Source organism: Coloeus monedula (assembly GCF_965178545.1).
Source record: "Coloeus monedula genome assembly, chromosome: 14".
Lineage (NCBI taxonomy): Eukaryota > Metazoa > Chordata > Aves > Passeriformes > Corvidae > Coloeus > Coloeus monedula.
Genome location: NC_138794.1, coordinates 15,869,594 through 15,941,159, shown reverse-complemented (window position 1 = coordinate 15,941,159; position 71,566 = coordinate 15,869,594). Strand labels below are relative to the sequence as shown.

Genomic DNA, 71,566 nt, shown 5'->3' with positions numbered 1-71,566 from the left:
AACGTAGACAAAAGTCCATGGAAATTTTAAAAGTGTTAACTTCAGTAGATATTTTGAATCCAAATTTAACAGCATTCAACTGAAGATGGAACAAGTACAAGTTTCAACAAATGTTGGACTTATTTTTCAGTATAGTATTGTCTTAGCCTAAGTCAAGTCAAACTCTACTGTTTATCTCCATTCCCCAGAATACTTTGTTCTGAGACAGTAATACCTTGGGAGTTTGGTTGGTTTGGTTGATTTGTTTGTTTGTTTTTCTAGGCTACTACTTATCTTTTAGAGCTATGGCTGGATTGAGTCCTCAAGGTTGTTTAGTTGCATCATTTTGCAGACATGACAGCTGTTTTACCAATACTTTCCCTTTCTCAGGGGTAGTTGGCACGTTTCGAGCAGAAAATAATCGTCTTAGTCATCCTCAGTGCATCTTCAGGATCTCCACTTGCACAGCCACACTCACAGGAGTCCTACAACAGTTGGATGTGTGCATGGCTCAGTCCTGTGACTCCTGTGCTCAGGGCCTGATGAGTTATCCCTGGAAAGTTCTGTGAAGTCAGTGTTGCATTGCAACAGCCTGCTATTTCCCCTGTCCCCATGTCTGTGGAGCTCCTCTGGAACTCCCTAATCCCTGATGGTTATTGGACTGTTCTGTTTTGTCCTCTTCAGATTTTGGTACAAATTTTTGTACATTGGTCTTACTGGTATAGAGTGATTTCAGAGCTCCCTGCCGCTACTGGGGTTCTGTATATCACACCAGGCCCCCTGATTTGCTTGAGGTATTTATAAAGGTTATTTCTATTAAATCAGATACAGTTTCACCTTGGAATTTACAGTGGTCATAATTTAATCTATTTAATGTTGACAAGATTGATATTGTTGTTTAATACCTATTTTACAAAACAATATGTCTAAGTACTATTATTTAAAGATGTAATGTCTGCATTGTTTCACAGTCTCCTCTCTGTCTTCTTACTGATGGCTTCTATGCTTTTTTAAGTTCTGAGGGTCTAGGTGTCAGTACATGAACTTTTTTTTCCACTCTAGGCTTGTTGGAATGAAAGGAAGCCTACGCAAGGCTGTCTCAAAAAGCTAGAATTTTTTTTTAGTGTAGGTCCACCCACCATCAGCTGGTTCTAATTTCTCTAACAGCATGCAATTAAGGAGACTTGACTCAGCTGCAGAGACTTTCACTTCAACTCATTAAGTGGATAACAGCCCCAGTAATATTTACCTCTGTCAAAATAATAGGTCCTCTACTAGGTGGTGTTGTATATTTCTGGTGGTTTTATACATATACACAGATATTTCTGTATTTATCAGACATAGTGTATATGTATATATGGCATTAGATTTTGCATTTTAGTGAAGTCCAACAGTAGAAGTCAGACCATACCCTTTGTGTCACTCAGACTTCAAAAGGACATAAAATAGCCCTCACATCTCCATATCACTACCCAAAGTCTCCTCCTTTTTGTTTGGTTTCTTGCACCAGAGAGGAAGGAGTGTACCTGAGGTAGTCAGTTGTTTCTTGTCACTGTATTGTTTGATGTGTGATGAGCTTGATTATCAGATCTCAGTGTGCAACCAAGTACGGCTTCACTTGCTACAAAAAGTGCTTATCTACAAGGAGACAAATATGCCCTCTACTGACTTCATCTGTGGCTAGAGTTTAAAAGCTGCTGTCAGAGACTACACAATGAACCTGTTTGCAAATAAAGCAAATTAAAATAAACATCTTTTATCATAAGAAAGCAATTAGTGTTGATTCGCAGCTTCACTTGGTTTTTCTTTCCTGACCTTGACTATGTTGTGATGGTTTTGTGCTTCCTCGGACAGTTTCTACTTGCATCTGCATCGATTAAACCTTGATCTCATTTATTATCTCAGGAAATGGTCTCAAGGTCACAGGGCTGGAAATTTAATTATGGTGGCAGTATATTAAGTGGCACATTTAAAGATGCTGAATCGTAGTAATTAATTTTTTGGATGGTGGTCTCTAGGGAACAGGTTTTCTCCACACTGGGTGTTTAGACATCCATCATGGCCATTCAGCTTGGCAGCTGTCTTTTAGCTTTAAACTGCATCATTATTCATCTTTTATGACTGACTTTAAAAACACTAGACAACTATATCCTTTTTTATTGTAATATATGTCAGACGCTTGTATTAAGCTATACTTCACCTTTGCTATAAAACATTAACAGAGGTTGCTAGCAGCTACCTAGGCTGGCCTCTAAATTGAGACAACAATTACCCTTCGCTGACATCTAGTGTCAAGACATGAGATATAGCTGGAGTGCCAAATCCATTGGCCTGGAAATCCTGCACTTCCCCACTGATTCGGGCTCACCCAAGAAGCTGCAGCACTGGACATAATTAGTGGACACGAGGGATTAACTTGGCACACAATGTTGACTTTGTAGCAGCACTAGGTTATTGGATGAAATGCAGCACTGTCAAGGTCTTAAAAAGCTTGTAATGTTTAATGAAGGAATGGTCATTAAACTCACGGGATCAAATATTAGGCAAGATGGAACTGGGAGGTATTTAATAAAGAGGCCTGAAAATATGAACTAAATCACATATATTCATTTAAACTGCTGGCTAAAGCCCAGCATATTTCAAAATAGTTCACTGCTGGTTTAAGCTAGATGGCATGAACTGGGAAGGAGAAGAATAAGCAGGTTTTAGCTTTCTGCATAACTTTACAGAATTCTTTTCTACTGTAGATTTATTTTTCTTAAATGAAACACTTTAAAGTTCACACATTCTGTTGGGACTGCAAAAAAATGTTCTCTAAGGGAGTGTGAGGTTGTTAGAGTTCTCAAAGTGAACAAAATCCACACATTTTTAAGTGAAGTCTTTCATACCTTTTGTCAAGCTGAATCTTCCAGGATCGATACCAAAATATTAAAACAGTGGATTTTTAAAATATTGTTACAAGAGGTGGTCCTCATACCTGTATATTAATAACACTATTTTTTACAGGCTGAGGTGAAGCTGATCTCTAAAACTGGCTGGGACAGTCAGAGAATGGAATTAAATTCTAGGTACAGAATATTGGGTGTAGCATTCCTCCTGCACCTTGTCACATCTTGAATCTCTTTAGGCATAGTTCTTCAGCAGTAAAAGCCTTTGTGCTTGCAATATTTGACCTTCTCTTTAAATTCCTGTCCTGGACCCATCTAGTTCTTTGTGCTATTTGGCCTTTCTGGAACAGTAATGTATCTTCTTCTGTAGAGATCAGCTAGATCTTCCTTTTGTACTGTGTTTGGTGATTGGAATTATGTGATTGTGGTTGAAATGTTTCAATGCAGTGGGGCTGAGGAAGATTCATCTTCCCAGGTGTATGTGTCATTTGAGAGCACCTTTGTTCCCTGGGCTCACTCCAGCAGTTCCATATGCTCAGCCAGGGGCTCTTGTGAATTCAGAGGGTTTGTAGGCAGTGTTTATAAATGCTGAGCATGTCATTCCTCCACCCGTCGTCTGTGTTCCCACAGTCTGAGAAGGAAACAGCAAGATTATAGGGAGAGAAGTGGATGATGTATCTCTGAAGTGAGATATACAAAGACACACAGTGTTTCTCAGCTTTACTTGGGGTTGACCACAGAGGGACTGCAAAAGGCATCTCCCAGCAGTGTCACACAGTGTAGATGTTCTCAAGGCTGGAGAGTGAGCACAGCAGATAACTTGGATCAGATCGATTGAGTTGCAGACAAGACTGCTTAGAAATGGAAATGAGTGGTACCACAGTGGCTTCTTACAGAGCTGCAGATGGAGCTTTGGAGCTGTCTACATCTCATCTAATTGAAGAGTTCCAGTGAGGTGGGGAGATGGCCTACAACTAGTCAAGAGTCAATTTAAACACGAAAGGTTTGCAAGTATAATGTTCAGTCTGGTTTCCATCTACATGTGGTTGAAAACTCCTTGGTAATTTTCTTATAAAAACAGCCTATAAGCTTGTAAATTAGCTCTCTCCTACTTTTAAATATTGCAACAGAACATAAAAATGGGAATAAGGTATCCTGATCGCTCCTGCGGATCATCATGGTTATGTTCCAAGTGCCCTTGTCTGTTCTAAATTATTAAAACTGGATAAATTGCATGTATGTATGGTTGCACATCTAGCCCGGCAAAGCACAGCAAATCAGGGCTAGCTATGGCTGCAAAACCAGGATAATTAAAACAGCTTTTTTTCCCCCCATGGGTTTCTGAAGAAGCCCCTTTGTTCAGAATCCACTGGATTTAGTGAAGAAACAAACAAATCACAATATAAGAAATATGGTGGAATTGCAGTATTTGATGAATATTGGTGGATACTGATACCTGGAGCATAGTAAGTACCAAAAAAATTCAAGAGGATATATGGGTATTCTTTTTCTCAAGTCTTCTATCTTCTTATAATCCATTTTAACAAATACCAGATAGACATTTGGGTTGTAACTCTCTATGCTGTTGACCCAATCAAAAATGGTTTGAATATATCCACACGTAAATATTTCCATCCATGTGTACATACGTGAGTATTCACCACGGAGTGAGGACCAGCTCTTTAGAAAGTCTGAATCTTGGAGCACGTAGAAAAGATAAAATCAGTATAGTTGAGGTACCAATGTTGGAAGAGTGACAGGTGCATAATAAATAATCCATAGGTTAAGATAAATTTATGCAAGTGATTAGATGAGTAGCTTTGCACAACAAATGGAGAAACAGAAGAAAAATTATTAATGATAACTTCAGAAGAGGCTCATGATACCAAATCACATATTCATCATGACCTGCTTCTTTTGCTGCAGTCATGATATACATTTTATTCAGATTACCTTACTGTTGGATTAAGTCACCAGCTTTTTTACTGAAATCAGGATAGCCAATGTTCTCATAATTAATTTGGAATTTATGAATAGCAAAATCAGTCTGTTTTGTGGGGTTTTATGTCAACAAGCTCAACAAAATCACTTATTTCTCCTGTCTTGAGACCTTTTTGTGTAAAATGCTACAGCAGAAGAGCAGCAGTGATAGAAAATAGTTGCACTTTACCTTTTTAACAGACTTGTATATGTTTGGTAAATTAGAACTTCTCCTACTGAAAGGCTGGATTTATAACCAATCACGCGAGGTTTGGATCCAAGCTGTTGTACATCATCAGAGCTTTCAAATGATGTATCAGGGTTTTTCCTCTCCTTTTAAACCATCTCTTACATTAAAACACCATGTCATTGTTGTAATGACTTCTTGTAAATGTCTTGTTGGAGTAAAAATTTTCTTAAAACATTATTTAAAGCCATTACTCAGTATACTTGCTTTACTTTTATAGTAGCTCTGGATGCCACAGTTTTAGCCCATGTCAGAGAAAGTTCCTTCCAGATGAGGTAGGCAATAATTGGATTTCTATGTATACGAACTATCTTTCAAAACTGTTTCGGTGCATACTCACATGACTGATATCCTCATAACCATCCACCCTGAACTACATTCAACTTTCCTAAATGAGATTTTATTGGAACTGATTATGATTAGATAAATGGGTGACTTCACTAATGTATAATACACTTTTCAATTACAGAGTATGTATGATAATTTACATTTCTTGTTTGATAGTATGATATTTATGTGACATATTCTGGATGAGATCTGCTGCTGTTTACATAATGGCCTTACTTTTCTTTTAAATTAAATCTGCTTTCAACTTCTTTCAATATATTTAATTTTTTAGGATAAACAAAGACATTACAAATCCACCTTAATTTACCCTTCAGTGGAATGAAATCTCTTGGTGGATAAATTCTGGTCCCCAAATTTGTTGCCTAAGGAGACAAGTTCTATCATCAGATGAACAGATGAACATAATGTGGCTTGGAATAGCACCTTCCCCAGTGAAGTGTCTGCAGAATCAAGCAGCCATTATCAAACTGACAGCTGAGAGACTGTTAGAGAAAAATGAAATTTGATGAAGAAATAGGGTTTCTCCTTTCTTGCAGTAAATCTGATTTATGCCTCCTGGGTTAACAGTTTTCTTTACATGTAGAGATTTTGCAGGATGCACTGGTAATTTTGAGATAGGTGAGAATTAGAGCATCTTCCCTGGCAAAGAACCTCTGGGCAGAGGAAATAAAAAAAGTATTTAATGTACTTTTTTTTCCCTGCCTTTACAACTTTTTATCTGGTATCAAAACCCAAAGAAATCAGAAAAGAAAAACTTTTCAAAACCCAAACTCAGTCAGAAAAGAGAAACTGTCTAAAGATGTATCAATAAATTTATCGCTAAATAGTTTTTAAACTTTATGTTTAAAAAAACAAAAGAAAAAAGTTTAAGTTGTGGGTCATATCTGTAATAAATAAAGATACTTGAAAACTATCATATCACCAAATTTAAAGTGGTCAACGTACTAGAGGAATATATTTTTCTAATGTAATATAATCTCTCTGAATGCTTCCAGGAGTCTGCTGATGACACAACGCTGGGAGGAGCAGCCGATCCCTCAGAAATCTGTGCAGTCTTGGGAAGGACCTGGGCAGGCTGGAGAGATGGGCAGGGAAGAACTGGCTGAGGTTCAACAAAGGCAAGCACAGAGTCCTGCACCTGGGGAGGAATAACCCCAGCACCAGCACAGGCTGGGGTTGACCTGAGGGGAGGCAGCTCTGTGGAGAAGGACCTGGGGGTCCTGGTGGACAATGAGCTGTCCCTGAGTCAACAGTGTCCTGGGGGCCAAGGAGGCCAATGGGATCCTGGGGTGCATCAGGAAGCGCAGCGCCAGCAGGTCAGGGAGGTGATCCTGCCCCTCTCCTGAGCCCTGGTGAGGTCCCTCTAGAGTGCTGTGTCCAGTTCTGGGCTCCTCAGGACAGAGAGACAATGGAGCACCTGGAGCAGGTCTGGTGGAGGCTATGAAGGTGATGAAGGGACTGATGTACAGGAATTTCTACCTGAGCATGAGGAAGAATTTCTTTACTGTGCGGGTGACTGAGCACTAAAACAGGCTGCCCAGAGAGGGAGTGGAGTCTCTCTCATGGGAGCTATTCCAGAACCATCTGGACACAATCCTATGCCATGTGCTGTGGGATGACCCAGCTTGAACAGGGAAGTTGCACCAGATGACCCAGTGTGGTCCCTTCCAACATTTAAACATTCTGTGATTCTATGATCAACAAGATTTCTTGAAATAAAATCACCAGGATGAAATAGAGTGTAAGAAAGTTCAAGATAGAGGCTGATGTGTCAGAAACCCATGAATGCTCCATAGTAGCTTTCCCAAAAGGAGAAAACCCAAAAAACCAGGTAAGTTGTGCAGTTGTAGTGAGGTGTTCCCTTTGTGTTCCATTACTTAGTATTGGTTTCTTTTGGAAGTGGTAGTTTTTCCAGTCAGGCACTATTGCCAGGTGCTTACATGGGACAACATACTGATACTGATCATCTCTGTATTTGTGTGTGTGTGTGTGTACATGTCTATATATAGTATGTATATATATATATATGTATAGTGTATATATATTTACACACACATACAATATCCTAAAAACTGACAGAAATTCTGGCACCCCTGTAACATGTATAATGAATTTATGTTTAGTCAGTACGGAATTGACATATGACACCAATACTTGGCTTTTAATTCTTTAAAGGCTTTAAAAAAACCCCCAAACCAGATGCTTTTGCAGAAGCTCTGCAAAGAACTGAGAACTCACAGCCCTGTTTTTAAGAAACTTTGAAGACTATGACAACATTTCTTCTCTTCCCTCTCCCCCCCCACCCTTCATGGCAACCAACAGAGGCAATTGGTAATAGACCTACCTCACATTCCAAATTTTCAATTGTTTTGAGTATCCTTCTGCTTTAACCATTACTGGCACAAGTCCACTGGACTTAGAGAAGGAACAAGGCCAGCTCTGGGGTTAGCTCAACAGTACTATTTTGAATATGGACACTGAAATTTCTAAGGTTAAGAGTTTGTTAATAAAACATAATTGTGTGTACTTTCTGCTTCCATAAAATGTTTTATAACTTTATTCCAGTTAATATCCTTGTTGTGAGATTGCTGCTCTGGGTCTGTAACTTGTAAAAATATGTGAGTTAATGAGCAACTTTCATGGCTTTTGCCAAGTTACTGAATTATATTAATAGCTGATTGCAGCCTGCTATTTTATTAGGACAGTATTTTCTTAGCTATTGACAGATATATTAATGACACTGATGAACAAACTAGCAGTTTTAGATTGAAGTTAGGAATTATTTTTGTAGCGGAAATTAATTTTTTCCCAATTTAAAGTTTACTAAGGGTAATGGTTTTAAAATAAAAGAGGGTAAATTCAGACTTGATTTATGAAAGAAATTCTTTATGATGAGGGTGGTGAAAAACCAGAACACATTCACCAGAGAGGTGGTAGATGCCCCATCCCTGGAAACATTCAAGGTCAAGTTGGGTGGGGTTCTGAGCAACCTGATCTGGTAGATGACTTAGCTTGCTTGGAGGGGTGTTGGACTAGATCTATGAATGTCCCTGCCAACCCAAACTCTCCTATGACTAACTCATCATAAGTAATTTGAATGAAGATATCCATGTCAAGTTTTTTGTGAAAGAGGGAGGAATGAGATAAATACTTTGGGGTTTCTCTTTGTTTAACCGGCACAGCTCTCTGAGGAGGGGCATCCTCTTCATTCTGTTTCTTAAAGTTCCCAGAACTGTGAGGGCAAAACACAGCCAAAGAAGTGTCCTTGTCTTAAAATCGATGAAGCACACCAGCTATGTAGTGGGTAATCCCTGAAATGTTTCATTATGTAGGATTGGGAAGCAGGAGCTACAAAATGTTAAGCTAGAGGGGAAGCTATGCTATAAAATGCTGTTTTGGAGGCAATCTGCATCTGTCTGCGAGTCCCTCACTTTAAGGTCAAAAGATGGTCTTGTAGGAGCCGGTGACTCCAAGCTCCTCTGGTGTGACCTGTGGATGCTGCCCTCCAGAGAAGAAAAAGGAGGGTAACAATCTAGATGGTGGTTTGAGAAGCCCTATAGAAAGATTACATAGAAGGCTGAATCCCATCTCTGCTCTCTCGCTGTAAGGCAAATCAAATTGCAGAAATGATGTAATTTTGGGCTTCGGTGAGTAAGCACATGTGGGCTGGAAAAGATACAGTTGCATGCATGATGCAATTTGTACAGTTAGAAATGGTAGTTCAGAGGAGGGAAAGTAGACCAGGTTCCTCAGAGTCCCATCCAACCCGGCCTTGAACACTTCCAAAGATGGGGCATCCACAACTTTTCTGGGCAACCTATGCCAGTGCCTCACCACCCTCACAGGGAAGAATTTCCTCCTAATATCTATTCTAACCCTGCCCACCTTCAGTTTGAACCCATTTCTCTCTGTCTTCTCTCTCCACGTCCTTGTCCAAAGTCCTTCTCCAGTTCTCTGGCAGTCCTTTTGCGACCTGAATCTGATTCCTCTCTCTAAATCAGTTCTCTGCCTTTCAGTAGCAAACTACTGAAAATGCAGGTAATTTGATTAGGAAAAAATCAACCCTTGTGTAAAAGCAGACTATACACTTAAAGCAGTATGAGGCAAAGTAGCTATATGAGTCTTCAAAACATAAACATAATTCTCTTCGTCCTTTAACAGGACACCACCTGCTATTCAAGTCACTAACTATTCTGATTATTCTAGACAAATTTCAGTGTGCATTTTCTCATGTCTCAGTAACAAGGGGTGTGTTTGCCCCAAAATCGCCCTACTACAGCTAAATGTGAAAGCATGTGTATTTGATTAATATTGGGCTTGGAGTTTCTTTACTGAAATGAAACAGGAATGCTCCCAAGAAGTAAATACTTAAATAAGCAATAATGCTGACACAAGTAAGAGGAATGCTGAATCCACAGAATGCGTTATTAACAGCATATTAGTACTCACAGTGGCTGAGACATGTAGGTAGTTGTGCGTGCTGTAAATAATTCTCTGGCTGTCAAAATAGTAGTGCCCAAGATAGTTGAACCCAGTGCAGGCAAATTGGCATGACCCACTTTATTTTCTTTTAAAATCATGACTCACTCATGAACCAGTGGACAGCTCTTTCTAGATTTTAACAATCTGTTAAAGCAGTTGGGCAAAATCCTTTTCACTGGAAGATTACTGATGACCTCTGTTTCTGTCATCCTCATCTGAATTTGGGGGTGTGTATATACATGTATGAAGCCTTTATCATACCTTTACATTTCCTTTCAGAGATTTCAAAGCATAGTTGCTTTGCCCCCTGACTTTAAATTTGTTCTTGTGCTTCTCCACAGAAATAACTTCTTTTCTAGCCTATCTTGGACTTATAAGAACTTCCCAAGGAGCAACCAAAAAGAAATTTGCTTCAAATTAAAATTCTTGAATTCAGGTATGATCATGCAAACAACAGGCCGAATTTATTTAACCTTCAGCCAGCTGCTTAACCAAGTTGAAATTATTGATAGCCCATCAGCAATGATCGAGATGGAGAAGCTAAATGAAGAGGTGCCTTTTTTTTGTTTTCCAGCCTCCGCCCCCGGACCACCACCCCCCTTGTTTTTTCTAGGTAAGAGAACCATTGAGCTGGTAACAAGACTTGAAATGCAGTGTCAGCTCAGCCAGCGTGGTCAAGGAGCTCAGCTGTAGAAGGGAAATAAAACTGTTAAGTTATGACTGCCCTCCAATCAGTCACAGGGGTAATGATGTTTGGCCTTAGTCAGGTTATATGTGTCAGTAAATATACATCTCTCAGACAGCCTTTAAGACAGCCTTAAGATCATGCTTATTGTTTTATATAGATAGGGGTCGGATGCTGATATATGGTGGTCATAGGCCACTGAAATAAATTTCACAGCATTCAGCAGGTAAAGTTAATCTCAATAGAACAGAATGTGACTGCACTTTTGATAGAATATTCATTTGACAATGATGGGGCATTTTTTCTCTGTTAGGTTTTGTGCAAATCACTCAAATGCAGATGATTTTTTTCCCCCTGCTTTGATTATAAATTTGCTGCTACCTGAAGTGACCATTTATGTCATACATGAAATCCCTATTTGTGCTTGGTCTTTGCATATTAAGTGCTTTAAATAATTAATTTTGAGTTAATTATTTTTAAATTGAATGTTACAATTAACCCATCAGCCCAGGTACAAAAATCCAGTTCCATTATCAGTGTTTCTATTTGTTTAAAGTTTATTAATAGAGTTGCACCCTTCCCAGTTAAAATTTTCCCAGTTAAAAATCACAAACTTGCCCCTTTTCAAGCTACAAACCACTGGTACACCATAAGAGTTACCTTTCCTGTGTTTACTGTATACTTTTACAAGTGTTCTGAGGTGTGTTGGATGTATTTTAATACTTTTTGTAGGTGTTTCACTTGCATTTTGATTCCAAGGCCAAAACCCCCCCACCCAGTCTTAATAGCCAGCAGCTATTTTTAGCTACAGAGCCATTACTCTGCAGGCAAGTTCCATGGCAACCTGAATACCTGAATTTTAATGAAGGTATTGTATTCCCTTATCTCTAACTGATACCACCCCCCTTGACAACGATGAGCCATTGGTGGACAGAGATGATCCATCAAAGGGAAAGCACCAATCGCCTTGGACCGAAGGGGCGGGCTGTGGGCGGATTGGGAGCGGAGCAAAAACTATAAAAAGGACGAAGCCGAGAGGCGGGTTCTCTTCTCTCTTCCCCTCTTGCTCTCTCCAGACTAGCTGTGGGAGACATCGGTGCTGGGCATTAAAAGCCTTACCCCTTTTAAGGGGCTTTTAGTAATTTTTTTAAGTCAACCCAGCACTGCAAGTTTTTTTTTTCTCTACCTGAGGTCTAGTGCTGTCTCAGCCAGAAGATCTCAAATCCCTGCGCTCCTGGGGCATACCATCTACCGAGCCATAGGATCCCAAATTTTTATATTTTTCTGATTTCTGTAATTTTTCAATTTTTTCTGTTTTCAATAAATTAATCTTTTTAAGAGTTGTCTCATTTCTCACAATTTACATTTGGTCTTTAGAGCTGTGGCAAGATAAAAAATTCCAGTTTATAAACAACACTGTGTTCACCTTGTTCACTTATTCTGTTCACCCTGCTCACACATAAATCACTTTCAAAGGTAAGGGAATCTCAGAGTTCTAAGTTCTGCCGATGAAATTTCAGTCGTGTGGGTGATAACAGGAACTTTGTCTCAGGAGCAAAGGACTGAGACAAGACCTTGCCAAGAGAGACATTCTAGACTTACAGCTCTGTGAATTAAAATTTTACTATAGGCTTAGACAAATATTTTTTAACATATTCTTTCTGATAATGTTATTTAAGTTTTCACTTAAGCTTACTGCTAAGGACTTAATATCCTTTGCAAATATTGGATCACACCCTTCATTACTGTAGCTTGACATTAGACATTAAATTCACTAAGTCTCTCAATAGCATTTTTATAACATAAATTGGATTGTTATGAAAAGCAGAAGGTTCCTATTATACCAGATTCTGCTCTTACTGTTATTCAGTATTACCATCCCACAGAGTAAAAGAATGCAAAAATACAGCCTACATGCATTTCATGTAACACCAGTGCAATTAGACTAGAATTTGATAAAGCTATATGTAGTACTTACTCCCTAAGTAAAATGTGCTTTGGGTTTTAGAGTAGAATGCAGGGTCCTGTCTGGGTTTTGAAAGACAGGTGTCTGCTAAGGAAGGCAGAAGCCCCCCTTGAAGTGGCAGATATAACCCCTTTTCCCTCGGGTTATTATATTTTGAAATCAAGGGCCTTTAGGCAAAGATGTGGGAAATAGGAATAACAGTTCTTTACTATATATATATATATATATATATATATATATATGTATATGTATATGTATATGTATATGTATATGTATATGTATATGTATATGTATATGTATATAACCAGTCAAACAAAACAACAACAACTATGGCAGTAACAGCACACACAAACCCAGTCCCAGCCTTCTCGGCTGTCAGGCCCTTTCCCCTCGGGTGCAGTTCCGCTCGCAGCCGGCAGGGGCGCTGGCGGCTCCCGGTGAGCAGGGCAGGTGCGATGGTTCCCCCGCGGCTGCAGGGGGCGCTCCGGAGCGAGCTCGGGAAACACGCGGCACCGGTGCCCTGGGATCCCGGGAAGGGAAGGAACAAAGGCTTCACAAACCCCTGGGCAGCTGATCCCGGACTCTCAGGAACAGCAGGCTGGAACGGCAGGCTGGAACGGCAGGCTGGAACGGCAGGGACGAACGCAAATCCCGGGTGGCAGGCGAGATGTATCCAGATGGGAGAACCCCACGGATGCCCAGGCAGGCAGGGCGAGCAGGGCTACAGCGTAGCGAAAGCTCGAAGCAGCAGCAGCGGGGCAGGGCAGCCACAGCTCGGCCTCCAGCAGGGCAGGGAAAGCGGCTTTTGGGGTCCCGGCGTTGTTTCCAGCAGGAAGAGAAGAACGGCCAAAAAGAAAGGAAACAGCAGCTCCTTTCTCTGCAGCTTCTCTCTCCGGACGCTCAGAGCGAACTGCCCCCACACCCAGGTGTAGACAAAAGGAGTAGCCAGGCCCGCCCCGCTCCCTTTTTTGTCTTTCTTAAGTACAGCTATTTGTCCCCTAGCAACATGCATATGGGAGAAAATTCCTTTAACAGAAAAAAAACTAGGACTAAACTAAAACCCCAACAGGTCCATTTTTAAATTCATCAGAATTATGGCTGTAGGCCTAGGGTTAAACGAAAGCATCAAGCTGCCTTGCCCACTGGTGTAGGAGCCTTTAATCCTGATCTAGAGTAACAAAACTGTTTAATTTTGTTTAATTTAGTAGGATTTATAAGAGCAATGGCTTAATCCTAAAGTTTTATTTTGTGTTCACATTGTCAAATATCAATTAAATTAATAGAAAATTGGTTTGGGTAAAGACCAAAAGTGGAAAAACAATAGGTAATGTCTAGAATTGAAGGCAGGTATTGTTGATAAATTGATTGTATATCAGGCTTTCAGTGTTAACCTCTGTTGATGTTGTTTTCCCAGGTTTTTTGAAGTTGTTGCAGTCAATGAATAAGTTAGACTCAGAAACTGTAATATTCATACTACAGCTGTTTATATCTGCTAAATGCTGATCCAGGTCCTAAGAGAAAATTATTATAATGTCAATATAAACATACCAGATTTTACCTTTCAAATCTGCTAGGAGAATTTTTATGAGACTGTAAAATATTGAAGAAAATTTTTTTCCTCTTACATGGTATGAACTAGTCTACATTCACAAATTGTTAAATTTTTTTTTCCTAATATCTGATTTTCTTTTAAAGAAGATGCTCTAATATTCTGGGTTTGTACAGCCCTTTTTAGACAGGTCTCCACAGACATTACTGAATGATGCTCCATAAGCTTCTAGATACAAATGTCATCAGCTGAAAAATTCCAACTATTACCAGAAATCCCATAGTTAAATTAAATCCTCTACATGTGAAAACTGAGTAAGAAATGAGAGTTCATGTTGTCTGAACTATAACTAGGCACGAAATTATTCAGAGAGTTTCCATGTGATCATCATATGTTGACTTTCACCTAGTAAGGCCCGTTTCAGGGCAGTGCTTAGGCAGGTATTTCAAGCTATCAACTACTGTAAACTGTGATTAAGAGCTTTCCTCGAGAGTGACCCTAATTAGCACTCCCAGGTCTGAAATAAGCTATGCTATGTCTGCAGATAGACTTAATTTGGGGAACACAGGCTCAGCTTTTCAAATTAACATATTAAAGCTTTGTATTTTCCTCATTTAACATATTACGTTCCTTCAGAGAATGAAAAACATTTAAAACTATTTCTGAACAGTTTGTCAGGGATTGCTGTATTTTAACTCTTCTTGCTCTCCTAGTCAAGTTTAAAAAACATTAAGTTCCAGGTCTCTGAATTGTCTATTATAGATTTTACTGGCCAATTCTGACTGTTCTTCTGGTTAATATTTGATCAGTGTCTGGAAAGGCACTGATCTGAAGGGAACATATGATCAGTAATGACTTTGATACTTCCTGTCTTGCTGAGAGTTGGCTCTCTTGTAGCAATGCTTTAAAGGCTATGAAATTGCTTCTGTGTTTTGCAGTAGTGTACCTTATACTGAATTTCAAAAACTGTAAGTCCATATGTGGCATTGTTAATGTCAATGTTTTATGATTTATTTTTATTTACCTTTTTCTAATTACATGTGTTATCACCCAGAATCATAACCAGTTCTCCTAAAAGCTCATTTTTCAATTTTTTTTTCCTTGTTTTTCTGTCAAATTTTAAAAAGCACATTAAAATAATTCATCTATTAAAATCAGGTCTTATTTAGGATGTCTCTAGCTTAAAAAAATTTAAAAGCACCTGCATCTTTATAATGATTTAACAAAAAGTAAAAAAGGTTTCCTTGATGTGAATAGGGATCAGTAAGAATTTTTTTACACTGATAGAGCAAATTCTCATGAAGGAAACGCAAATCCTTCAAAGTGTTTAAAAGCGCCTTTTCAATCACCGTACTTTCATGTACGCCAAAATTTTTGCTGGCATGATATCAGACAGAAAACAAGTCAGCCTTTTCTGTAACTACCTGGGTGTGACTGGTCACTATTGATTATTACTTCTTTTCTTTAACATTCTTCACTGAAGCCTAGTGATCCGTAGAGAACCATGGAAAGAAATACTTGCTTTGTTTCTCACAAATTATTTTTCAAGAAGAAAACAAAAACTTTTTCAGCTGTTTTTTCAAAGTAGTCTTTTCCAACACAAAGATATCCTCAAGAACTACTAACATAATTCTTTAACTACTAATGTAATTGTCAAAATTTCTAATGTAATTGTTTAACATTTCATAATAGGCTACCCAAGAACTACACCAATGCCCAGAAAATTAAAAGCAAATAGTCAAGTAGTAAATTACTAAGTTTACATAAATGATCTGGTAGTAAAAGTTCAAATCCATGCAAAAATGATTAATGCAGCATTTTAGGTTGATAGATGAGATTTTAGCAATATCTGTGCATGGGTTTCTGGATTGAGCTTTTTCTACTTATATCTTCACTGAACAGATTTTCAACCCTTGTACATAAAGCATATTTTTCTTATTTTTCTTACCAGGGCTTAACAAACTACAGCTTATTCACACATGGCGGGGGGGGGGGGGGGGGGTGGTGGGCCAGGGGGAGGTAAGAAAAGTACCTTATTACTGCATACCCAGAGTTCAGAAGACACCCTTTACAATGTTGATGTGATTTTTTTGTGTTCATGCAATTGAGGCAGACTTTGTGCCAAGGTTGGAAGGTACTCTGGGAGGAAGAGAACTTAGGAACTTTTCATAGTCTCTACTTCCAAACACACAGCAGATAGTAATTTGTTAGCTAGTTAACACAAAAGTTAATCAAATCACAGCTGGCTAGAGCCAAGACAGAAATGCCAACACTCTTTTGCTAAGGTGTCCATAGCAAATGCAGTGACTGATGTATGGATTTATCTCACGCCTGTGGAGATGGTCAGCTTCAGCATTAAAAGGAGGCATCTCTGTGGGTTACTCCACAAATTCAGTGTGACTGGTTTTAATACATTTGCTGCACTGAATGCTTCTGCAGTCACTACTGAAGAATAAATTTCGAAGGCTGGTTGATGATTCTCAGCAACCACTTCTTAGGCTATCTTTGCAACAAGAGTCAACTGTACTACGAGGCACAAATTCTGATTTTTGCTTTTAATGTTTAGTGGTCCATGGCAATTGGTGTAGATTTGGAATTGAAAAAACACTATTAAAACGTTCCAAATGGAGAACTGAAAAATACAACTAGGTGTAAACTGCGGTCTTTAATCACATGGCCATCACTGTGCACACAAATAATCTGTAGGATTTAATGATTTTCTAAAACCTCTATTTTTCTTGTGCTTGGTTGCTGAAACATAGAACTATTTATCTCAATTAAAACAAATTATTCTGATATTTTCCATAGGCACAGTTTCTGAAGGCAATATAGCATTAGTTTCTGAGATATTTGTCTTGTCTTATAGAAGGTGTTTCATCACTCTCAGTGAAGCTCCCTGTTCCCAACGAAGCTTCACAAACATTTAAAACCCCTACTGGAGGGGACGTGGATTTAACTGTGAGTCAACTTAGTTTTTAAACCTCATTACAAAACCGGAACACAAAAAAAACCAAACAAAAACCCCACACCCACTGTTTTTTCTAAAATCAACTCTGCTCCCAAGTATGATTTCTCTTACAGCATTACAAGGAATAATTAAGATGTAAATGTAGTCTCTGTTTGCCAAATGGGAAACAGTATTTTTACCAGAGGCTTCCCCTACCTCAACTTTATCCATCTAGATAAACATAATTAAGTAATGGATGATGGTTTGTTAGCATTTTATTACATGTGTTTGCAAGGGCATTAAGAATAATCATAAAATGCACAACAAATGTTATAGGTATTGAGGTTTTCACCAGTAGAAAACGTGACTTTTTAAAATCTGGGCTGGAAACATGTACTCCTATTCCTTATTAACTATTAACTATTCCTCTATGCAGAACAGCCATTGAGATGCTGCTGTCTTAGTTGATTTACATACACTAATTGCTAGTTCCTATTAAGCACTGAGTGGTCACCTGCTCAATAATATTAATAGATTCATATTTTCAGATAGCAGTTATTGCCAAGTAGTAGGCAACAGGAAACATTAAATTCACTTCAGATTTTAGCAATGAAATTGGATTATCCTTTTGTTTAGGAACCTGTTTGCTGCTTTGCTGTTCAAGAAAAATGACCTAGTGAAGCTGTCAAAATTTACAGTATTCTGCATGTGTATATCATGTAAATGTATGTCTATGTGTATAGTTATATAATGGTGAAGATTTCAAATAGACAGGGATGGAAATATTTTTTTTCTGCACTTTAGCTAAATCATATGATCAAAATGTCTCTACCTGAGTCATTTATCTGGCTGAACCTTGAAAGTGGATTGAATTTTCCACTGACAGAACCTAAAGGAACAATTCATGTTTATGGCTCCATCAGTTCAAAGCAAAATCTGACCTGGCATGGGTAAAATTCCTCACAGCAGAACTTCCCCCAGAATCCATTTAACAGCTTAGTTCAGTGGCTCAGCTGTACCTGAATCAGTGCACAGCTGACAAACCAGAAGACAAAAGGCTGGCAAAGGGACCTTGCTGAAAATGCTCATCCATAGAACAAGTGACATAACCTGTCTGGCCTTCCCAACAGCACCACCTGTACATTCACAGCACTGCCTCGGCCTTCACAGCCACGGAGTTTGGAAGCACAGCTGGGACCCTTCTGCTCCTGACTGGGTTACTCCAGTAAATATTACACTGAGTTGAGGCCTTTATATGGGTTGACTTTGGGCCCTATTTACCAAAGAGATGTCCCAAATCACTCATAGACAACAGGTAAAAACCCCTTTTTCCAACACACTGACAGACTTGCTGACTCACTTGACTCTTTTACTCTCTCCTAGGTTTGGTAAGAACACTTCAAGTCCGGGACAGACAACCCTTGGAGATCTGAGTGCAACTTTTGGTACATGCTGGAAACACATACAGCAATTCCCTATGCCGCTTTAATGACAGTGTGGAGTGACTGTTTTGGAAAAAACAAGTTCCTCAGTGTTGGAGATTCAGTTCTGTACCTGACTTCTGAATATACTTTTTTGGGAGGTTGCTTGTTCTGTTATAGCAACACTTGCCATTCAAGAATTTCCTGATTTTTCAAAACTAAAATACCCCAACCATCACAGTGCCCTTCCTTTCTTTTACGGAATTCTTGATTCTCTACATAGGTAGTTTAATTTTCTAGAAAATGAAAAAAACTATCAAGAGAAACAGGTTTTTTACCTCTGTTTAATTCTTTGTGTTTTGAGTAGTGTGTTCAGAGACAAGAGGACCATGACGCTCTCGCTGAAGGTGTGAGCATGCAATGTATGACGGAAAGTAGCATTAATACCCTGCCATAAGAAGGTGACAAATACAGACCTTAGAAAATGCTTTTAAAGATAAGTGTTATTTCTGTTATGCCATTGAAGAGGCACAGAACTGCCACTACTGGAATTTCAAATGAAACCTCAGTTTACTCCTGGAAGCTACTGATTTTCAGAGTCTCATGTGCAGTCTAAGGTCCTGAATTCTGCTTGCATTGTGTTTCTACTGACTCCACTGAGGACACACTGGACTCCAAGGGGCCATAATTAAGGAGGAAGGACAAATGCCCTGACAGGACAACTCTGAATATAGGATGTTATTGTGGATGTTATTTCTGCATGGTTTTGATGATAAATATTGTTCTGCATAAAGCAAAATAGTTGATAGCTCAATCTGATGGACATAATTAGTTCTTTTTTTTACTCTGTGTGTGTGTCTTTGTAACAGTTACTTCTTCATTACTGATACTTCTAATGTTAATTACTAAAAATTATTAGCTTGAACAGCACTTCATCCCAAAAAGGTGTGTAAAAGTGCATCAGTGTTGTCCTTTTGAAATGCTGATGTGGTAGTGTAAAGGCCATAAATCATTCCTGTGAGCCAAAATATCATTTGCTACTGTCAGAAGGCAAGTTAACAGTATTACAACTTTGTTGAAATTTGAATGCATTCCACGTTCAATTTTTTTAATAAGAACTGTAAATAACAGGCCATTTTGAAGTATAATAAATGATCCTTTACAAAGTCTAATGATAGCTTACTTTAGTTATAGCCATTCTTTTATAGCAATAGACAGCTTTAAAAAATCATTCTTGCCGCATACACTTAATTTTAAGGAGCTGGCATAAAGTTTTGGAGCAAGTCCATTCATTTAATTTACACAGACAGGATAAGTACTAGGAGTATCTTTGATGACCTAAATCTCATTTTATACAGAAAGCTGCCTTATCTTCTGGATTTTGCACATAGTATTTTCTTCTCAGGTATTTCATATTCTAGAGAGTTGCTTTCTACTTAGGGTATTGTTTATCCTCATTGATCAAACTCATCAATCAGAGGCTAAAGATTTAGTGTGCCTCTGGTTCAGTATTTAAAAAAAAAAAAAATTAAAAAAATTAATGAAGGATCTATTAAAAACTTTCCTCTGAATTTGCAATCTCTGAAGAACCATATTTTCCAGATATTATTGGATCCTAAAGAGTAATATTTATTTTTTTTTAAAATTAAGTAAAGCACCAATTCCAACTTAATCACTCGGAAGTTGCAAATTTAAAAAACACAGCAAGATTTATTACATCCTTGAGAGGTCAAAATAACGCAGCCATATTATTAGCATTAACGACAGCATTATAGTGTTCTTCAACTACATAATAGCAGGTAGCTATTTTCAAGTGAACTAAGCTTCAAGTGTTGTGGAAAAAAAAAAAAAAAGAGTAGAAAAACCAAGTCCCCTTCAAAGAAATCCATGTATTTTTCTAGCCCTGGTGAGGCTGTGATTTTGTTGTTTGAAAGCAGAAGGATGAAAAATACTACATGCCTTAATGCATCATGAAAAGAAATGATAGGATAAACTTCAGTTTGAAACCACAAATATCTGGTGTGGAAGAAGAAAACAAATGGTTTTCACTATGATGTTTTGACTGCTTGTTGTCCCCCTTACTGCAGTTTTAACAGTGCCCCAATCACCACAGGATGGGAGCATGTTATATGGAGACTACAGCTATGAAAAACTCTCAAATTAGAGTTGTAGCTGAGGAAAAAAAGAGAAATTATTTGTTATGAGCGGGTATTTTTTTTTTCCTTCAAATTTTGCTGGTGGTCTCATTTATTCTTGAAGAGGAAGATGTGACATTCTTGCTTCCCACCTTTGTCCTACAGGTCGACCATCACCTGGCACAGCCTTTACTGTCCTGTTTGCACTACTTTATTTTTTCACGAAGTGTAACTTTTCATGGTAGTTGGAAAGATGAAAAGCTGTTTCTGGAATAAACAGCAACACAAACCAGCCAATTCTGTGCAGCATAATGGGATTTTAATGTATTCTTCTTGTCGGCATAGTGTATTTCTGTGATAATTTTATGTGACAGCATAATTAAACTGGAAAACAATTCCCATTTCCTATGTATTTTATCTATTTATCATCATTTATTTCTTTACTTTCTTGCTCTGCTATAAATATTATTGTAAGGAGAGTTAAATAAGTTAAACCAATGCAATTACTTTTACAGATTGAAATTAACTTCATATATCAATTTATACTGGTTTGTATACAGCCCCTACTATTTGCCCTGTACAAATAAATGCATTTGTTGCAGTATATTTATAGTGTCACTATGGTTTCCATGTTTGCACTCCTTTTGACTAATGTTCTATATGTTAAAACTTGACATTTTAACAGTATTTTCAAACAATTTCATTCATTATCAAATAACCATTTATTACATTGTGGCAATTTCAAACCATTTACTGGACCCTCTAGACATTGCTAAACAATGATTTATCAAGGAGTGTGCAAATTTTACTGCTTATCACAGCAAATACAAAAAGTAACATTAAATACTGACTTGACAACAGCCCTGACTAAATTATTTTCCTTTTTTAATCTTGATGAGTCATATTTAGTAATAGCAGTTTGTAAATGCACTGGAAATTGAGGCCAATATTCTAGATTGCTCTGTTACATGAGGTTCTTTCTGGTTTGCTCGGTTCTTTTGTATGCTTGGGGGATAAATTGAAGATTGTGGGACAAAACAGATGCATCTCTTACTGTCTTTTAATTTTCTTATGGTGCTTATGATGCCCCAACGTTGTCCTGTGTGACATGCTTTTCACATTTCACTTGAGCATGAATCTAACAAAATTTACCTCTAGCCAAATCTGTATTGATTTTTGCCTACCTAGAGTGAATAGCAGTGAGGCAAAGGATTTTCAGTTCTGTTTTCAGGAAAAATTTCCTCCTTCCAAATATTCTTGCCAATATGTAGAACTGATTTAATACTTTATGTGAACACTTGGCTGCAAAATGCTGCACTTTTTACAGCATTCCTTATCTCCCCCATTTCTATAGAATTTGAAATCCATATTATGTCTGTGAGAGAACAGACTGATACCCACAAATGACAATTAGGTCTCTGCAAGCACTTAGGTGTAAACTTTACAAGAAACAGTGTTTGACGGGGACATCCCCATTCTCATCAGAGATCCATTAATTGCAGAGCTCATACATTCAGCACAACACAAAGCGAATTGAAAGGCTTAAATATTCCAGAGGATATTCACAGAAGGAGTTTCAAGGACTTGGGAGTCTTCCTCATTTGTGGGGTTCATACACGGACTAAAGCTGAACAAATATCATTAACACTGAATTTAAACAATCCCTAAATCAATAGCTCAGCATTGCTGGTTGATAGTACATTAACATTAAATAGCTCCAGAGAAAGCCAAGGCCTCACTGTGCAAAACTAACAAACAGCTCAACATCATCCTACACAGAAGAATTTATAGTCTACACAGTTTGTTTGTGAATTGAGGTAATAAGGAACCAGAGAGTAGATTGTGATCTTCCTTAGCCAAGGTCATGAAAAGAGCAGAACTGAAAACTATACACAGATTTTCTACATGTCAGTCTGAATTTCAAAGGCATTCAAAAGGTTTTGATTCATTATCTCCAATCCAGGAGTGGTTATGAGGAGCACTTGTTCTGTTACTACTTCCATGCTAGAGCCAGCAAAGACAGCTTTTACTCATTAACCTAATAATATAGTCATTTAGTTTAAATTGCCACAGCTTTCAGCTGCTTCTGGTAAGCCAGGCTATAAACTGTGGTAGAGGAGAAGTAGTCAACTTTTCTACTCTGCAGCCTGTATCACAGGAGGGCAGTCTCTGCCAGAAAGGTGCAGTTAGGCTGGGGCACTTTGACAGCCGGTGCTGCAACAGCCAAGGTGTAGCACAAACTGGGCCCCTTACACTTCCAGAAAGGTAAAATCTTGTTTGCTTGCTAAAGGTCTTACAACCCCCAGTGTAAGTACTTCAGTTCTTTAATTTTACTCATGTATATCTGGTATGTTTAACCCTAGGACCTCAAAGCTTGGGTGTTTACCTGTGATGACAGTAAGTCATGTTTGGGGGGATGGAGTGGTTTCTTGAGGTTTTATGTCTTGTTGGGTTTTGGTCACCAGCTCTACTAATGTTTTCTGAGAATTCTGCTAGACTAGTAGGGTATTACCAAGCCCAAAGAATGTTTATGGAGTACACAGGGAATGTTCATCCAAAAGCAGAAAAAATTATAATTAATTTTACCCAGCAGAACTGCTTACTTGTCTTCTTAATCTTAACAGATCCAATTCTAAAAATTATTCATCTACTCCTGAATCTCACTAATTTTAAACATGCCACTACTTTAAACAAAACTGCCACTGAATTCAGGGAGGTCATATCAGGCACAAAAAGAAGTTTTGGCTTAAACTGATCATTTAATTTTAAGTGATGCCATATGATGCCAGAATAAATGAACCATTATATCAATGTCCCTGTCTCTTAAAAAACCCCCAAAATTTGTCTTAGAAAATGAAAGTGTCTGAGGACCCTGAGCAGTCAGGAGTAAACATGTACTCACTGGAGAAACTGAAGCTGAGTTCAATCCCAGGACAGAGCAGAGGGGTTGCTCAGAATCAGGTACTTCAAATTACAGCACTTTGGGCACAGGTGAGTGTAATGTAAGTGCCAGTGTGTTTACTTTCTTTTATTTTGGTCAGTCTAAATGACAAACTCCTAGGATTTTCAGGTTCATTCAGATCCAGCTCTTGTTGATTCAGGAATTGATCCTGAGATGACTGGTCTTGTTAATCCATTTCCAGCTTCCTTTTCTCCAGTTTGCCTACTGGAGATTACTGTTTCTTGGTTTCCACTGGTCAGATTAATCATCTGATTTCTTTTTCCCCTATCCCTATGAAATCAAGTTTGAGGGGTATTTTTGAGTGGGTTTTGTTTTGGTTTTTTGTTATATTTTCTGGAAGACTTTGTATGTTACAATCCATGGAGCTTCAGCAACCATCAGCTATCAAGTGTCACTTTTGCCTGATTAAGGCAAAAATGGTTTTTAATATAATCAGGGTTAACAGCACTCCCTCTTAGAATGCAGAAATGGAAAAAGAATTTTATTAATCTCTGTGGCCAGCAGCCTGGGCACGAGGAAGAAAGTCATCAAGGCGAGCTCCTTCCTCACTTAAGGAGATATTATACAAAACATTAAACCCAATGAGGGTATCTGTCAAAATCTAAGAGACTTCATCTCTGCTGTTATCTACCTTCCATTACAGATTAATTTGACACTAATTGCAAAAATGATTTAATTTAGCTAATCTTCAAAAAATACTGTTTGAAAATTAAAATTAATGTCCAGGATAAAATCCAAGTATTCTACCTGAATAAAAGCTTGGACATGAAGGGCCTCATGCAGAAAGCTTAGATAGGATTTACCTCAAAAAATTGCATTTAACACATAAAGCAACAGAGAACTAAAAATGAATTTAAAGAAGAACATGACAGGTATCAGTGGAGGAAATATCAAAGTTGTGTACTGAGAGGGGATGGCAAAAAAACAAATTTGGAGCACTTTTAAAAGAACTTTGAGACTGTTTTTTTTGGATCTAAAAAAACCTTAAGAAATTACACAACTTTTAATTGCACACTTTTAGTTATCCAAATAGCAGAACCTAGTAAGTCACATACTCATCAACTATGTACTGGACAAACCAGAGAATGTGATTTTTAGAAGTAGCTTTGTAGTTCAAAGGTCAAATTTGTACCAGCAAACTAATCACAGCTTTGTGATGTTCTTCCAAGTTCCTATTTCTGATAAAGGCACTGCATAACATGATAGATTCTCATCTGTACCAGATGGTACAAGTCCCTGAAGAATCATGTGCCAGCTGTTCACAGGCAGAACACAACACACTCCAAGCACAGTTGCTCTTTCCTCTCACTGTGTTCCCAGCACAGCAAGGCTGCACTGACACTGGGGCTGGTGAGCATTCAGAGCAGCAGAACCTGTGTCACAGGCTCTCTGTGTAGCACATGTGTGACAGGTCACAGCTCCACACTTCGTGTTCTTCCTACGAGTTTTTTTCCCTGCATTCCTTTCCCCTGTTAAGTTTGGCCAAGCTAGTCTCCTGGCCTGCCTTGGGAGGGTAATGTTCTCCAGCATACACAGAGTATGGTTTCCTTTCTCCTGTTTGCATTAAGTGAAAGGGTGCCACATCTTCCCAGTGCCACCAGACTTGCCTTGCTCTGTAGGCCAGTGGGAAACCCAGCTCGCCCACCACTGCACTACTGCCTGCTTCCCTTGTGCTCCTGTGTGCCTACCTAACATAATTAGCAATGTGTACAGCTTGCAAGGGACAATAAGGTTGATTCTAACACATGGCTAATTAAGACATTACAGTTAGCTATTTGCTAGGCTGGCTCAGGGGAGTAGTAATAGGATATGGAGTCTTTCACCTTAAGTTCAGCCATTCTTACCCCCAAAGGTACTGGGGTAGCGATCAGTAATTTCTCATTAACCCTGACACAAACTGAATCTGACTCCACTCAGGCATGTGGATGAGTTCTGAGCACTTGTCTGTCAACAAGGACTGTCAGTATCTCTGATAATTAAATTTCAAAGTGAAGAACCCCACTGCTGTGAGTGAGCAGCAGAAGTTGATGTTTCCCTGTGGCATTATTTTAACTCCTCTTTGTTGTTGTTGTTGTCTCCAAACTCAACAACTATCATAACCTGTCATAATATCAGCAGATACAGATTTCGGTTTTGAAGACTACAAATTGACCATTGTTCTTAGGTTCCCCAGAAAGACAAATAAAGAATAGTAATACCACATAAAAGTTGGAAAAACACAGTTTAAAAAATACCCAATCCAACACCTAAATTGTAATGAATCTCCAGGAGGCCCCTAATTTCATGATCCTACCTGCACTGCCAAGAATGCAAAGAATCCTTGGCTCTTGACATCATTCTCTTGCCAAAGGGCAATTACCTATTCTGTATGCATTGCCTTAATCATGTCAAGTTGTGTCCCACAAATTTGCATGTCTCCCAAGGAATCACAGTGCATTGCCAGCAGCCTGATAGGCCAGATCAAAACAATTTCCTGGTGTGGGTTTACACCAGCTTTTGGCTTCTGAGCTGCTTTAGCTGTAGTTGCGCTGCAAAACAGCACAAATTCCCTCTCTGAGCTGTGCTGCATGAGGGATAGAGGGGGGAGTAAGCAGAATCTGGATGGATACATCGTCCTTACCAGAACTAAGCAATGCTTTCTAGATTAATGAACTGCAAATCAGCTACACAAATGAAACCACATGCTAGAGATAAACATAGTCCTCTGAGATGGGCTTGTTGCCACAGTCAGAGAGGGAGAGAGAGCACACACACATGTGTGACGAGGCCTGTAATGAATGCCAGCTTCCCTTCTGCATCTCTGGGATATGTGAGGATGACAAACTCTCTGAGGAACAATTCCTTTGACTGGTTCGTTGAGGAAAGGAACTTGTCATGCTGCCAAGAATAAAACTGCTTCTGGGCTTAGTTCCGAATTTTATAAAGTGAATAAGTGAAAAATGTATACACATTCACTTCAGACCCAAGTCATGAATAATTAAAAGAATATATAATTGTACCCACTTTTCCCCTCAAGCTCAACCAGCAAAGATATCTTCTGTCCATGTAACAGGGTACTTCATGTGTTTTGTTTTTTTTCCAGGAACTGTTGGAAGTGAGCTGAACTGAATGCATCCTGCTTGCAAGTAAGAATAACAGCCTGACCATCAGAGCACACAGAAACCCAAATTGAGAACTCAACTGTTTCATATCAATGAAGCTTCAGATTTTTTGATTATGCATAAATATTTTCCTGGTGTGATTCATCCATAATTGATACTGGATTTAGATGACAATATGATAAAAATTGTAATATTAACACAGCATTATTGTAGACATTAATCTGATACTGCAAACAGCAAAGATCAGACATTTTAATAAGGCACAGGAAGGTAAGAATGTTTACCATGTCAAAAATAAATATGCAGAAAATAACCCGAGAAAACAAAAGTTATCTGCGCCTATCTATTTCCCTTTCCTGAGACAGGCACACTTCCCAGTACAAATTTAGGAATGTGAGTTAATGTTATACAACCACACATTTGTCTGCAATTCTACTGCTGTACTGGAATTATCTAGTGGTACACCTACCTGGAAGAAGCAGATGCAAGAGATCTATTGCTTTTATTTTTATGCATTATTCCCACAATTAATAGGTCCCCCAGTTTTCAGCCAAAATGAAATTCAGGATTAATATTCACTTTTCTTGAGGGCACAGAAATTAGCAAATATGGTATGAATAGTTGTGTATTTAGTACCTTTCACTTGCTGTACAGAAATCTTATTTAAAGACTAATAAAAAACATTGATTATTTTGTTAACGGAATTTGTTATACATCCCCTCCCTTCCAAACATAGGAAGTGTCTCATGGGTAGCAAGCTGGCTCTTGCTTCCTCTCATACCAGTATAGCTGTTTGTAGCCAACACACTGTGATACTCTCTGATAGAGAAAAATATATAAAAACCCCTGACAACCATGCACAGAGAGGATGAATAGATTGTATGTAGATAATAGCTACGTCATTGAAATGGCAAACGTCTGGGACTTGGTTTGACTCTTGGAAGGATACACATTCTCTTTATTTTTGTACTTCTCCAGCTGAATTCCAAACACAAGTTCTTCATTTAGACCTGACTTAGAACTGGTTTCATTTCAACAACTATATATTTGTTCAGAGATGGAAACAGACAAAACATCAGGGGGTCTGTGAGGGGATGTGAAGTGAAAGTGTGCTTAAGAACTAATCCACTACAGCATCGTGAGCTGTATCTGAAGCAGCTCAGGGAGCTTTGAGAGAGAGAACATAGGGACATAGACTGAGGGGAGGGTCACTTTTGGACCTATAATTTACCTCGTGATATGCAAAGACTATGAAGCTCAGCTACTATCGCAGTGGGACACCTGATTACAACAGAATGGCTTAAAGAGGAGATGATAGAAATGTCAGAAGTGAAGCAGAATATTATACACTACCTACCTCTTGTCCACATACCTGAAAGCTGCTACTCTGTAACACGTTGATCTTGTCATTTTTTATCACTGTTGTCTAAGGCAGGAGCCAAATCAGTTGTATGGACTATAAAAGCAAGGTAAACTACAACCCAAAAACCTTACAATCAAAAAAGGGCAAAATAAAGTTGCAAAAACACCCACACAAAAGTATTTGGATTTCCTTTATAAGGGAAACGGCAAGGAAGAATTCTGTACAAATGCAGTCTCTACAGCCACCCCCAATGAGACAGACTTTCAAATTAATGTTTTCATGTTCCAACATTTCTGAGCTGTTGCTTGAACCACTTGAAAGGGAGGCACTTCCCATGTTGTTGATGGGGTTTTTTTAGATTACTAGAAAATATTTTTCTAATATGTAAAATGACTATTAAAAAGGGGATTTTTTTTGTATTCTGCTACTTCTGATGACTAATTTCTGTTTAAAGGTTATCAGATCCCAAAATTGTGTAACAGTTGATTTCCCCCACGCACAGGACAAAATGCATGCAACAGAGCATTATTCCTTCAAGCCTGCTCTCTTTGGTAAAGCTTTCGTTTCAGAAACTGCTTATATTTGCAATTGTCTGATGTTTAGAAATAGCGTTATTCAACATTCCCTAGTAGTTGGCTCTGACCTCTTGTTTGCTTGTTTTCTCGGTTCCATTTGAACACTTGATGGATTTGCAGCTATCTTGTGCCACCCCGTGTAAGAGATGGGAAATTACACAACTTCGCTGACCACTGTGACCTGAATTTGGCATTGATATTCTGCAGATGGTATTTGTGCATTTTGAATACACTTTTCAGTTTATCGGCAACTGAAGTACATTTTTAAAAATATTGAAAGTATTTAATATGACAGTTAGTTTTTCTTAAAACGGTATTTCTTTGTACTTAAGCTACCTCTTCCTCTACATTTGTAACTTTTATATGATAATATATCGCTCAGGCCATCTGCTGTGCATGGTACTAGTTCTTTATGAATATATTTTCAATATCCTAATTAATTTACGTTCATAATCGGGATTTTTTTCCCTGTTATTTGTAATTTTTTTTCTTTGCTGGCTGGTGGTGCCGGCTTTCTTCTTTAGTGGTATTTTTCTTTCTCATGTTTTCCTCTATGCATTTTCTGCACCCTTAAATTATCCCTTTTTAATTCCTTGCACACTTTTCCATTTCAGTCACATTCATTCCAAGTTCCTTTAGTAGCCTACAATAAAATAAACTTTGTTGCTATTGTGTCCATCAGGCAATAGATCAGCTGTGATCAAGGCAGTACCTGTCTGTATATTGTGTGTGTTAGTGGCAAGTTCTAAACCTTAGCCAAAACCTTAATTCTAGTTCTAAACCTTAGCCAAAACCTAGTAACTACTATTACCATTCTTAGGTACGTGAAAGAGATAAAAAAAAATTAGATATATCTACCTTCTTGTGATTTTACTGTGGTGAAGGTCTGTTTATTGGACGCTGTATTTATACAGCTGAAGTTGTAGCTGCGAATGATGCGGCGATTCCGAGGTTTTCCTCGTGAATTCCTTTTCATGAGGTTTTCCTCGTGAACTCTGCTACCGCTGTGTAGTGCTGACATTATCTCTGCTGTTTTCCCTTATGCAGGAAGCTCCACTCGTGCTACTGACACTCATCTCACACGTTCTTGGGCTCCTGAAGCACCAGGCACGCCACTCCAGCCTTCCACACATAACTCAACGAGTGGATTTAACGTTTTCCATCCCGTGTCCCGCGGGTGACGGCCCAGGACTCGACCTCTCGGTCACAGGCCCCCGACAAGCGGGACGGGCAGTGGGGGAGGGCGGTGCTGTGCGCAGGGACAGCAGCTAATTAGCGTTAATCACCTCCAGCCGAGGGCTGCTCGGTGCACGGCCCGTCCCCGCCGCGGTGGCAGCGCCCCTCGGCCCGGCGCCGTCCCTCAGCCACAACAGGAGCAGCTGAGGGCCCTTGGCCTGTTCAGCCAGGAGGAGGCTGAGGGGCGAACTCACTGCAGCTTCTTCCCGAGGGGCAGCGCAGGGGCAGGCACTGATCCCTGCTCTGTGACCAGGAACAGGGCCCGAGGGAACGGCTGGAGCTGTGTCAGGGCAGGGTACGGCCGGGTATCAGGAAAAGGCTTTTCACCCAGAGGGTGGTCGTGCACTGAACAGGCCTCCCCGGGGCAGTTGTCACAACACCAAGACTGACAGAGTTCCAGGAGCATTTGGACAACGCTCTCGGGCACACGGTGTAACTCTTGCGGTGTCCCGTGCGCGGCCAGGAGCTCGATTCGACGCTGCCTCTGATCCCGCCCTCACTCCGGCTGTTCTGTGGCGCTGCGCCTCCGCCCGCCCTCACGGCGGCGCGAGCCCCGCCCCGCCCCTCCCCTCCCCGCCCCTCCCCGCGCGCAGTTCACGCATGCGCGCGAGCGTCCGAGCCCCGTGCGGCGGGGGCTGTCACGTGACTCGGGCGGCGGATGCGGTTCCGGGTGAGCGCGGGCGCGCAGCGCGGCCCGGCCCGGCCCTTCCCGCGGCCCTTCCCGCGGCCCCTGGCGCAGCCTGGTTCCGCTCCCGCCAGGTACGGCCGCCGAGGGGCGGGAGCGCCGGGCCGGGAGCCGCGGCTGGGCCGCGCGCGGGGCGAGGCGGGGCCGCGGCCAGGCCGCAGGTGCGCAGAGGGCGGCGGGCTCAGCGCTGTGGCCTGGCCGGGGCGGCGAGCAGGGACCCCGCGGCCGGGAGGCTCCTCGGCCCCGCTCAGGCGAGCGGCTCCCCCGCGCCGCTCCCGCCGCAGAGGGAAGAGCTGTGAGCGCGTAACTCTCTGAGGGGAACATCCCGTGCCCTGCCCTGCAGGACTTCGCAGCAGAGCGGCTGTTCCGCTGCAGGCGTAGCGAACGCGCGGTACAGAGCCGTGTCGCGGAAGTCGGAGTTGCTTTCTAGTGCTTTTTGTCTTAGTTCCTCCTGGTTTCCTGTTGCTAATGCAATGCACTAAATAGTGGTTGATTATTTCTGGTTAACTTGTATGCATATTTAAGTCTTATAAAGGAATATCTGAGCAGGGTATAAATTGTTTGGGATTGTTTTGAGAAGTTAGTGTTTACCTTTAAATGAATCTGAGTGGTGCAGAAATACAGATCCCTCTGTTGCTCTGGATGTGGAGTTTAAAGTAGTATCCTCGGGAGGAAAGAAGAGTTTTCAGAAATTTTCTCTTTTAGCTGTCTGATTTCTCTGTGCTTTGATGCTGAGAGAAGGGAGAAGGAGGAGATAATTAATTTGTTATTAACGATAGTTCTTGCATTGCCCCATTTTGCAAACTTGCAAGTGATGAAGCATGAAGGTCCATCTTCAGGTTTGGGAAACGTGTTCTGGATTTATGGCTAATCTGACCACGTTCTAAAAAACACTGGAATTATAGAAACATTTAGAAATTGCAGTGAGCTGTATCATGTGGGTTTGTGTACCAGAAAATGTGCCTGTTTCTTGCTTTAGGCTTGCTGTAAAATCAAATGTTAATATTACTCTTTAAGGCACCTCTTTAATGCCTGGAACCTGGAATTAACTTGACTGTCAGTTAATGTTCCTGTTGACACAGTGAGGGTGAAATATGGGGGGGAAAAATGTAGGCTGACCTTGTTTTGAAGTTGATTTTGACTTTTTGAGATGGAGACAGCTTTCTGTTCTTTGCCTATCAGATACATTGTTCAGTAAAAATGCTTGCCATATTGCAATTGTCCTGCAAAGTTAAACTTCGTATTTATTTTAAATAGCAGTGGTAGGAAGACTATTCTAAACTCAGCTTTAGTTCGTATAAGCAGAAGTAGACTTTTTTTGCCTGCTTGTAAGCATTTATATTAGTTGATGTAAAATAACTCTGAAGTCATCGCTTTTTAAACTTTCTTGAGTTAGAGTTTCTCTAACCTTTCTTCTTAATTTCTTATTCTTCTAGTTGACAAATGATGATGCTTTTATAGGTGAGACTTGAAGTCAAAACATCCAAAACAGCTACTTAGTCTGCGTGTTAAGTAGGATGCTGAAAACCTAAAATCAGTCTTATCTGAAGTTGAACTCTGAGCTTGCCTTGTAAGTTGTTTTTTCAGTAGTCCTGTGTGGTATTTAGCAAATGATTGCTTTCTAATCTACCTTAATGAGAAGCTGCTGGTGAGAATTCTGCAAGTAGTGTGAGGAGTGTTCCATAAAGGCACCTTAAGCTTAGATAACAGCATGAATAGCTTTTAAACTCTTGTCTTAGTACAAAAGGTTTATCCCAGTGTAATGAAATAAGTGCAGGTGGAATTGCTTCTGCACTGAAAGGCCGTCCATTTGAAATTAATAGGTGTTACTTGGTGTTCGGTATTCTTCAAAAGTGTGGGAAGAAAACTGTTTAAGCCTTGGAGCAAACCCCTGCTTTAAACTGTGGGAGCTGTATAGGGAATGCAGTGCAGTCGAGCTCAAGAGGAGCGTCTTACAGCCACCAGCAGAGTGACAGGCTTGAGGAGGGGGGTGGAGTTTGGGTGTTTTTACTGCCAATCTTCTGTCCCTTAAGAGTGAAGTCATCTATTTAGATTTTTTTCAGGTTTACAGTCACCTGCATATTTGCATCAGCTGGTTCATTCCATGCTGATGGTAACCACTGCATTCTCCTGACTGCTGAGGGTCCCTGGGGAAACTCCTTGGGCTTTGTCTTAATGTCCCAAAACACGTGCATAGAGAGCTATGCACGCATTCACTATTACTACTGATCCAAATGTGATCTTCTCTCTGAGCAAATATTTAAAACTCACTGTTGCAGTCAGCAGGTTGGTACCCAGGAGTATCCATACCTTGTATGCTGAGAGCATCATCAGCTTGGTGAGAGGCTTGGCGAAACTTTGTGTTTCCAAACAGTGCTTTATCAGGAAGGACGAACAGAAAGAGGGAGAGCTGGGAGGGCACTCACTGGGGCAACTTCTTCACATTGCTGAAGAACAACAGCTGAGAGGTGCAGGTGCTGAATGTCTCAAACAAGGAGAGTCTAGCCCTTAAGTGGAACTAGGTTGCTACCTTTAGAAATTTTATTTAAATTTTCTGTGTGAGGGAAGCAGGAAAATGTCAGTCAAAGAGGCTTAAAATGAGATCATTAGTTTAATTTGTAGTACTGCAGTTTTACAGAAAGATCAATTATTTTTTCTTTATTAATCTGCTTGTGTAGCGTAGCTTTAAGCATTAAGCGTAAGTCAGGAGAAGAAAAATTTGGATTTGTCATGAAAGGAAAGCTGATCCTACCGAACAGTAAGTGTAATTTGTTCTTCAGCCATGTAAAAAAAATTATATCGCTGGGCTAATAAGCAGTATTGGTTGCATTTAAACTTTGTACTTACTGGTGTTCTGTGTTGATTGCTTCTTTGCAAAATACTGTGGTTTCTTGTTTTGATTAATGTTGGTTTTCTTAACACCTTCATTGATAAGTTTACCTGCTTCTGCCAATCTTTAGAGCCAACACAGCCAAGAGCTTCAACCGGTTTGGACTTTTATGTCAGCAGAATGGTTTATCATGTTCCATTATTGGGGCTTCCTCGTTGCTGGTGATGGGTGAACCTGAAAAAATACAGCTTTACTTGCACATCACAGGGTGAGTTCTCTGAAAACACTTTCTTAAATAGTTATCTTTAAAGTGTTTGGGTTGTTTGGGCTTTTTTCTTTTCAAACGGCTTGTATTTTAGATCTGACCATCTGGATTTTTTTTCTCAAAATACACACTTATTAATTACCTCCTATAGAATCTAGAGACATGTCAGGTTTGTTACATTTTGGAGCTAACTGGTGTAATCATAAATGACGGAACAGGTTGCTTAAGGCCTTAATTTCAGCTGAGAGGTTGATCCTGCTTGACTGCATGAAATCCCTTCCAACCTACATTATTGTATGATAGACCATTCCATGAGCGGTTTTGTCTGGAAAGAAAAAAGAAGTAAAATGCAAACAAACAAAAAACTTTTCCCTGTGTTGTTTGGTTTTTATTCTGCATAACACCTCAATTTGATGAAAGGTAAAGGATGTGTTGCAAGTATGGGAATTACCACATCATTGAACTAACACCTTCTGTTGTGTTCCTGCAGCTCCTCCTTAGCCCATTGTGCTGAAGACCAGAGGTTCTTCCTGATCAGGAGTCTCTGTTAGCAATTCAAGTTGGCTGGAGAATGGAAGGGGTTGAGTTTAAGGAAGAGTGGCAAGATGAAGATTTTCCAAGGTTTTGAATTCTTTTTTAAAGTAATTTGGATCAAACACATAACATCAACAATAAGCTACCTCTCAGTCTTCCTGGTGAACTAATACTCAGTAGTATCTTGAAGTGCTTTCCATTAGTATGGCAGTTTTGGAAAGGTTTTGTGGCATATTTCTTCAGGATTGCCACTGTTGAAGTTTTCAGTGTTCTGAAGTGAAGATTTGTAAGCTTGGCTTTGTTTATTTTCTGTGATAATATTTTGCAACTACATTGTTTGCATATTATTACCAGTGTTTCATGGCCCTAATATTTCATTAAGCAAAATTCCTGAGGAAAATCTTTAAAATGCTACTGATGCTTGGGCCTATAAAAAAAACCCAAATCAGCTGATTTTAGAGGCATTCTATGATAACATGACTAAACTACTTGTGTAGTTTATTTCAAGTCAAATTTTGTCAAGCAAGAATATGACAAGTTTTCTTAAGGACGACACACTGGTAGTAGTCAGTGTTTTGGTATTTGTCACAGGAAGGGATGGTCACTTGAATGCTGTAAAGGAATTTTCTGCTGCTTTGGTGTTTTGTTTACTGAAAGCTTGAACTTAGGCTGTAAGTAAAGTTAGTTCAGTAGTATCCCATAGTGGGATTTTTTAGTAGTGTGTAAGTCTAAATATATGGCATTAAAAAATGTAAAAGCAGTTCTGTAAAAATAATTTCTACTTTGTGTCCCAGGCCCCTGCCAGAGGATGATCCTGTTGAGTCTGATACATTGGCTGCAGCTGGAACAGAAAGTGAAGCCAGTAAGAACACTCTACTCTAGTCGAGCTGACTGCTTCCTACTTAAATGGCTGCTTTAAAGCTCCTTGGTGGGGAGGGGCCGAATTTTTTGCTTGTTTTGGGGTTTTTTGGTTGGGGTTTTTTACGTTTTAAAATTTTTTAGGTTTTGTCTGTCTGCTTTACTTTTGGGGCGTTTCCAGTGCTGGATTGGTAATCGGATTTTATTCCCTGCTTTCAGCTGCTGTCTAAATCATGCAAGTATTTGCCTTGTGTCTTGAAGTGTTCTGTATATTCACAGAACAGATTCTTTAATTTTCTGTCCTCACTGTTGTGTGTCAGGTTTTTTTTTTTTAGCTTGTATATTATTTTCTATTTTATCAAAGATGGTTGTGATGTTACTGAAGCCTAACAAAAGCAAGTGCTAGGGACGTGACTCTGTTGTATTATTCGCAAGTCTTAGTCACTGTAATATCTGGAACAGTTCCTGGGACATTTGGATGCAGCAGGCAGGGGTAGTAGTGGCTGAGGTGGCGGCAGCTCTTCAGGTTTTTCTTCTGCAGGGAGTATGGTTGGTGGTGTGGCACCCTGGTCATACTGTGTGTGCAATTGGTGACTTGAGAACTTTTACCTGCTGTTCTGTCCATCCCCTATTAAAGTCTTACTTTAAAGATACCATGTTTAAATTACGGGCATTAATTTATAATGCATTATGAGAAAGGACTGTGCTGTTCTGTCTCAGTAATACACTTATGTAAACTTGCTTTAGCTTTGGAAATAAATAATTTGCTTTCTTTAGATACAGAGGGTAATGGAACCAAACTGAGGAAGAAACTAATGGCTCCAGATATTAGCTTAACTTTGGATCCCAGTGAGGAATCTGTTTTGTCTGATGACTTGGATGAGAGTGGAGAGATTGATTTGGATGATTTAGATACTCCTTCAGAAAATAGCAATGAATTTGAATGGGAAGGTGAGTATTTTGGTCCTTTTGTCTGATGCTCTAAAATATTATGTGCAGGTTGACCATTTCTCTAGTAAGAAATAGCTGTGACTCAGCATTAAAAGAGGAGAAATACAAAGGGAGTGATTAGATTTGAAATTAGAAATAGGTGCTGTGACTTTCTAAAGAGCAAATCAGACCTCATCTGATTTGTAAACTGGCAAACAGTTAATAGCTGTAACTGCAGATAAACTTAGCTGAAGATCACCTATATGTGCATCTGTAAGACTTGAATTTATGGAAAATCCTCTGTGTTGCAGTAAGTTTTTAAGAACCACCCAACAGAAAAAAGTACCCAAGGTGTTTTACATGTGTTAGGAATGGGTTTTAAATGGAGAGAGCCAAACAAAGGGATATAGATTAGCTACTCAGAAATTGATGAATTGCAACTTAAGGAGGACTGAATGGTATTTTTAAAAATACTAAGTAACACCTGATCTCAAATCTTCCTGTGCTGAGAATGGCAAAGCAGCCTTAGAGTTTGCATATTTCCAGATTGACTGGAGGCAGTAGAAGAGCCTCTACTGTGTGTCAAGGAGTTCTGCAGTGACTTCATAGGAAGTTAACTTAGCTACAGCCACACTAGTAATGATCTCAGTTTTAAGACATTAATAGGTGTTTTATCTTACAGGCAAAACCTGGAGATTCTAACAAATTTTATTTGAGATAAATATTTTGTGTAGGAGTTAAAGCATAAATTTTACACTTGGAGCTTAGTGATGTTTTAAGGCCCTTTTATGGGAGCCAGGAACTGTTGTGTTGGGGAAATTGTTGGAGTCTCTAACGTCTGTAAACTTCATAGTTTAGGAATGTCTCTAATAAGTAAACATGTAAACTCTTATTTTCTTATCCTGAAAATAAAATAATTTTAATCCTGAATAAACAGGAAGTTCTCTTTTCACTGTTATGTTTGAAGCACTACCTGTGGAGAAAGAAACACTCTTTAGAATAAGGGGATGGTTTTGGTTTTTAAAATAGCTAAAGGCATATTGCAGGTGAAGTTTTCTTAGCAGAGACTGTGTGTTTACCTTGGTAAAGGATTTTCATTGTTTTAATGAAGAAGAATTTGTATTTAGGATTAGTTTTGCAGTGATGCGAAGGAAACGTTCCAAATGTTTTTGTCTTGTTTTTAAAAGTGGCTGAAAAGGGTTTCTGTCTTTTCTTCCTTTAATGCTGCTGCCTTCATTTTCCGGGAAGGATAGTTTCAATTAACAGCTTTGTCTTGGGAACAGACAACTAACTTGCAGTAGGTTTTTCTCGCTTTGGGTAAGGTCCGTGCAACAAAGTCAAGAATCATAATTTCATTGGAGCAAATTGCCTTACAGATTGCTGTCAGCATAAATTTCATATATTTTGATTGCACACATTCGTGAATTAGATTTAATTTTCAATAGATCTGCCTGCATGTCTGCTTGCAAGGTACCTCAATGTTTTAAATCATGCTTCATGTAAATCTGTGATCAAGCAACCTCTGTAATTCTCACTGGAGTTAACCACTTTGTCTATTTTGGTGAAATTCAATGAGGTCTGTGTTCTGAAAGCCTGCAATTAATTAGGCTTCCTCCATGAATGGAAATTTTTCACATACTTGTAGCAGAGAAAATTACAGTCAACAGATAACTGCCAACATGAGTATGTTGATAAAATATCCATTACATCAGCTGATGTGTCTGACTGGCTGAAGAAGACCAAAATAGATCAGATAGCAAAGTGGTTAACTTGTGTTATAGCTGATTGTCACTATGCACGGTATTCATTATGGGTCATCAACATGTTCTAATTTTGGTAGATGATCTTCCAAAACCAAAAACTACTGATGTCATTAGGAAAGGATCACTGGCTGAATACACTGTGGCAGAGGAGAAGGATGATGGTCGACGCTGGCGAATGTTTAGGATCGGAGAACAGGACCATAGGGTGGACATGAAGGCAATTGAACCGTACAAAAAAGTTATCAGTCATGGTGGTAAGGATTGGTGACGTGCTCAGGGGAACTGCTGAGCAACTACTATTTTAAACTGAATTGGGGAAGCAGAGGAAGAGCTTTGGGCATAAAGACTTGTGGTGATTCATTTGTTGCAGTGTTAAGATATGGTTGATGTAATAATTTTTTCTCTATTATAAAGTTCCAAAATGCACGCGTGGTGACATGTACTAAAATGCACCTTTGTAATAAGATGTATTTACTCTGTCCTAGAGTGTCACTGCTACCTAACATTTTGGCTTTAAGACTGTTGAAAACATTAACTATAGATCTACTAAGGCAGAAATCAATTCATGGCACTTTCCAGCAGTCTGTGAAGTTTAGGTTGGAAGAAAAGTTGACTAAACTTTAATAACCTAAGATGTTACTAAATATACTGAGGTTCTATACTGAAATGTTGGTTATAGGTACGGTGTTTGATTGATACCAGCTTCAGCTGTTGCTTTAGAAGCAGACAAACTTGAAAAAGACACTTTGAGGTTTTCTGTAAGTGTATGAATGTGTCCATATGGATGTTTGTAAATCTCTTCTGGGTAAATAATGAAAAAGCTTGCTGAATGTACCTGACTTTGCATAAGTGTAGTCAGTGTATTGTCACTGTTGTCACTACTGCCGCTCATTTCTTTGTTTTTAGGGTATTATGGCGATGGGTTAAATGCCATTGTTGTGTTTGCTGTTTGCTTCATGCCTGAGAGCAGCCAGCCTAACTACAGATACCTAATGGACAATCTATTTAAGTAAGTCATCATCTGCCTTTCTGGGTTTTTGTTCTTTTTAATATATTTGAGCACTACTAGGAATTGCTTTCAGATGAAGATTGTGGATATTAAAGTTTTCTTTGCTTGTCTCTCCAGGTACGTAATTGGCACTTTAGAGCTGTTAGTAGCAGAGAACTATATGATAGTTTACCTGAATGGTGCAACAACACGGAGAAAAATGCCAAGTTTAGGCTGGCTTAGGAAATGTTACCAGCAAATTGATAGACGGTAAGAAGCTCTGCAGTGTTTTCTTACAATGTTCACATACTCAGAGATAGACATATTTAGGAAAAACTGCTCTTTAATGTGGTGTCTGGTCCCTTCTGGTTAAGATTTGATGAAGGAAATTGGCTTAGCTCTTCCTAAGCTAGACAATGTAGGATGATGCTATAAACATGCCTGGGTAGTGGTGTGTGGTGGATTTTTTTGGTTGGTTGGGGAGTTTGTGTATATCTTTTGTTGCTCTTGTACTCAGGGTGGGGTTTTTTTGTGAAAATAGTATTCTTAGAATACTGAGTATTATCTTGTAGAATATCCTTACAACTTATTGTATTAATACCAGGTTAATAAGTGGGGTTCTTTATGAACCACTATATCATCAGTTGTGTAAAAAGATTCAAAGAAGCTTCTCCTTGGAACGTTACTTCCTTGTCAAATTGATACTGAATCTTTAGTTTTTATTTTACAGTTGTGTAGTGTTTTTTCTTCTGATAGAGGTTGACTTCTAATAATGGGATGTCAGAATACTATGTTTATGTGACAGTTGTGCTTCTAAAAACATACTTCTTATATATTCAAAAACCCCAGGTCATGCTGCCTTTTTGTTCTAGTAATTATCCACTGCTTAAATCCTTCAGGTTAAGGAAAAATCTGAAATCATTGATCATAGTTCATCCTTCCTGGTTCATCAGAACACTCCTGGCCATCACAAAACCTTTTATTAGGTAATACTCTGGAAGATTTTTCTTAAATAGTTCTGACAACTGTTTGCTTTGAACTTAAAAGAATGTTTTAATATTGACCTAGTGAAAAATGTTTAAGTTGTAACTGTACCCTGCATTTGTTCTTCCACAGCTCAAAATTCAGCCAAAAAATTAGGTATGTCTTTACCCTGGCAGAACTAGCTGAACTCATCCCCATGGAATACGTTGGCATCCCAGAATGCATAAAACAGTACGTTTTATTATTCCAACATCTTCTACACTGATCATGGTTTAGGACTGGTACATGTTGTAATCAGTGTTTGGTTTGAATGTAACACTTGGCACTTACTGACTTCAACTGGGATCATTGCTGTCTCTAGGAGGAGTGTCCGTGTTCGACTGCATTGCTAAAGGCAGTTTGGTATGGAGTAGCATGGATAGCCAAAAGGTTAATGTATAGTGATTTTCACAGTGGAGCTTTCTGCAATTGATAAGTTGTGGAGTGTGAATTAAGCCTTCTAGAGAGAAGGTCTCATTCCAGTTGTTCTGCTTAGTACACACTTAGTGTGTGTACTAAACTGGCTTGTGAGTGAGAAATTCTGGGCATGTTGATACTGCAGTTATTTATAATGTCTTCGGTGTTTGGAACAAGTTAAGTGCTGAAATACCACTTGGACTGGGTTTTCATTTAAAAGAAAAGCAGCGATTGGAAAATGCTGAATCTCTACCCATTGCAGTTTTAACCTACTTTGGTAAGGACATGAAGACAGTATCAATGTAATTTTTTTTCTTCCTGTCCAGATACAAATACCCATTTTAACATCACCACAACTCTGCTCTCAAATAAGCTGATGATCCTTTTGTCAAAAGCATTTCGGGATGCAGTAACAGAGTAGAAACCATAAACTTGGGTCTTAAGAAAACCAGATGAAAACACTAACAATTCTGATGACAAATTGATTGGCCTATTAGAGGGTATAACACACAAACCCTGTGTTGCCTGCATCATAATAGGTGAGCGCAAACTGGGGGAAGGTGGCCCAGTGTCACTGAGTACATGGAAGGGCACATCCATGCTGGACAAAGCCTTGTGCCCCTTGAAGATGGCTGGTTATTTCAGTAAACATCCAGCTGCTATCAGTTCCACAATTTAACTGTAAAACAGAAAAACAGTTTTCTTGGGATGGGGGTGAAAGACATGACAAAGCTGAGGCAGCCTTGTGCTGTCTTTAGGATTTTTTTGACTGGTGTTTTACAGATGTGTTATGAATATTCAGACTGTCATTCCAAGCTTTAAAAGACTCCTCTCTATATTGATGAACCTTTAACTGTTCTGCAAAGGCTGGACTTGGTTAACTTATAGAGTTAATTCTCAGATTTTTGTGGAGGATTATGCTTGGCTTCAAGCTGTTATGGATACAAATTTTAAATTTTAGTGATGGTTATTATACAAGAGGTTATTACTGCAGGCCTGGGCCCTAGGGTATATCACCGTGTCCCGCAGCCATAGGGAGGAGGAGGAGAGAAGATCCAGCAGGCAGGAATTGTGCAGCAAGATTGATTTATTTAATTATTTTACAAACTCTTTTATAGACTTTTTTCTTCATAGTCTAATTGGACAAAGGACCAGCCACCCCTTGGGGGTGATTGGCTAAAATCCTAAAACATCCATTGTCAAAATATTTTTCTACTGTACCATAAACAAGACTTTTCAAGGTTGCAGGTGTTTGGTTGTTTACATAACTCTGCTACCTCTTCTGCGTGAGAGAAAAGTCTCTCACAGACTTAGAAAATAGCAAGAAAATCCTTGCTAGCAGCATTTTTGTATCCACAGAGGTCATACTGAATTCACTTGTTATGTCATAGTAACTTAATGCTTTTTGTTTAATGGTAGAAAATGTTGGAAGTACAATGTATTTTTTTCTTAATTATATCAGTTTCAAAATTTGGTAAGTTTCTGCAAATTATGTTGACACTAATAGTGGTTTGCAGCTTCTGTTGATTTTTGGCCTTCATATATTATATTTACTGAAATAAAACTTTTCCTCACCAAGGTATGAAGAAGAAAAGTTTAGAAAGAAACAGAAAAGGTATATGCATATTTTGATTAGGGTTGCATCTAGATAAGACAATTTGCACTGCAACTAACTCCCAGCTGATTGGCTTGCATAAAGGAATAAGCATTTGTAAATATAAACATGCACTAGAGCCCAAGTTTTTATGCATGACAGTAACTATACTGTACTTTCAGGCAGTGTGGAATCTATAAGGACTCACCCTGGGTGTACAGAGCATAGTTTCTACTACGCTTTTATGTGAGATGCTCACTTTTAAGGGGATGCATGGGTTCTCAACTTGAAGTCTTCAAGAGGCAAAACGTAGTGCTTCTGTATGAACCCATTAAATCAAATTTCACTGTTTCTAACAGGAATTGATATCTGAAGATGAGCTGTATTTAGGTGCTAAGCTGTAGCTATGTATTAGCAGAAATACAACTCTGTAAGAAGTTCTAATATTGAATCTTGTATTTTTGATATTCACTACCTTTTTAGTTATTAACTTGCATAGATGCAATCTAAATTAGTATTTTAGTGCTGTTTGTATTTGCAGTGCCTATGTTCCTTCCTAATAAATACTGGATTTACGTTTTGTTAATTTCCAGTCTCCTGCTAACGATTCAAGCTATTTCACAGCTGATGAATTTTTTTGAATGGATGTGTTATTTTTTTATCTCACTAACAAATGTACTGAAAGATTTTGCTGCTAACTTTGGGGGTTTTTTTAATTACTTTTCCCTTGTGTGTGTAACTGTTAAGGAAGGCTTATTGTCTGAATTGGATAGAGGAACACTGAGATTGAAGTAAATGGAATTAAAATTGTTTCTGAAAGCTCACATGTAAATTTAGTGATGTGTTGAACATTCTTTAAGAATTATTCCAATTAAGTGATAATTTTTAAAATCTCCTGTAGAACAAGCACTGTTTAGTGTCCTGGTTGATAACTTCACCTATACTACCATCACTTTTGTAAAAAGTAATATGTTCCTCGGTGAAAATTATATATAGAGATCACAGGCAGAATTGGATACTGAGCCTTTAATCAGGTTGAAAGCAGCTCCTTTTTATGGGTTCATGGCTTAAAGGCACTGTCATTTTGAAAAACTGGCTGGTTATATTTCGAGAGACTAGACAGGTATGTTAGACAGACTGTTAGAGGACAAACTTGGTCTTAGTTTCTCACTTTAGAACTGCTGTTGGTTTTAAAATTAATTTACCTCCATGCACAACCTATTTGCTAGAAGATGTTTTCAAGATTGTATCTTCTTCTTACTGTAAAGAGGAAAAGTACATTTTGTGCAGGGCTGTCAGTCATCTGCTGGATTTTGCAAAGCAGCATTTTGTTTGCTGGTCCCAAGGCAGATACTAAAAAATAAAGCATAAAATCAAACCCACTTTTATTAGCATGATGGTGAATTTTTCCAGGGTAATTGCAAGAATCTTTGAACATAATAGAAAAAGTATTGCAGTTAAGGAGCCTCTTCACTTCTGTTGATTCAACTAGCGCTGTTACCTTCTTGGCGTAATTACTCCAGTAATCCAGTGCTTATTCTGCAGCATATGAACTCATCAGAGTGAGTGGTAGTGCTTGCCAGTACTGTCATGTTACCTGTAAGCTTGTGTTCCTGCTTGCATTTGTTACTACAAACACAGGCCCTGCGTTTTTCTTCTGTAGTCAAACTTCACTTGCACTTTTTAAATGCTTACTCTCAAGTGCTATAGTTATTTAAACAGTTTCCTAACAATTTTAATAAATTTATAGGGGAAGGTAGGAAAATAGATATTGAAAAGAACCCAAACATCATGACTACATTAAATAAAAACTTTAATATTTATTTACTAAAACCTTTCCCATGTAAAAGCTTCATGTTTTCCTGTTAAGGTTAATAGTTTTTTCTTAATATATGAGCTATCAAACTATGTTAATGTAGTTTAATTTTACTGCTTTCTTTGCTAAGCAGAGTTGACCAAGAGCTGAATGGAAAACAAGAGCAGAAAAGTGAACAGTAGGTTTGGAGTCCAAACAAGACTGAAGAATATGCAGATGGAATGATGCCATTTGTGCTCCATTACAGTGCATTCTCTGTGTGTATGTATTATATAATCTTTTGCAAAAGGTGCTTGGACTAGCACACAATGAACTGCTTACTGCTGTATTGCCTTGTCTTGACTTTAATTGCTGTTTATGTAATCATTTTATACTGCTAAATGGCAAAGAACTCTTATGTTTTCAGAGGATGTTCTTGCAACTGTTTATCTAAATGATGCATGTTCTTCAGTAAAATATTTATATACCTAAATGTTAAAGGAAAGAGATAATATATATATTTTTATGACTGAGCAATATATTGTGTGTACCTGCTGAAGGAATTCATTTGCAGGTAGACAAGGCCGTAAGTTACTTGTTGTTATTGTATAAATCTGTTTTGCTGTAAATGGTCAAGTGCATTTCTTCATTGTTGTGAAAACTTGTTTGGATATTAACAATCACATTAACTTAGCTTTCACAAATGTAGAGATCCTTATTTTTGTTCACCAACCTTATACAAGCTCACTCCTTTACCTCACTAGAGTGAGCTTCATCTTTGGTGTCTTTCAGTCCATCATTCAGGATGCAGAACTGCAGTTCTGTGGGTGGTGGTTTGTTGGCCACGAGGTTTAAGCCTAAACCACAAAAGCTGAAATGTCTGACTGGTAAGATACCGGACCTTTTTCAGTTGAAGTTGTGAATTTAGATTCTGCTTCAGTACGTCAAGGCTGGCTCAGCTAGCAGTAGGAAATGAGTTCATTGCAGTTCTTCATGGATGAATCTTGGTTGTCACTAGTAGGAACTCTGGTCGTGCTCAGTAGAACTTGGGAGTTACACAGGTATTCTAGCCACAATACCTTTTTTTGGGCAGAAATGTGAGAAGTCTTATACTACCTGTGTCATTCTTGCAGATGAAACATCCATTTCTAAAGCTGTTAGGCACATGATACCAGTACTGATTTAACTTTTAGGAAGTGTTTGAAAGGTTGGGGTGGTTTTGCTCCCTGCAATGGTGGTAAACCTGTGTCTGTAAGAGGTGTTCTTGGACACATAACTAGTGTTTATAGGTTTACTGGGACAACAGTAATGCACTGGTTGATATGTTGTAAAAGTTTGTAACATCTTTTGATAAATATTGCAACTTCCATGTAAGGGCAGGTGTATGCAAATAAATTCATTCAGGAGTTGAGCAATATAATGTTGTAGAAAGTATATTAAATCTTTACTTTTGATGTTCGTTGTGCTCACAATTTTGTCTTCATGCCAAAAAATATCACTTCTTAACTATAGTTAATGTTACTCAGTTACCTTATTTAAAAAAAAGTTACATTCAGATTACTACCTGACACTGATAAATAGCAGTTGTGAGATATTCCATGGTCAAGACTTACCAAGTAACAATTAATCTACTGTCTCCCGTGATACCTGTATAGACTCTGAGAGCATATGGATGTTAGGTGAGGGAAAATTGCTCATGTCTCTGGAAGTTTAAGTCTGCAGTTCAGGTATTTTCATCTCAAGATCTAAGTCCTTTTGTTGCAGTAGTTTCTGTATAAGAGTTTCAAGGAGATTGATGTGCAGGATGTGTTCACACAACATGCAATACTAATGCCAAGTTGCCTTGCATCCATTCCATCAGGTTTGGATCTTGCTCTGGAAAGCAGAACACAATTGCACTTTCTTTGGGGCTGTCTTATCTCCTGGTTCAATTTTGATGCTGAATCAGATTAACGTAAAGTTCAAGTCAGTACATGGGGCACTTGCAGCCTGTGTATTTTTTATACTTTCACAGTATGGTCTGTATGACCATGCAAACCTGAGTTTTACTGGGTTTGCATGTTTCCTAAGCTAAATAGGAAGCATTCTGATTATCTCATTTCCATTTTTTCCTAACTGATAAAAGGATTATTCTCAGTAAAATTATATTCTTAGTGGAGGGACTGTAGTTCTCTGTCCTGTTGCTTCCTGTATGTATAGTGCAGTACAGAGTAGCCATTCCTCAGTATATGCCATATTTACCAAATGATGGGATTGTTACTGTGTTTCCTGGTGGCCAAGGATTCTACAGTTTCATGCTGCAGTAGTATGATTTCTTTTGGAAATATGTATGTGGGTATAAATGGTTTATTTCTCTAGTATAAGTTGTTGTGAATGAGTACACGGCACAACAGATACGCAGCTTGAGAAAGAAGTGTGCTAAAGAATTATTCCCCTCTGACTTCTTGCAGCTCATCATTTAGTGGTGAGGTGGATGTTTACAAAAAGCAAAATGGTCCCAAAGCTATGGGTAATGTTTTGTCAAACTTATCTTTTTTGAAATCTATAATATAATGTAATATATTTTAATATTTAAAAACATGAAAAGTTGGAATGTCGTACTTTAATAAAAATTATTTCAAAACTTGAATCACTTTGTGATAAGATATAAGGAATTCACCTTTCAATGACACTTCCTTCTAAAAGTAAGAGTCATTTTGTTAGAATTTGGTGAGCCCTGTCAAGAAAAGATTTCATGAGTCTCTAATTTAAATTTGATTTAGAGGTCTTGTTAGTTTATATATATTTATATGTGTAGTGATAAGTCATTACTTGTCTCATTATTCCTGTGCACAACTGAAATAGAGATGTTTGGGCCAGTGGCCTCTCGATGTGGCATTTCGTAAACTGATTTCTGCAACAGGGCAAATTCAGAAGGGGCAAAGAGGTTTTGCAATAAGCATCATTGAAAACGGATGTGAGTAGATTCTGGATTTGCTTGAATGTTCTTGGTCTGTGTTATATGGCAGGGCCATGTTCTGTTGGAAGGTAATGGGAAGGGATGTGTAAGGATTTAGTGCTGAAACAGCTTGAAGTCTTTGAGGTTTTGGGATGTTGAAGAACTTTTATTCCAAGAAGCATAGAACTAGTTAGGATAATATGTAACCTTGTTCATAACAATGTAGTCTGGCTTATTTTTTCCTTAACTCGGTAAACAAGTGAAGAACAGTCCCAGTTGCTGTGAGGAACGTTGTACTGAGACAGTAGCTACACTCCTAATTGCCCTCAACTAGGATGTGATAGCCTGTATCTGTTAGCATGTGTCAGCAACTTTGTTGCATCATACCGGTAAGCGCTCTAATGACAGTTTAAAACTTTCAGCAGTCAATTGTGTCACAAGACAAAGTTTTTTGGTGAAAAGTGTATTTCATTGTGTCAGATTTTTGTCAGTGTATCCTACAGATTTATACAGTATTTACTATGTAGAAGGTTGGTTTTAAATTCATGTCTTCTCAAAAGCTGTTGTCTTTGGAGATTAATTCTCAAGTCATTCCAGCCTCCCTCAGATAAACCTCATATGAGGAATAGAGAGGAGAGGGATAACCACTTGCATGCTTTTTGTAACCACAGAAGTCTTACAAATATTGCAGTGAAAATTCTTACTTAGTCCTTGTGGATGCAGGTCATTCTCTAGAGGATTTGTTTCACTGTCTGCTTGTCAGAGACACTTGAAACAAGTGCTGTAATTATACTTTTTAAGGACACCTGGTTTTAGTCAGAGTAGTACTCTGAAATGTAAGGAATATTTAAATATTCATATTCTGAAAGACATATCTTGCAGCTTTCCTAGCTTCAAAATTCTAAGTTGAACTACACAGTTTCTTGTATCACATCTCATTACCTACATTAAACTAACAGGAAAAAAGGGCATTTGTGGAGAGGGTGCAGTCATGTTAGTTTTTCATCATTCCCTTCAAGCATGATTGAGATCAGTGAAATTAAAGCCATTCTTTGCTTAACTAGATTTTTTTTTTCAGTTTTGCAATTCGAACTGCCCAGATTACTCTGATTTAAATGAACTTTTTTTTTTTTAGTATTGAAAATTATTTGAAGAGAAGCTATCAGAGTGTTTTCCAAAAGTCCTTATTTCTAACTCTACTTAGAGTTCCTTACTCTAGCTTCCTCAACTGCTAGTTAATATTTATAACATGGAATTCCAGGTTAATAATTACAAATAAATATTCATGAAGGACAGATGTTTAGTGTACCAGCGGCTCTGCAGTTCTGCAATGTTTCTTAGTCATCTACCAAAACCTTTTTATTAACAAGAAAGGCCTGAGCAGTAAGGTGCTCTAATGGTTGAATGGTAGATTGAAGGGTTAAGGTAGAGCGATTACATTGTCAATTAGTGTCTATAAACTGTATTATGTGCTAATGGGAAACGTGCAGTGTTTAACAAAATGAAGCTGCAGTAATCATGCAAAAGCACAGGTTGCGAGTCATGGATAATGACTCAACTGGCTTAATTGGTCTAGTAACACTCTTCACAGGTGTGACTATTTTCCTTTGTCCCTTTAATAGAAAAAATATAAGTAGAAGACTCTTCACCTACCTCTTAACAATATTATGATCCTTTCTTTTTAAACGAGCTTGTTTTCTGTGTTCCAAGGCGTCACGGGGTAATGTGATAAACACGTCTGTGAATGGGGTAGCGGTTATTACTCACGGGGTCTTTCTTAATTAGGAGAGACGCCGCTGTATCCAATAAACAAACGCCTTTGTCCGAGGTGCAGTGTTTGATTGGGGCGAGGCGCGGGCGGGGCGCTGCTGTGGGTGCGGGCCCGGCGCCGCCGCCGTTCCGCTTCCGGGCCACGGCCCGCCGGGAGGGGCCGCGCTTCCGGCCGCGCGCGGTGAGGGGCGATGGCGGCGCTGGGCTGGGGGAGCGGCGGGGCCGCGGCAGGGGCAGCCTCCCCGGGGGCGGCGGTGGGGCCGGGCCCGGGCCGGGTAGGGCTTGGCGGGGCCGCGCAGTGCCCGGCTCCCGGCCGGGATGGCTCCCGCAGCGCTGCCGGGCCGGGCTGTCGGTTGTGCGGCCCGGGGCGGCGCGGCCCCGCCGCCGGGAGCGCGCCCGAGTGTCGGGCAGTGTTTGCTGGGTGGCCTCTTACACTGTGCGTGCCCTGCTGTGCGTGTGCCTGGCAGGCTCGGCTTTGCGCGTAGAGGGCTTTATTGTTATCTTTGTTTGTTTTCAATGAGAGCGAGAACAGCACAAGGCGCGCAGCCGTGGATGACCAGGACGTGTCCAGCCCTCGCCGTGAACCATGGCCTATCAGCTGTATAGAAACACCACGCTGGGGAACAGCCTTCAGGAGAGTCTGGATGAGCTCATACAGGTTGGGGGCTTGGGGTCTGGGCGAGTAGCTTAATAAAGACGGAGGTTTTTATCTGAACGGCGTTGTGGTTCCTGGATCGGGGTACTTATTGCCAAGGTTTGGGAAACTTACTGATTGAAATCATAAGGGTTTGGTACTCTATTCACTTGTGATGTCTTTTTCTTTACATTCTGGGTGAAAGAAAGTGTTTTATGTAAGTGGCATAATCTTATGTGGCCCAGTAAATGAACAGCCAGGTTAAGCTGGAACATTGCAGTCAATTTGCTGCTTGTCCAGTTATTTCCAGTAAATATTTATTATAAGAGATCTTTGTGTAGCACAGAATTTAAATACAAAAATGGAAATAAATACAGGAACAATATTTCTGCAGATTGATCTTCTAGAGATTTCCTTCATGTGAACTTTGATGTTTTTAACTTTTACTGCATGTTTAAGCTTACTTTGAAACAACTCAATTTTTTTTTTTTTTTTTTTTTTGGAAACTATTTTAGTCACAGCAAATCACACCTCAGTTGGCCCTTCAGGTGCTACTTCAGTTTGATAAAGCTATAAATTCAGCACTGGCACAGCGAGTCAGGAACAGAGTCAATTTCAGGGTAAGGAAATTATATCTAATAGTTTTACATGAAATACGGGAGCTCAGTGTTGATGCAGAATGTCATTAAAAGCTGTGTTCTCTAAACAAGAACTTAAGAAGGTCCGTTTTGGCTTTAATAATGACTGTTTACATGTATATTCTGTATGCAGTTGTAAGGTTCGTTACCTAGTTCTGCCAGGGATCTTTTGAATGAATGCAAAAATTAGACGATGGAATCAGGGAAGAGGGAAATGCTTTTTTGACGGATAACATCGCCATCCTCAGTGTCTTGCAGATGAGGAGGGAGATTTTGCTTCTCGCAGCTGTCCCTAGCAAAAGTGAGGTGAGGCTAGATTTTCAGCCACGTGAGTAATGTGAAGAGAGACTAGAGAGTTTTAGATCTACCCTTTCACTGGCTCATTTTGTAGCTATTTTCTGTAGGTATCATAGAAAAATAAGTTTGGGGGAGAAGGGGATTCCCAGTCAGCCGCCCTAATTGATGTTAGATAGCCAGCAAGTTGTTAAATGTCAGCTTGAATGTAATGTTAAGGAAAAAAAAAAAAAAAAAACACAAAACCCAGCTTCCTGTTAACTTTTGTCATAATACTTCCCTGCAGTCTGTGTAGAACACATGAATGATATGGGCTCCTAAGATGTTAGATTTTTAAACAATATAGAGATGTTAAAAATAGCATAATTTCTCTAGCGCACTTAACTTGTTTTGTATGTGTAGCATGGTATAGAAAACAGTTTAGCATGTGTTTAGTGGATAAACTTAAAAAATGTTACTTGGGGCTTAAGTTCAAGAATATCAATTTAAAATATGTAAAAGTGAAGGCCACAAGTTTTCCATATTGACGTTCTCAGTAATACATCAAATAGGAGGGATACCCCTTTATGTCACATATGTCAGTTTTGTCATCGTTTTTTATTGAAGCTACTACTTTAAGCAATTACAGAATCCACATCTTGTTATGATCATTGTTGTAGCTGATTTTTCTTATGGCCCAATATTTTAAGACATTTTTTCTGCTACTGATCCTTTGTACCCATTAGAAAAATTGTAAAACTTCTTAGCCTGCCTGAGGAGCCTCCCCTTGGATAACCTGTAACATCACTGGTCTTGAAAATTTCAGCCACTGGAGGGCATTTAAACTCCAGTTTTCCTCAGAATTTCTTGCTTGCCAGTTTGTATGCATTCAGGTCCACTGTTGGCTTTGTAGCAAATCTTGTTCTAGAACGGACATAGTTCAGTAGATACTCATCATATTTTCTGTTGCTTTTGAGATGCATCCTATTGAAAATGTCTTTTGTCTTTTTATAGGGGTCTCTGAACACTTACAGGTTCTGTGACAATGTATGGACATTTGTACTGAATGATGTCGAATTTAGGGAGGTCACTGAACTTGTGAAAGTGGATAAAGTGAAAATTGTAGCATGTGATGGAAAAAGTAAGTATGAAATACGATATAAATAGGCTGAGACATGAGACTTGGTTGTTTTTAGAAAGCTTTGACCAAGTGTTTTACTAAAGCCAGATTGATTGTATGACTTAGACAGAAGTAGGACTCTGCATTCCTTTTTACATCTGATGAGAGATGAAACAAAAGCCAGCTAAATGCTTCCCTGACTCATAAGCACTGAGGTAGAACTGTGTTAGGGACTGCTGTGCACCTGTTGTTGGGAAGTATGTAATACTAGAGCAATTAGAAAGTCAGAAGTAATCTTTATTTTTTGTGTGGTGAGTTTTCTAGTATTAACCTGGTTGTTAGGATAGCACCATGTTTTACTGAATCTGAAGGGTGCTTCAACTGTTTGAGCAAGGAATTGTCTGAGAAAAGTGTCCAAGCATCATTCTCTGGATTTGATAGTTGAGGACACAAGCCCATGAAAAGCTTATACTTGCATTTGCAAGTCATAAGATTTACTTGTTGCCTAACAAACCCTCTGTATATACACTGCTTGTGGGAGTTTACAATCCATATCTGCTTGACTGGATTACTTTGTCCATGTTCCTTGAGATTCTTTACTGGAAAAAGTAATTTAGTGACAAACTGCTTTATAACTTTCAAAAGCGTCAATGTGGCAGAGTATTGCTAAAGCTGTGTGAAATGGCGCCACTTGTTTCGTCCTTGGAGAGTGATGCTGAAAGCAGGAACTGATCATGGAATAGGCTTTATTTAAATGCACCATAGACCTCTGAAACAGGTTCTTCATGGCTTCCTGATCCTGGCACGATTACAATAGTCACTTCAAGTTGTAGTTCTAAAGAGTTGACAGAATTTATTGTTTGCCCAACTTCTGGTATTAGCCAAGCATATAATCTTACTGCTTAGTTTTTGTGTGCTTATTATAGCTAGTGGAGGAAACCTTACTTTCCAGGTATTAATCGTTTTCATTCTTGATAAATTGTGCAGATAAGATTTAAACAACTGGCTGACTTGAAGTTGCTATTAACATTACAACCGGTTTTCATTTCCCACGAGAAGTTGACTTGTTGAAGGAACAGTAGTAAACGCTGGCTTGTCATTCTCCGTATTTGAGTTACATACTTTTTCCACAGTTCTAAAAACAAGAAAGCAGTAATGGTAGTGTATCAAAAGCAGCACTGGTGTTAATTGGTGATTCTGACAAAAGTTCAGAACAGAGAATTGTTCTCAGTTGCTTTATGAAGATCATGCTTGTTCTTGTATCTATTTCAAAATGCATAATAAGCTATAGCCCACACTCCATCAGAGCTTATGCTGCTGGATGTGCAAAAGCCTCTCTCTTTAGCAGCTCATAGCCAGATGTGCTTGTGGCTGACTGCAGTGAAGGGTCTGTGTATCACTGCGTGTTAGAGCAAAGCTTTTAGTATTTTTAATGCATCTGTGTGCACAGCCCTGGAGTTTTGTACTGGCTCTTTTCAGTGTTGCTAAGTGAAGGGAAACAGCACAAGCAGTTCATGCATGGCATTGAGAGCAGCGGAGGGAGTTGGGTACGTACAGAACATGTTCTAAAATGCTTGGGGAACGCTTTAGAACTTGGGGAATGTATTAGAGAATGCTGTTGGTTCTCTGTTTTCAGTGGGGGTGTGTATTAGTCTCACTTTCTCTTTTCTTTCCTAGACACTGGTTCCAATACTGCAGAATGAATAGACCTGTGGTTTGTCTGCAATATTTTCTGTTAATATGCAGCACTTTCTGGAGAGAAGCATGGAAAGGGACTGATCATACTCAGTTCTTGTGATGCAGATGTGAGTTAATCCATACTAGAAAGCGTCACAGAATGACAGCAGAAGAAATACCTGTAGCGTTTCTTCAGTTCACCTTATAGGGCATGAATACAATGTTACCTTTTTTTTTAAATTACAAGAGATACTGTTGTCTTTTTTTGTTCAAAATAATTTCTGTAATAAACTTTTATTTAAAAACTTTTGAAAGAGCGGTCATTGGAAAACTTTGTTTAGAAACTAGCATTAAATACCATGTTATCCCAAAATTTTCTAAGTGTGTTTAGAGAAACGTTGCAAATGAAAAAGTCTTTCGGTTACAGGGTTCTGAGTGTGGTTGCACTGTTAAGTATTGCAAGAAATGGCTGTTCCAGAATGATGGAGGAGGACATCAGCAAAAGCTTAGCAGTTTGTACTGGGCAGCTTGTTTGTGTGTTTGTGACTGCATCTTTCTCTCTATAAATATCTCTGCTACGTGCCCTTTGCTGCAAACTGCAGATTGGTAAGTAACCATTTTTGAAACCAAAAGAACAGACAGTTGCTTTTATTTCAACAGCACAATTAAGTGTCTGTTTTTAATCTTGAAGGATGCAAATGTGTATCTGTACCATGGTTTTTCTCTTGTTCCTACATCAGACTCAATCTTCTAGGTTTAAACTTCTTTTGTTCTCTAATAATCATGTGGTAAACTAAATTTCAACCCATAGAGGTATAAAAATTTGTTCTTTCTACCTCCAACTACTTGTAGTCTCTTCCTGTCTTCAGACAAACTTCTCCATCTTGAGTTCTCTGTAGCCTTTGGACTCTCTCCTAATACAAATAATTATATCTTTTATTTTGTTCCAATTAAGTGTGCTTTGGAATCATAGAATGACCAGGATTGTAAAGAACCTTTAGGATGATCTCATTCCAGCCCCCTGCCATGGGCAGGGACACTTTGCATTATCTCAGGTTGCTCCAAGCCTGGTCCAACCTGACCTTGAGCACTTCCAGAGGTGGGGCAGCCACAGCTTCTCTGGACAACATGGTCTAGTATTTCATCACCCTCACAGGGAAGAATTTCTTCCTATTATCTAAACCTACTCATTTGAAGTCATTCCCCCTTTTCCTGTCACTCCAGGCTTTAACCATATTTCTGGGTTGGTGTTTGTCCAGGTCCTGGATCTGCTCCTTCTGTGGAGGTTGTTTCAGTTCTCTGAAGGAGCAGGAAGCAAAGGGAAGTTAAGGGGATCTGGTGCCAATGTTCTGCTTTTTGTTGCTTTGCTCTCCATAACTTCCTTGCCACTTGCTATTTTTTGTGTTTGAATTCCATCTGATCCTGCCAAGTTTATGGGACTAATGTATTTTGTGGTCTTGAAAGATTGAACTTAAAACTAAAAGCATCAACTGCACTTTTGTTATACTAATCTATTGTAATATCCAGTGGAAGACATGTCATTTCACTTGCTAGAGTATCAGCACACTTGCTGCTGCCTGTTATGTTCTTCTTTGCCTGTAGTGTTATGGACTTCTTCATTTCTTTGGTTATTTCATTGCTGTTTTTCTTCAGAAAGATCACGATTGCTTCTACTTCTCAGCAGTAGAGAGAAAATAAAATATACCTTTGCACCTTGACATTGAACTGGAATGGATGTTTCTATTTAGAAAGTAAATTAACTTAAAGTGAAGGAAAGAATAAATACAGTACAGAACTGGCTGTGGATGACTGCCTGTTTAAACATGGTTTCCAAGAAAAAGGATTTTGTCAATTCTATAGGTGTGCAAACCAGGACGTTACCTGATGTAAGCTGTTTGCTCAGTCAGGGATGTCAATAGCTGACTTCAAATGTTATCAGAGAGGTACAAATTAAAGTGCAGAGCAGGAAGAATTTATGATGAATTTCCAGAAGACAAGTTTAATAGGGATCATTATGTACCTTTGCACAATGACTAGGCACAGTGAGGCAGAGGAGAGTTACTCAGAGCACACATACTTGTGTTTAAGGTTCTTGGCAGCTTAGGGGGTAGGCTCTCAGTCAAGGTCCTACTGACCTGGGTTTGCTTTTCTGTAGTTTAAGACTTTGGGATGGGGAGGAAAGTAGGACCATGTTACAAAGCACTTTAGTAAGACTACTGGGAGATGCGAACTTTTTCTTCGCTGTAACATAAATGGTGGTCTTTGTTGGGATTAGCCATTATGGCTTAGGATGTAGTAGTTTACAGATCTTTTAATATTTTGGTTTGCATCTTGTGCTAAAAGAACCTGCATCCTTCAAGGAAGCGGAAAATAGTTCACTGAGAGTCTAGTTAACATGTTATGGTCATTGCTGTTGCAGTCAGAAGAAAAAGAACGCCCTAACCCTGCTCCCTGAATCAATTTCACTCATGACTGCAAATACTTTACTGGTATTGTGTTTATATGGTTCATGTTTACTTTTTGTTTCTTTAGAATTTATTACCTGTTTTCCTTCAAATTCATTTTCATTGACCCATCACTTTATTGTAGGGCATCTCAGAGGTGATCATATAAAGTACCAAATGTAAAGCAAGAAGGAAATAGACCCTCCTAAAGTTAAAAAGAACTGTTCATGGACCTGTTGTGTAAGTATGTAATAGGCCAGACGCACCTCATATTGTTCTTGTAAAAATAAAATGAAAACCACTTGGAAATAAAACATAATTTAAAGCCAGGTTTAAACCAGAAAAATCTGTTATTAAATTTCAGAATTACAGTTTCATCTTCCTCCCATGTACTTCTTGAAAGGTAAATTTACAGCATATTTCCTCCTTAAACAAGTGGTGGCTTATTTAGAGTTCAGGTTGTTAGTTAACAATTGATTGTAGACAGAAGCATCAGAAATAATTTTTACTACACAAAGTTAATATTTCTCATATGACTTCTAGTTGGACAGCCCATTATTTTACTGATGAATTTCATATGGGGTTTAACCTATTTTTGGAGGTGATCCTGCAATCTGATGTGATCCTGCTACTTTGGGCTAGAGCTGGTCCTACTCTATTCCAAGGGCATTCTTTTTTCAGTTCTGCAACTAACTGTGGCAAGTTACATGATTTCTCTCTGCTCTGTTGCCAGCTTTCTAAGATTATTAGAGATCTCTGGAAGGCAAAGTTCTGTATTAGAGTTGAGTGGTGGTTTTTACTGCCAGGTGGTTTTTGTAATGGTGAGGAGACTATCACTGTTTTGGCATGTGACTGTACTTGTGACATTTCTAATGTCTTTGAAATAGGACATGCTGAGAACATTCCTTTGTAAGAATCTTTTTGTCTTAGTTCACCTTTAGCATTTGGTAGTAGGCTCATTCTTTCAGAAGAAATTAGGTCACTACTAAAAGGAAGTGAGTTGAAAATCAATATGCACAAGATAGCCTTTGTTTTTGCAACCAAATCATCTGAGAGGAATTCTGAGTAGTAACACCATCAAAACCAGGAAATTTCCTTTGGATCGAGAAAATTGGATGTCGGGGTTTACAAGTTGTTTACCTCTCCTCTGCAGGTAATAACGCCAGAACAATAGTTTTCATCCAAAGCAATGATCTCCCTGAACGGGAGGGCTGCCTAGGCTGTGGTGTTAGATAACTGCTGTCCCTCCTAGTGAGTTGCTAAGCTGTATTTTTGGTATGCTGCCTTCCCTTGATGCCTTCATACTCTTTGGGCAAGCTCTTTCAAATCTGGATAAATGCTTAGATTCTCTGTCTTCAGGTCTAACCAGGAAGGGCAAAGATTGCAGTGAGTAACATTAAAAGAAAAAGTACTTTGACCTTGCTAAAAGACTTACTGTGAAACAGATTTGAAATGGGACTTTCCACCCCCAATCTAAATCCTTGTTCCTGTCTCTCCATCAGTGACATTTTTGTGTCTGTCAATAATAGATGAAACACTGTTAGTACAATAGTTTGTACAAGCAATACTTCTTGTTTCTGAGAGAAGAAACAGCTGAAGAAGTTAAACATATTTACAAAGTAAAGGGGATAAAAATTACTTGTGACAAGTCTGTAAGTAACTTGCAAGTACGTATCTTTCTCTACAGGTACATTTGCAAAATAATAGGCCCCTCTGTTGAATAATCTTCCATTATTTCAAGCTGGGGTTCCTTCCAGCCCCCCAAACACCTTAAGAAATAAATTACTTAGTTCTTACAGACATGGGTTTGGTTTTGATGCAATTCCTTTGAACCGATAAGTATGGGGATTTTTTTGTCTCCATGAATATGCACATTTTTCCTCCATTTTTCAAGGGAAAAAGACAATGCTTTGCCACAGTTAGAAACATTGACCCTTCTCTGCCTGTTTCAGTCCAGAAAATTGAACGTATCCCAGTTCCCCAGTGAACCCCTTGGCAGTAGTTCACATTTTGAGCTAATATGTATTAATTTAAAGTAAATGAAAGAGTTCTAACAAGCAAAATCAGGTTAGGCAGTAGTGGTTCAATGCAGTCTTCTATGGGGGGAGACCTGAATTCTTAACCTAAGTCATCAGAGAAATTTTGTTTTTCTGAAAGGATGTACTAGACATGGAGATAATTTCTATTTAATGTTGAATTTGCTGCTGAAACCATTTTTAAAAATTGTATGTTACTATCAGGTTAGTGTAAAGCTTTAATCTCCTTAGCAAATGTCTGCTTACCTAAGTTGGAAACAGTTCGCCCCAGGATCAGTAATCCTATTCCTTTATTTGCTCTTTTTGCATAAACAAATGCCCAGTGATACACTGGGTATTTATGTTTGAGAGCTTTTCTTGCCAGTACTTGGAGTTGTTGTCTATAATGTGTCCTGTGAAATCACCATGGCATTTTAAAAATCACTATTTTACAACCAAGTTCACTTTAAAATGTCTAACAAAATTGCAATGACGCACCTTTTTGAGTCAGTTACTTCATCTTCTCATCCTATTTTTAAATGTTTTAATGTTTTAAAGATCTGTGTGACTGCAGTCATAACTTAATCTAAACTTAGCCTGGTGTTATGGAATTGCTTCAGATGTTCTTTGTATAATGCTAATTCTCCACTGTAGACCGTAAATTTATAAGAGGACCTTGAATTTATAAGTTAACTTAGAAGAAAGTTACTTGATTTTTTTTTTTTTTTAATATATAAAGACAACAGCATTAATCCCTCAGCATTACAGGTAGTGAAAAGCTGTTGGATCCATGGGAAGTGGCTAGTTTTAATATGAGAAGGTGAGAAAAACACATGTGGGTAAAATACCGAAGTTCACAAATCTTTCTTTCAACTTCAAGAAACTTAAGAAAACAGTGTGTTGGATGAGTGGTTTGTTCATTGGTCATTACTGGATATGGTAATTACAGTATTGAAATATCACCAAATTTGGGTTTTTTTGGGGGGGGCGGAGGTGAGGGAGAAGAGAGATACAGATGTTAGAAAATGTAGGTTCGCACACCATTGTGTGCATCCCTCTGCCTGTGTTTCAGACGGAGAAGTGGGTGCCTAAAGGGTTAACTGGTATAATGGTCTGCCCAAGAGGGCAAGCCATTCTCCTCAGAGGACATAGAATACCGAAGCGCTATTTTAGTATCTTGCATTTTATTGAAGGTTGGGTATTAATGACTAACGGCTTTTGATAGTCCAAGTTTAAAGTGAGGCAAAAGCAGCAGCCAGATGTTCAGCTCGGCAGCGCTGCGGGTGCCAGGAACGGGCGGGCGGCTGCTAGGTTCTCCGTGGAGGAGCAAATTGGTCATGGTTTCAGCTCTGCCCCTAGCCGGACCTGGAGGCGGCATGGCCCGTGACCCAGCCCTGCCCGTCTACAACCGGCAGCCCTGGGGTCATCTTTGCGAATAGACTCTCGGAAGGCACTAGCAAACGCCCCGCCCGTTTCCTCCAGCCGCTCTGAGAGAGCGCGGCCCTCCCGCGCTTTTCGAGGGGATCCCGCGGGCCGGGGGCAGGGCCGGGGCGGGGGGGCTGAGCCTCCCGCCCTTCCACACCGGGCCTCCCCTCCGCCGGGCCGCCCTGTCCGTCCGTCTGGCCCTCGGCGGGGCCGCAGCCCCGCTCCCGCCCATGCTGCTTCTCCTCGGGGCCGCGCCGAGGCGTGCGCCCCTCAGGGGACCAGGGGATCCCCTCCTCGAGGCGCCGTCGGCTGGACTTGCCCACGGAAGGCAGTAGATGCTGGCCAGAGTCTCCGCGACTTCCCCTCAGAGCCCTCGGCCGTACAGGGCCTTGTGGCGCAGGTACTCCTCGAGACACTGGACGGCCGCATCGTCCATCTCGGGGTCGAACTTGTTGGCCAAGAGGTGATGCTGCTGCAACATCCAGGGCACGTCGCCCACCCCATAGACGCAGACGGCGCGCTGGTGACGGCCGGTGCAGGGCGGGTAGGGTGCGCCTTTGCTGATGTCCCCTTCCAGGTACTGCCACTTGACCAGGCGGGGAAGGGCGTTCATGTCTGAGAGCTGGAACTTGTCGTTGTGAGGCATGGCCCCCGGGACGCCCGGCATGCGGTTCAGGGTGGCCCAGACGTGCTCGTCAGGGCTGTAGGTGTCCTTGGACCACTCGAGGAACTTTTGTGCCGTGGGGTTCTCGAAGATGTGCTGCACAAAGTCCCGTGTGACCACGATGTACGCGTTGCCCGTGAACATGGGGGAGCTGTGGGGTGGCGGCAGTTTCTTCTGGGCAGTGCGGAAGATGGCCTTCCCCACCTCGTGGTGGTACTGCCAGCGCGCCTGCTTGGCGGCTGAGGGCTTCTCCGACTCCAAGCTGTTCTGGCCCTGCAGCACCTGCAGCGCCCGGACTGTCTCGGCGTTGGTCTTGATGGGGAAGTCGGTGCCGCAGGTGTTGATGAGGTAGCGCCATGGTATGGGGCTCTGCAGCAGGTCCTGCATGCAGTTGAGGTCGGCCTGCAGCCGGGACCAGGCGGCATAGACTACGGTTTCCAGGCGGCTGGCCACGAAGACGTTGGGGAAGCAGGCAGCGATGGCCCGCACGGCCTCCTGGAAGGCGGCCGGGGCTTTGCTGTCCACATGGACGCAGTAGACATTCTGGGGGGCGTAGAGAGACCGCAGCAGCCGTTCGAACATGTCGATTTTGTTGTGGATCACCATGGAGTAGGCGATGGGGAACTCCTCCTCCTCCTGGCTGAGCGGGAACTCGATGTAGCGCCGGGTCTCCTTGAAGGCTCTGCAGTCCCTCGTCATGTTCAGGTACTCGCCGGGTGTCGGCGAAGCGTTTCTGTTCGCCACTTCCAGGTTGCTGAGCTGCGCCTCCTGGATGGCTGTCTGGTCCCCGCGGACGACCCCCGAGCAGTTGATGCTGCGGCCGGGGGAGAGCTCCAGCGCCCGGTAGAGGCGGGAGTGGTCGGCGGGGTCGGGGCGAGCGGTGCCGCGCAGCGCCAGGGCGGCGGCGAGCAGCGCCAGCGGCCCGAGCAGCAGCACCCAGCGCCGCCGCGCTGCCCGCTCCCACCACCGCATCCCCTCCGTGGGTCTGCCCTCGCCTCCTGGCTGCGCTGCCTTGAGGGCGCCGGAGCCGCTGCCGTACGGAGCAGCCCGGCAGCTGGGCACCTGCTGCCTCTGGGGCGTGGTGAAGCAGTGCCGGGCGATCCCGGTGTGACCGCAGGTGAACAACAGTCCCCTCCTTCCCTGTGGCGTGGCTCTGTTTGGTTTTATCAACACTGGGGGTGGCTGCATATATTCTGTGTCTGTTTAAAAGATGATATTTCATCTTATGTAACGCAAGGAAAATTCCTCTAGAATTCAACCCTATGTAATGCACTTTTTGGAAAGACTTTACTAGATTACTTTGGTGTCTAACGTGCTTTTCCAGTGTTCCAATCACTCCAACTCAAAGGTTAAGGGAGTGGTTGCAATAGGGCTGTACTCTAGAAGGCCAGTTTCAACAAGCTTCCCACTGTCCTGGAGTACTTTGAGGTTTAGTGAAGAATTACTGCAGAAGATAACTGGGAAAAGTTGAATCTCTGCTTCTGCAGGGGAAGCAGAGCGTGAAGGTAGAGGCTATGGTTTATAAATAATTTGCCCCAAAGTGTCTGCTTAAAGGAGAAAGTGAGGGAATATTTGCACCTGCACGCTGGCTGAGGGAGTGTCACATAAAAAAAAGAGGGGTTAACTGCAAGTGATAAAACACTCCTTGTGCTGTGATGAACAAAATAATGCTCCCTGAGCTTTGCAGTCATCCTGAACTACTTTGTGGTTTGAACTGAACATAGTATGGGGTATCATGTTTGTAAAAAAGGACCAGCTTCAACAGTTTCAATGATGAGTCAAAATTTCTAAGATGGATTTTTTGAGATAGAAGGCTTTTTTTTTTTTCTCTCTCCAGATGTATCAAGAAGCCAAACTCACAGAATCTGCAGCTGGAGTGAGGACAGTTGTAAGTGCAGTTCAGCACTTACTGGTTCTAGAAAAAAGCAGGAGTTACTTCTCCAATTTAAAAACTGAGATTATTTGTTAAACTAGTAACTTTAACCAACTCAGTAAATAATTGTCTTAGACATCAGTGGCCCAGAAATTTTAATGGGCATTATAAAAAGCAGTTATGTGATACACATAGTATTTCCTATATGCACAAGGCCAGTTTGGCTGTGCTGAATATCAAAGTGAATATGCTTGGGAGAAACATGGGGAAAGAAGGCTCGAGGAATGTAATTAAATGTACTTAAATTATTTTGGATTAATTTGTCAACATTCTGTAAATTTAGTTGCAGTTTCACCAACATGGGACTTCTTTGGAAGAAGTTTGTTGCTTAGCATTAATATCTTGAACTTGTTCAGTGCAAGAAACTTGACCTTTTTGAAGGCTTCTAAGTTAGTAGCATGGCCATAGGACCTCACATCATTTGCTCTGTGGTACACAGCTCTTCATATATAGGTTCTTACAGTACTTTTATTGCTTTTCTTGCAGTAAAAAAACCTGCAGGAAGCCCAAGCAGCCTGAAGTGCTTATTCCTCTACTTTCAGGGTAAAATTTTAAAACTTTCTCCTGTGGGAAGTCTGAAATGTAAATAACCAGGCAAACAGCTGAAAATCTGAAAAAATTGAATTAAATAAAACATAATTTTTGCAAAGCTGCTTTTTTTTTTCTCATGAAAGAAATATTAGCCTACACAAAATAATGTTTTGTTACTAAAGTCCAAGACTTGAGGACTTGTTTCACACTAAATAGAGCTTAAAAGCTGTTAATATTTATACTCTTATGTGTAATTTTAACTTCCAACATACTTAATTTTAAACTCTGGGCTCAGATTTCTGACATTCCCTTAAATGATGGTACATGTGACTGAATACAACAGTGACTGCTCACAAGTGAGTCATGTAAAGCAAATGTCCTACAATCAGTATATAATTTACAGTCCAAACACTGCCTACAGGATAACCAGTAGCCTCCTGACTGCTTGCAGAGATAAATAGCCTGGAGATATGACAGCAAATGACAGTGTAAGAGGAGGATGGTTTAATCATATTAAGATAATAATCTTGCAGAAGACTATCTGTGAGGAGTTACGCAATGTGTAAGATTCCTGTGGTTATGCTTTTTGCAGAAATGTGCAACAGGCTGTGAAAAGTTGTTTTGTATTTGAAAGGGCAAAGGAATGACAGAGAGAGGAGTTCAAGTGTTTGGCAGACATGATGGCCGTGGCTGAAATATCACTGTGCTGTCAGAAGACAAACTGGTGTTGCAATTAATTTCCAGAATTCCCCTATTGATCTCAAACTCTGAAGAGTTTTCATCAGTGTGAAAACTTTCATTTAAATAGTTTTGGTAAGTCTAGGTGCCATGTCTCTCTAGTGCCTTTTTGTACCTGCTTCCATTTCAATAATCCATATCAAGTCAGAAGTTCCTGCTCTTTTAGCTTTCCTGTTAAGGGATAAAAAGAATCTTGAGAAATGAACCTGCTATCTACTTGCCCAATCGCACAATTTCTAGGTTGTGGTTTAGATTAGTGCATTGAAGAGTGGAGAGAAACATCTATTTTGCTTGCTTCTCCAAGGGGAAAAAAACCCAAATTCTGATTGTTTGCTGATGTTGTCAGACCCAGTGAAGCACCTGGTAGAAATTTACACTGATGGCAAGGGTCATAATCTCACCAGGTTCACCTGTACACAGTTTGTAAAAGGGTTTTCCCAGTGAAAACAGTGTTAATAAGGAGGGACAAACAGAACTTATGTGGAGGGATCAGTTTGTAGTGGCTGCTAAAATCTGTAAGGAAAGGATTTTTGTATGTATAGATACACTGTTAGCTTTTTTAGCATGACTTTTAAGAAATATATGGAAGCAGTAAGTTTTGTGAACTTAGTCAAAGAGACATCTGAGACCAGACTTGTATACGCTACAAAAAAAATCTAGTGTGTTTTATTCCATTGACTGGGAGGGCTAAGAATTTCACTTTTAGCTTCTTGGTCAAAAAAGGTTTGAGTGTTAAGTGGTCTGGTTGGGGTTTTTTTTTGTTGTTTTAGTTGGTTTTTTGGGGGGGGTTTCTGACTTCCTTCCTTCCCTCCCTCCCTATTCCAGACCAGCTTGCAGGGATTTTGAAGGATTCCACCTGGAAGCTACAATACCACTTTTAAGCTATCAGGCCATTGTTGTCTGTATCATTCTGCTGCTTTTCTGTATTTCTCAGGTTTCAGAAGAGAGCCTTATTTCCTGCTCATTCATTCAGAGCCCTAGTGTGCATTGTGATGTGTTGGCTTAACTGCTTTGCAGGCATTACTAGCTCCCAGCTAAGTTCTGTGTTGTCCTGAATGTTCGTGTCTACAGGATGAATTTTGTATTAACAGCACAATGACTGTTTTTTGACCATTGTGTCTCATAGCTGTTAGGTTTTCATGTGTCCTCTAGATAGTGAAGACTTAACTTGAAAGAAGTATGTGCATGAGGCATAATTCTAATCAGAAAGCAGTGCATTTTCCTTTGTGAACTGTTCCAGTGTGGGTCCTGTCCTAGGCTACAGGATATACAGGATAGCCTTCAGGATATCAGTTCGACAGTGGCTTCTTTTGCCAGTTTCCCTTTAGGCACACCGGCTACCCTACCCTTCCACCCTCCTGCACTGGCCTTAGTGTCTGCAAGATTGGCTCAGCTTTTTATGTCTGACATGGGACAGCTTCAGGTCTCTTACCACAGGGACCCCTCTGTCTCCTTACAGTATTAATGCCATGTTAGCCCAGTATAAGACTAATGGCAGGGAGAGAGTGTGCAGAGGTGAGTGATAAGGGTGTGACATCAATAAGGAAATGGTTGAATAGGATTTCTTTCTTGCTTTTATCTTCCCATTATTCATGTTGTCCCACCCTCATTTGACTTCATATTTGCATAGAAAGGCTGATGGCTCTAGTCTTCTCAGTGTCCGCTAATGTGTTTTCCAGTTGTAAGATCATGGAATCATAGAATAGCCCAGGTTAGAAGGGATCTCACAAAATCACCTGGCCCAAAGGCTCAGGGGAAAAGGAGCCCAAATAAAATTATAAACACCTTGTCCAATTGCACCTTGAAAGCCTCCAGTGATTCTTCCCATATTTGAAGTCATGCAGTGGTACTGCAAGCTGTGTAATGTTTATATAGATGCTACATGGAATGATTTACAGACAGAATTTGAAACTTGCATACAGAACCAACTTTTTTTGCCAAGGAAAGTGTAGAATCACAGACTATGCTGGGTTGGAAGGGACCCATCAGGATCATCGAGTCCAACTCCTGGCTCAACATAGGACACCGCAAGAGTCACACCATGAGTCTGAGAGCATTATCCAAATGCTTCTGGAACTCTGTCAGGCTGGTGCTGTGACTACTGCCCCAGAGAGCCTGTTCCAGTGCCCAGCCACCCTCTGGGTGAAAAACATGGGGTTTTGCTTTGTTCTGTTTGAATGACTACTGCTGAAAGTGTGGAATCAGGATTGCCACTTGAGTACGCCCCCGGTCACTGACTCATTTATGGTATAGGTAATGTGTCAGAGACATGTAAATGAATATCCAGTTTTACAGGTAGCAGGTAACATGAACCCATGGTGAATCCACTTGCTGTCTCTCTCCAGAGTTATTTGGATTAGTTATGTGAGAAATACCTACTTGCATGTGGCCTATAAAGTTATTTTGTAGGCCCACACTTAAAAATACTTAGGGCTGGCTCTGATCTTCCTTTAATATTTTGGTTATGTAATAAAATATCATTAAGCAAAATTAGTGATACTCCCACTGACTGCTACTTAAGCAAATTTTTCCCTAGGTATACTTTGTACATAATTTGCTGTCAAGTACACGTCCTGTAGTAAGATACAGTATCCTGTCATGAACCACTTTTTTTATTTGGTTTCACATAAGGAATGTTCTTATTTGTGTCAAGTAGTAATGACTATTTTCAAAAGAACTGTTCTCTTTTTAATCAGTACTTCCTTTGAACTATATGACACTTTATTGTGCTATAAATTGAGTCTCTCCTGATGGGAGAGGATTTGCTCAAAGTCCTTGCAAAGCGTTTAAAAGATAAAGCGAGACGTCTTCTGTAATTTCAATGCTTCCAGATAGTTGTTTATTAAGTCTTATCAGAGGAACTGAGCCACTAGCGTGACCCAGGTACAGCATGGAAGGAGAAAAGTAGGAGTGAGAGCGAGAAAGACCTCATTATCAAGATTTACACAGCCTTTTAAAGATATTTTAACCAATAGTTACTAAAAACATACATTATTTTTACTTTCTTACCAATTATTCAGTAACATGACTAGGAACTGCGGAATTTTCTATCCAGTCAATCCAAACTACTTTTACTGCAGAATATGGAGTGGTAGAAGAAGGAGAAGAAGGTCTAGAGAACAACAACAATCCTCCATTTTGATATTTTTCACTCTTATCTATTTACTATAAAGAGAAGCCTAAAACCTCTAAATTTTTCACCATATGACAATCTTACATAGTAGTCTATCACCTAATTCACACCACTGTATTTTCTAGTTGTTGTCTAACTGTTGGTAGTTTTTTCCAAGGTTTGAAGCTAAAACAGTGTTGTTCAGGGGGGTACAAACCCTTAAAAACAGGCAGAGAATTATTCTCGGCACTCTGGGTTCCTACACTATGACAGAAGTTGAGAAGAAATTACATTTCCATCTTCTTGGCTGTTCAGGTTTTTTTTTACTTTCTCTGCTGGTACTGTGATACTTATCTAAAAATCATGGGATTGTATTTGGCTTATAGTTTTGAGATTTATAGTTTTAAAATTATTGACGAACATTTGGAAAACTGCATGATAGATTTCTCATTATACATCTTCAGAGACCCTAAGTTCAGTGTTCTTTTTATATGAGTATTTGGCACATCTTGGCAAAGGTGGGAATTGAACAAGGAAGTATTGAGATTTCAAAATACTTAAACCTTATGCAAATATGTGTGTATTGTATATGTACACTTCATCTGTAAAACTTTAACATGATGAACATGGTCTTGTGTGGGTTTTGCTTTTTGAAATTGAAAACTGTCTGATTCTCTTTGCTTTCATTTAATTTCAACTGAATTCTGTCCTGTACTCTCTAACAGTTCAAGCTATATATTCACAAGCTGCTAAGATTGCATCCCCACTAGCAGAGTCTTGGGTCAGTTTGATGACTAGTTAGAGATCAAGCTCATCTTTGAGGAAACTGTTGGATGTTAATTTTCCTTTTAGAGTTCTACTTCGTTGCTGGTTTGTGACAAATGGTTTGAAAGCACTACATGCAGTATCTCTGAACCTGATTCAGAAAGGACATGAAAAGGCAGCAGTAAAAAGTGGTAAGTAAAAAATCAAACCACGGTAATTTTTGTAGCATGCATACCAGTTCCTATTACATAACTGAGCATTGCCTGATGCTATTCACCTCACAGTTGCAGACTTACTGCTCTGCTCTTTCTGGATCTCTGGTACACTTTTACTGAAGTCAAAGGATTTCTGCTTTTATCTAAGGCAAAATTGCTGGACTGAAGAGCATAACAGTGAGTACAACTTAGAAGAAAGCTGAAGCAGATAATCATAATTGACGTATAGTCTATAGGATAGTATTTTTACTTGAAATTTTACACAACAGCTGAACACTGCTCATAAGGTATAACAAGTTTCCTCAATTACATTTTGTATAATAAAGCAAAATAGGGGGATAAGACATTACCTTATACAGGTTGCTGAAGAGACAGACAATAAGTAGGATGATGCTGGTAAGGATGTTTAAAAGAATTTCCTTTAAACCACTCTTAATACTGGCACTGTTTCTGACTGTGGTGCCCAACACTGTAAACTGGACTGTGTCCTGTGGGAAGAAAACCCACACAAAAACTCCTTTTTCCTTGAAGGAGGTAACACAAAGAAAACACAGTGATTCTGGGGATCATAAATACATTAGCTCATGCTTCATTGTTTCTAGAAAAGGATTTCTTCATACAGCATGGGAAATATAAACAAAACAGCAAACAAAACTCTTTTAGACAGATGATAGAGGAGTTCAGGGCCACAGGAATAAAGAACCAAAAATCATGAATTTAATTTTGTGCATTTCCCATAATGAAAACTCCAATATAACTGTCCTATTGAAGAGATTGTTTCTTCAGAGATAAGGGTCTTCCTGAAATAAACACAGATGTTACTGAGAAAGGCTTTTATCCTTTATCCTTAAAAGCATGTTGGTTTTGTTTCTTGTTCTGTGCCGTTCTCAAGTAGAGAGTCTGCCGTGATACACAGATACAAGCACAGAGTGAGGCTGACACACAGATTGTGTCTAAAGCCTCTGTGTAACGGAGTATGTTGCTTTCATGTCTCTGTGGCTGCCCAGAAATGTCTGAATATAAAACCTACAGCTGGGTAAGAATACTTTGGATGGCACTTAATCCAGTTGCTGAATAGGTGTGTCCTGGGCTTGCTGAGTTCTGTAAATTTTCCTTCAATGCTTGTAAGATTCATGCAGAACACTTCTTACCTTCACGCTCAGAGTGCATTATAAGGGAAGTCACACAAGGAAATCAGTGGGGGAAAGGTGATTGTCACTCTAGAGCTGTTGTTGTCTGAGGTTTCTGCAATGAACCTTCCTTGTAGCTACCCTTGTTTTGGCTGCAATTCTGTAAAGAAACCCAAGTATTTAATAATAGTTTGGGTGCCCTGCTTTTTCTGCTGTACATTCACAGCAAAAGTCAATAGAAATTATTTTGTAGGGGAAAATGCAGTTGTGGGGAGTGTAGTACCATTTTTTCCTTATTTAAGGTGATCTATTTGCTTCCTACTTTTTACCCTTTAAAATTCTCCTATACACTTGACATTTCTGCTTCCTTATACAAAACTAGAAGAAACATTAGCTGCACTTATGTCAGAGAAAATCCTTAAGGTTTTTATCTTTACTGCTTATTGTTTCATTCTTTCCATGCTTATAACATCTCTCCACAGCTTGTCTGTCTGTGGATGTTTTCACACTGCTGTAGACTACCTCCAGGGAAAAAGTTACCAATAGCAAAAAAGAAGCTTTCTGTACAGCAGGTAAGCAACTGAGGTCTAGAACCACTGAGCTATTTGAGCATCCCACCTAAAACTATTAAGTGCCTCAGTATGTGGACCTGTATTCTGGAACAGTTCTGTGCAAGTAGTGCTGATGCAGTAGACAGCAATTGCATCTTTCTTCTGGCACCTATTATGTGCTAGTGTGTCCTCCCCATGCAGAGGGGGCCAAAGAAGGAGCTGGTTTTTGAGGAGCATTTACTGTCCAAAGACTGAAATGTTGATTCAGCTGACTGAAGGTCAATGTATGTAAATGAGCATGACTGAGCTTACCTTTATGAACAAAGCAGTTTATGGTAGTGCGAGATATATTTCCTGACTGGTAAATCAAAGGTTACCATATGTATTTCTACTTACAATTCTTATTTAAAAAAATACAACCCAAAAACCCACAAAAAACCTCCCCAAAAGAAACACAATAGCTTCTAACCTTATGACATGCATTTTCTGCCTATAATATGCCATTCTCCAGCATTTTGGCACTTGTTTTAGGCAAATAGTGCACTTAGCAGGAGTATCAAAATGTAGGCCTATGGTGAAACACCTTAATTACAAGTTCAACAGTGGGAAGTGGAGTAGTAGTATATTCTTAATAAGACATGACACTGTCATGTCCCTCTCTTCATGTTATTTTCAGTTCTAGATTTGGATGAAGTCTTTTTTTCTATGTCTGTGTTCAGCAGTGAGGGTGTTAGGAGTCCAGTTTATATAACAGTGACGAGAAATCAGAGTGGGGGTGTGTGAATTGAAGCACTCTTTCTCACTAAAGTCAGATGGAGAGGAAGAAGAGAAGTGAGTTTGTGTTTTGCTTCAAACAGGGATAATTTCATAGTTTTTACCTGACCATCTGAGCTCAAGTTTGCTCTGACATTAGCTAAAAATGTGCAGTGTCTTAACTTGTCTTTTTGGAATAGTCCATAGACCTGAATTACAGAGTTTCAGTGATTTGTTGGTCTTTAGATTTCTTCAATATTGTCTAATGCTGCAATGAACAGCCAGTTCCAGGACATTTCACCCACCTTTTAAAAGTAATTTTGCTGTTGTCATGAGTAGCTATTAATCACTTCATCTCTGGACTCTGTTGGCTATTGAAAGTCATAGACCCAATGTCTACGTGGTTATGAAATAAAAATAACTATTTGAACATATATTTGCATCTCTAGTTATTAGGCAGCTTGCAGAAGAGTGACATGGTACTATAAAACATATTTTCAGTTAAAAATTGATTCAGGCTTTTTTCTTAGTCACAACTGAGATGAAATTTTGCAGGTTGTTTCAGAGAAGAACTGTTGAAATTATCACTAAAACCATACCAGACTCCTGAGGTACATATGTAAAAAAGGTTAGGCTAGAAAGATTTTGCCCCATGCTAGTGCTTAAAAAATTAGGATGTTTGCAAAATGTGTATTTGACTAATTGTGGAACAGTTCTTGGACACTAACAGCTGGGTTCCACCAAGCTGGTAAGTTGGAACTGTTCTTCCCTCCCCTCTTCCCCAGGCAGACTTACAAAAAACAAAGCTAAAAAAAGAATGCCAAAAAAACTACCACCATTTGCAAGGGTATATTTCAGCAAACAATAGATACACACTGAAACAAGGTGTTCTTTAAGAGCACTAATGTTCCTTTATTTCAGGAAGGTTATGGTTCGTGATCTCCTGGAAACTACTTGTAAATAATACAACAAAAAGGGCTACACTGTTCCACATTTAAAATGGTGAGATCCCAGCACTGATGTGTAAATCCTGACTGATACTGTGGCAGGATGCCCTGTGCCATGCCAGTGTGGGACAGAATTCCTAGAACACAGATGGCATTGTCCATTGGTGGTGTTAGCCACCATTGCTAAAGCTAATGAACTAGAGGAAACACAGGGTATCTGTAAACAATAGATTGGTGCTTTGTTGTTTCCTTTTTTATAATATATATTTATGTTTTTTCTTATAAGAGTGTTAGTGTATCTGGAACCATAAGTCTGACTAGCAATATGGCTGTGTCTTTTTACTGCTGACACTTGACAGGCATACACGCACACACACATATATATATATATATATATATATATATATATATACATATATATATATATATATATATGTATTCAGTAGTGTAAATATTTATTTATTTAACTGTGCACAGTTTTACCCCTGAACATGTTACTGGATGTTCTGTTTTCATAGCTTTGAATTTGTCACCTGCTAATGACACTTGACAGCCTCGTGTACTTCCATAGATCAGATAGTGCTTGATCTCTAGGCAAGCAGCAAGCAGGAAAACTTGCAGCAGTGGCTGCAGAAAACCCCCAAAGAATCTGGGCAATATGCAACAAACAGTTGAGTTTCTGAGAGGGGAATATATCTGAAAAGAGCTTTTACCACTGGAATTGATAACAGAGTTTCCATGAGCAAACAGCTGAAGGAGTGCTGTAAGAAAAAAAGATCAGAAAGCCTCCATGCTCTCTTCTTTAACTTTATTCTATCAATTAATAGCCTGAGGCATGAGGTTTTTCATTGGATATTAATGACTCTTGTCTTTTGAAGGAACAGGCAAATATATCAAGAATGCAGCACTGGAATTCAGGGATTAGACCTAAATTAAGATAAGGAGAGGCATTAATTAGAGAAGAGACATGAGAGGAAGGCAATAGTGCTGCATGTGGAGAGCTGGGCAGGTATTAGTTGTTTAGTTCTAGGCCCCCATGGCAGGGGTGTTAGAACTGGGTGATCTTTAAGGTCCCTTTGAACCCAAACCATTCTATGGTTCTATTACCTCCATAACAGGTGTGGTGAGCTGAAAACTGGGTTAGAAAAATTCTTATTTGAAACAAGGTACTAAAAACCCTGAACAAATACTTGGTAGTCTATGGAGTTTTCTAAGTAACTCTGAAAAAATTATTATCTTTTCTAGGCTGATGGTAGAAGTCCATTTTTCTTTCCTTCCTTCATAAGAGGATGGGTGTAAATTGCTTGTCCAGCATTTTGGTTTCCAGCTATGCTTGGAGCTTCCATTAATGATTAATTTGGGATTATCTGCAGGCCATCAATTTTGTTCGCTACTAATACTTTGTGTGTGCTTAAAACTGCCAGTGTGGCCAAAAGCCTTCTAGATGGAGTACCAAGTTACAGCTGCAGATGTACCTCCGAAGTGCATATGTCCCACTTTGCAACTCCAGCATTTTCAGTGCAAGGTGAGTAAAGTTGAAGGGAGGATACAAGTCTTCAGGAAAAGAAAAAAACAACTGAAAAACAACCAAACCCAAGCAACTCTTTGTTTTCAAATCACCTCAAAAGGAACGCTTGAAGCATGTCATACTTGTAAACAGCAATTTCTCTGTATTTCAGAGTCGTCTTAGCATTTTTACTTTTCTTTTCAACTTCAGGATCCATGAAAAATTGGCAGAGTCCAGTGC

At 39.6% G+C, this 71,566-nt stretch overlaps 3 protein-coding genes across 9 annotated transcripts; 2 read left to right on the top strand and 1 right to left on the bottom strand.

Annotated features, from left to right (window-relative positions):
* The first annotated feature begins 30,503 nt into the window (after positions 1–30,503).
* Positions 30,504–48,890, top strand: BNIP2 (BCL2 interacting protein 2). Of its 7 annotated transcripts, XR_014226831.1 has the most exons (14): positions 30,504–30,623; positions 31,986–32,119; positions 33,510–33,647; positions 34,135–34,265; positions 34,973–35,040; positions 35,814–35,987; positions 37,807–37,983; positions 38,636–38,738; positions 38,856–38,987; positions 39,617–39,703; positions 39,834–39,932; positions 41,737–41,772; positions 43,701–43,828; positions 48,776–48,890. XR_014226831.1 is itself a non-coding variant. In XM_082291003.1 (13 exons), exons 4-13 carry the CDS (start codon positions 34,216–34,218, stop codon positions 43,747–43,749), a joined length of 975 nt encoding a protein of 324 aa, XP_082147129.1. In that variant the 5' UTR covers positions 30,504–30,623; positions 31,986–32,119; positions 33,510–33,647; positions 34,135–34,215; the 3' UTR covers positions 43,750–45,000. The 7 variants fall into 7 exon arrangements, 6 of the variants coding, with proteins under 6 accessions (XP_082147129.1, XP_082147134.1, XP_082147131.1 ...); XM_082291003.1 differs by lacking the exon at positions 48,776–48,890 and having other exon boundaries at positions 43,701–45,000; XM_082291005.1 differs by lacking the exon at positions 48,776–48,890 and having other exon boundaries at positions 30,513–30,534; positions 43,701–45,000.
* GTF2A2 (general transcription factor IIA subunit 2) lies at positions 48,778–52,900 on the top strand. Its single transcript, XM_082291014.1, has 4 exons — positions 48,778–48,912; positions 49,404–49,508; positions 50,814–50,940; positions 52,597–52,900. Exons 1-4 carry the CDS (start codon positions 48,841–48,843, stop codon positions 52,620–52,622), a joined length of 330 nt encoding a protein of 109 aa, XP_082147140.1. The 5' UTR covers positions 48,778–48,840; the 3' UTR covers positions 52,623–52,900.
* Positions 52,901–58,844: 5,944 nt separating this feature from the next.
* Positions 58,845–60,116, bottom strand: GCNT3 (glucosaminyl (N-acetyl) transferase 3, mucin type; the record flags this gene model as incomplete). The annotated part of the gene is made up of 1 exon (XM_082290566.1): positions 58,845–60,116. The coding sequence occupies one exon, from the start codon at positions 60,114–60,116 to the stop codon at positions 58,845–58,847; it is 1,272 nt and encodes a 423-aa protein (XP_082146692.1).
* Positions 60,117–71,566: the final 11,450 nt, after the last annotated feature.

Bases quoted from the DNA above. Each gene is read 5' to 3' on its own strand.
- GTF2A2 (XM_082291014.1), top strand. From the start codon at position 48,841: ATGGCCTATCAGCTGTATAGAAACACCACGCTGGGGAACAGCCTTCAG. The intron at 49,509-50,813 runs GTAAGGAAATTA...GTCTTTTTATAG, and splicing joins GGAACAGAGTCAATTTCAGG to GGGTCTCTGAACACTTACAG. The intron at 50,941-52,596 runs GTAAGTATGAAA...TTTCTTTCCTAG, and splicing joins TGTAGCATGTGATGGAAAAA to ACACTGGTTCCAATACTGCA.
- BNIP2 (XM_082291003.1), top strand. From the start codon at position 34,216: ATGGAAGGGGTTGAGTTTAAGGAAGAGTGGCAAGATGAAGATTTTCCA. The intron at 38,739-38,855 runs GTAAGTCATCAT...TTGTCTCTCCAG, and splicing joins CTAATGGACAATCTATTTAA to GTACGTAATTGGCACTTTAG. The intron at 39,933-41,736 runs GTACGTTTTATT...TTCCTCACCAAG, and splicing joins ATCCCAGAATGCATAAAACA to GTATGAAGAAGAAAAGTTTA.